Source organism: Scomber scombrus, chromosome 3, assembly GCF_963691925.1.
Source record: "Scomber scombrus chromosome 3, fScoSco1.1, whole genome shotgun sequence".
NCBI lineage: Eukaryota > Metazoa > Chordata > Actinopteri > Scombriformes > Scombridae > Scomber > Scomber scombrus.
The window spans coordinates 25462093-25533121 of NC_084972.1; the positions used below are offsets into that span (position 1 = coordinate 25462093).

Sequence of the window (71029 nt, forward strand, 5' to 3'; positions counted from 1 at the left end):
TCTATCTATCTATCTATCTATCTATCTATCTATCTATCTATCTATCTATCTATCTATCTATCTATCTATCTATCTATCTATCTATCTATCTATTTTAAAAGGTGATACATCTAATGTTCACAGCCTATTTAAAGGAAGGGCTAATTGTTTATGTTCTCAGATAATGTTTAATAACTTGTTTTTTTTAAATCAATTTGCTTCAGGGTATTAGTGAGGGGATGAACAGCACCATACCTGTTGTGCAAGTAAAAAATAATAAAGATTTCAGAATATTAAAATAACATTTAAAGTAGAATCCTCTCCTAATTTTTAAAGCATTTTTAGGCCTCTTGTCAAGTTTTGCATCTGGAACTTCAACATGTTGCATAGTAAACTTTGTCCACAAGATGTCCTCACTCATTAATTTATTATGACATTTATGAGTCTCATATTTACTTGCTATAATAATTTTATATTAGAAACATCTCACCCCCTGCACAATATGTCATTCAGTGTTAAACACTAGCCATGTGCATTATAAATCACCATCTACATTATATTGACTTGCCACTTTGTGAAAACTGCAAAGCATCTGAGGTTGGCTCAGTCTGTTGGTCACGTAGGAGGGGAAGATAATGAAGTGGAATTCAAATGTTGGGGTGGAGTTATGTGCTCATTCCAGCCTAGACTGAAGCCGGGGCACGAGCCAAAGAGTCTTGTGGTGTAACAGTGCTCTTGTCTCTCAAATTGTATCACTCAATGGACCTGCCATCTGGCCAGTCTCAGAGGTGCAGAGAGACAGTGATCCAAAATAGAAGCAGTAATAGAAAAGGTCAGACAGAGTAAAGGCATCTGTAAAATTACCCTCTCTTGGCATTGCACCATAACACAGTGACACATTTAGTACTGATCTTTGATGTCTTTTCTTTACAGAGGAGGAATATGCTTTGGTCATAAATGAGGGTATTCATTTTTATCACCGGCAATAATAATATCATTAATGCCTATATCCTCTCGATAATAACCTGTTCCATGTCCTTCATATGTAAAATAATTGAAGGGAACATTGTGAAATTGCCTCTTAAAAAAGATTTGATTTGGACCAGAGCCAGAGCGGCAAGGCCACAAATAGCAGGAGATAAATCTGCTGATGCATCACAAATCCTGATGATTACCCCCACTCTTCTGTGTTTTGTGTGAATGATTTGCTGGGGCTTGATCAGCGGCTCATTCAAAAATGGATCTATCCTAACCTCTTCCCATGAAGGCATGCTCAGGCTTGAAAACTCTGATCTATGTTACTGCAGCAGGAATTGACCCTCATCGGATAAACCGCTCCAAATTGCCTCTCTGATATATAGCTGGCCCTTGTTACCGCTCTCCCCCATGTCAATTTTCCCCATTCCCCTCAAGGTCAGCTCTCCGTGCTGTTGGACAAAGTAGCAGAACAGCTTTCCTGTTACTGCCTGCCCACCTCAGATCCAGCTCTCCAGCCCTTACGCCTCCACCCCTAAGCCCTTTTTCTCCAATCATATTTAAGATACGTTAATGACTACAACCACCTTCCTGCAGCACCACAGGGGTTAGAGGGGAAAGAACATATTCACAACACAAAACAGCTCCAAATCAAGGAAACACTGGGATTATAAACACTATTAAAGCCCAAAGGCATTCAACTGTCTCAGAATGTTTATACTGCCTTACATTGATTACATTTATAATTATTTACTCCAAAAAAAAAGTCCATCACAGTTTCCCAGAGCCCAAGGTGATGTCTTCAGCTTTCTTATTTGTCCAGACCAACAGTGATTTTAAGTTTGCAATTATATAAAAAGCAACACATCAGTGAATGCCTGACATTTTTACTTGATACATGACTTTTGACAATGAATTGGTCAACAAAATTAAGTTTTAGTTTTTTGTTGATCAACTAATTGATAAAATGATAAATTGCTTTAGGCCCCAATAAGTCCTACAACCTAAATGACACAATAAGTTGTTTGGTACTCCCTTCCAAAAGGACTGATGTGAACATTTTCTGATCAGTGCCACAATCTTTAGGGCGATTTTGTTTATTTGTGTACTCAAAACTCATATCACTGTTACAAAAAAAACTTTTCTGATATTTCAGTCTGTTACATGGGGTTTGATACATTCAGACAGCTACAACTATTTATTTTTTAAGGCCATAGAAACATTATGGTTATGATTTAATAAAAACCAATAGAGATTGCTGTGAACTCCATCCTCACCTCCTCCTTAGAAGGTATTACAGCAACATCCTATAACAACATCAGGCTACTTCTGTCTTTGCCTCTGAAAGACAACAACCATTATTCAGCCACAAGACGTCCTTGTCAGAGAGATTTAAAGACATGCTGCCATTTTTCCAGTGACGACAGTGTCCAAAGTGGCAGTTATTCATAGTTTAAAATAAATGTGTGTATGTGTTATAATGCGTTGTCATTATTGTTTATAGACAAAAGCTAATAATTTAACTGCAATCTAAAAATGAGCAGGAAGCTCAACTCAAAGGGGACTTTGTTGCCCTTTCTCACTTGTTCAGTCTATACATTACTGGCCATCTATTGCAGGGGTCCTCACATTTCCTAAAGCACTTTTTCATCAAACAATGGGGCCCCTGTGGTGACGGAACATGCCCTGCTATAGGTGCTTCATCTGTATACACAGGAATCTGCTGCCGAGTGTTTGATGTGTGACAAATCTATAGGCTGAACTGTACATTCCCCACAGAGGAAGAAAGACCTGTTAAAGCTCCCCTCCAGTCAGAAATGTATCTTGCTTATTGTTGCTTTACTTTGTCTGATGTTCGAGCTTCATTGTGCAGAGTTTGACGGCAGAAGGCTGTTTTCACATTCACCTGCTGATGAATTCAATATTTATTTATGCTCATCTTAAATGTGAGTTTCAGATTTAACATGATCTGTGATACTGGTTGGAAAGCAAATTGTGGTCCAACAGGAAAGTTACACACATCTTAAATGCAGCAGTTAAACTTTTGAAATTAAAAATATTTGCATATTTAGACATGTTTCCTGGTGTAAGAAGTAGATGTCATTTTAAAAAATGTTAACGAAGCAATTTAACGTTTCTTGTGGGAAAATCATATCAGGTCTGGAGGGATCAGAAAAGTTGAACAAAAAAAAGAAGCTGTGTGCTTGCTTTGTGTGCAGCGTGTTTAGATTAGATTAGATTATTTTAGATTATCTGAATCTCTAATCATCCCCATAGAAGAAAAATTGGGTTGTTGGAGCTGCAGGAGACATTTATAGATAAGACTGAGCAGAAACAGAGAATATTGAAGATAATACAACAAAGACCTAAAGCGAAGAACACACTGAGGGTAAAACCCTAATAACTGACACACATGTTCTTTGTTGTGGGATTTTCGGGAAATTTTAGTAAGTAAAAAAATATGTTTGATTAAATTATCTGTAACTGAGCACACTGAAGAATGAATTCATCCATCCCTCTATGTGACTGTGTGTTGTTGATCATGTTGGAATAATAATCTGTCAAGGTAGAAACATTAATATCTCTGGTGTAACATGTTAAAATCACATATTTTAACATGTTACACCAAAATCGGAGATTCTTTCTTATCCTTTTTTTAATCACAAAAGAAAGAAATCCCTGCTGAAAACTGTGCATGATGAATCTTATCCGATGTGTTTATTAAGGAGTTTTGTGAACTTGATAATTGCTGAATCCTTAGAGGCATACGTAGTAGGGAAAACAGGACAACCAGCTAAATTGGAATTAAGAGGAATTTTGTTTTTCAGTTTTCTTAACCTGTGTCCATAAACTGCAAAAAAACACTGTCAGATTATATTTGGTTGGAAGCATCCTCTCTCCTATGGGAGCACAGGAAAACTGAACAAGCATGACAGGTGTACAGAAGTGTAACTGCTGGATACAAACTCGTCCAAAGCAAAAGAAAATCTGTCTTGGGCAGTGCACATTGCCCTCGGTTCAACATAACTTATAGTGGGCCGAGGTTGAAGCCTTTATGGCAGAAAGCATTGTGTAGCCGGATATCTGTCAGCACAAAGGAGTGCTTGAAGTGCTCCAGAAGAGAGAGAGCATACAGCATGTGTTTGTTTGTGTGTGTGTTTGATGGAAGGGGAGGAAGCTTGTAAACAAAACAAAAGATCAAAACAAAGCTTGTGTGACTGAGGTGTTTATCAGAAACCTCTTTAGAGTTGTAGTTTCCGATCCTTTCACTGGCCTCTTTTTGTGGCACCCACTGGTGTGTATCACTGTGTTCCATATGTGTCTCAAAATCAGTGCGATAACATTGAAATCCACCGTGACACATAACAATGCATTCAAATACCCCTCCAAAATGCTTTGTAATTGAATAAAATGCCTTTGGTGCATGATCCGGAGGCCCTGGCACAGGCCTATGTTCTGGTCGTTTTACTCACATTAGGATGCACAGTCACCCTTGTGTTTAGCCAAACAACACAGTGCAAATTAGAAAGATTAAACTGTGTAATGGCATTAATGCACTCAAGTGTATACTAGAAAATAGCTGGCTGTTGTAACTGTTGACACAGTTGTCAGTTATAATACATGATCCTCATCATTTTATAATTGCTGTGGACATCAGATGTTTGACATAAAATTGAGAGTTTGAAGATGAAAATGAATTACTAGGAATCAGGTTCTGTATCAAGCTGGGTTTGAGTTTAATTTTTTTACATCAGTAATACAAAACTTTTCAATACCGATACTAAAATGATACTTACTAAAGTTATGACTTATGACTTTTGACTAGAATTGCACTTTCAAGTATTTCAGCATCATCAGCCTCAAGTCATGGTACTTGACAGTTATTGATACTTTGGGCTTTTTGGTTGGTAATATAAAACAATAACTACTGTCAACACCCATACTTGGTTTTATATATGATTCTAGTTTAAGTGCTACACCTTCAGGATTAAAAAGTGCATTGTATCTCAGTCTGAACAAGTCTCAAGGATCTAATAAGTTAATTATATCCTTTAGTAAGCCATTCAGACTATTGTCTTGTGAACTGCTTTCCTGAGCAAATGATGCATCGCTGTTGAAGCCGGAGCTGGACAGACCTTCAGTCACTTTCAGGCTCAGTGTCTCAGTGACTATGTTCTCTGGCCTCCCTCCACAGTATAAAATGTCTGCCAAAAAAGGCTTTTCTGTCCTGAGAGGAACAGAGAAAAACTTTATGTGTATGTGTGCTTGACGCAGGGGTGCATTAAGGCCTTTTTTTAGGTGAAGGCTCTCCTGTCAGTACAGCCACTAAATGGAATAGATGTTTCCCTACTTGTATGTGTGAGTTAATTAGCTTTTACAACATTCTGCCCTCGCCCTGACCCATATGTAGACCCTGCTCTCTCTCGGTCCAGCAAGCCTGGATTTACTCCACTTTCATCCGTACCACCTTGCCTGGGCAAAAGGTAATTGCCACTGACTTTTGACCTGTGAGTGTCAATTCTGTAGGCCATGGTGCAATTACAGTGTAGTTGAAGCTGGAGGTGGTGCAATGTTTATTTGGTTCCTGGTCACACTGCTGGTGTTGTTTTTCTCAAATAACCTTATGTTAGACCTCATGCTCTTATTATATGGCAGACCACATTTCTTTTGTTGTATCTGAGTTTTAAAAAAAGTACATGCTGTAAACTCACTGAGGTGAGAAATAGCGTACAGCAATGCATTGTGTTTGAAAACAAGGCAGCTCCTTGGAAATCAGTCACAGTAATGAACAAAGAACACTGGTGGTGAATGTTGACTAAGAATGGCCTATTTTGACTGAGAATGTAGGCTAAAGCACTGTAGCACTGCAGCTTATTATACTGTATAGGAGCTGTGTTTCTCATAGCTGAACTAATCAGTTTTAATCCCTCTGAAAATGCTATAAGGTCTTTTACGGCAGTGTTTCCCAACCACTGAGCCACGGAGCAAACCAGATCTCAGAGCAGTTGCTACCACACAGATAGGAAATATTATGATTTGACCAAAAACAACTAAATGATCATTTGATTTATATGCCTCTGTCTTTCCTCATCACTCCCTGCCATACCCGTAAGATACTAATTGCTCTGATTGATACTACACAAATGTACATCACTACATGAACTCGTCAGTCTTTCATCACCCACTTCGGTGCTCGATCTGTACGTGATGTATTTCTACTGTTGCAACTAGGTGGCTAGCAGTAGTAAACAAGACTTAAAAGTGTACAGCCATGCTATGAGGCTATTCTTTATTTTAGCATGTTAGCATGTTAACAACTAATTAGCAGCAACCACAAAGTACGGCTGAGGCTGATGGGATGTCATTATTTGGACATAACCCAGAGTAATGGACAAATACAATTTTTGATGCTATATGAAATATTAAGATGTCACCAAAGTTATAACAATATGTCATTACAATAACAAATGTTAACTTCATGGTGGAGCTAGAGGAAAAGTCAGGCATAGTCAGTAGTTTACGTTTTATGGGAACCGTGAGTTTCATAAGTGAAAAATGTTGTAGGTGGTAGTGCCATGAAAAATCACTAGATCACTAAATTCATTAGTATTCATCCGCAGGGCACCAGTCATGGAATATCATGGCAATCCATCCAATAATTGTTAAGATATGTCATCAAGGTGGCAGTAGGAGGAAAGTCATCACCATTATCAGTACAGGCTTCAACCTCGGGGACTGTCATGGCAGTCCATCCAATCACCCGATTTGACTGTTACCAGCCCACTGAATAGGTGTTATAATCACATATCTATCTCTAATATATGGGCAAGAAGGGGTATAATAACCTACCAGTAGGTTCAGGATGCTGTTATCACCCATGTATTTCAGTGAGCCACTTTTGATGGCGTCCAGTAGGTGCAGAGGGTTTGTTATCATGTGCTGTCTTGTGACTGTCAAGTTCCTATCTGCATAAACAAAAGACAAAACAAAAAAAAGAGAAAAAAACAAAATAAAAAAGCACTGCCATTTATTTAATTCTCAGTGGAAAATGATATTAGTAGTATTATAATAATATATAATAATATATTCAGCATTAAAATGTGTTTCAATAACATTTCTAGGCAAGAATGTGCATTTAATTTTCATAATCTTCATTCATCTTCAGTGTATGTACATGATGTTTAATTTGTATCTGATATTATGGAGATTCATTAAGGGCTTTCTGTTGTTACTATGGTGATTGCTGTGGACGCTCATAGCAGTTCATGAAACAGTCATAAAGTGTAATCTATAGATTCACGTACTTGGACACGCATTTTCTTTTCTTTTTTTCCTGTGACACTCAGCAAGACTTTCAAACCAATGTATTTCAATTGCCTACACATGACAAAACAAACAAAAACACTGTCCATATAAAAAACAAAACAACAGTTGAGCTGAATAAAGTGGAAAGTTGAAAACTAAAGTACATACAGAATTAAATATTTGACTTAATTTATTTAATTACAGAATCAACGTTTGTGGCCAAGTATGTCAACACGAGTAATTTTACTCCAGTGTAGGAAGATACAAATATACATTTAGCGACACAAAGACAACAACAAACAACAAAAAAGACAAACAAGCATAAACATATAAATATAATTGAGATGAATAGGCATGTATATTAAATATAAAACAGCAGCTGAACAGGTAAGGTTGTTACTGTCCAATGAAGAGGCACTACTCTCTACTCTACTGTTACAGCGTATGGACAAAAACATGCATACAGCATTTCCCACACATTAACTGTTGCATAGGAATGTTCCTATTTTGTGCATTTTGTTCTTACCAACCTGCCTATGTCAGTGAATCAGAATCATTCTAAATTGACAGGTGTGTGATCGCTAACAGTAATCAGCATATTATCACACCCCCATTTCTCTATTTAAGGAAAGATCTGATGGATGGGGCAGCAGTGAGTGGTGAACTGTCACTGTCGCAAAGAAGTTGCAATCAAAAAATGCAGAAAACTTTTACTGCTAGTGAAATGCAAACAATAGTCTCAGAAATAGAAGCCAGAAAAGGCAGATTTGGCTGATAAACATGTGATTGGCACAACAATTTGGGGCCCGATTGTGAATCATACAGCCTGCATACCTGTTGCACCAGTACCACACACCAGTACCAGTCTGTCTGTAACAAAAAAAACAACCAAAAAAACAGCACATATGAACATCTAAGAACTGATCTAAATCTACGATGCCAGGTAAGCACAGTTTTTGTGTCTGTCCATAACAGGCCATGATGTACTGAAAGTAGTGCACCCCTCCCAGTGTCACTACTGACCTGTCATGCTGTGAGGAACACTGAAGAAGGCTGCTTGTCGACCAGCTGCATTCTGTAACCTCTGATGAGGGAGATTAATCGCTGTCACATTCCAATTATGAAATTCTGATATATGAGCTATTGTCATCTAAAAATGGGAACAAGACAATTTTAATATATTAATAATTCCATTACATTTATGACACATTATACATTGTGTATTATTAGCAATGTCATACTTTTACCTGTTGTATATTTAGGCCCAATGATTTTTACATAATTGTGGTACTAATGTAGCCTACTGGTCACAATGAATAAACACCATATCATTTTTATAAAGACTGTGGGACACTTATGATTTGTGCATGTGAATGGTCTTAGGCAGAGTAAGAACACATTCACATAGGACCATATTGATGAATCCTGGATTTGTGCTTAAAACGTTCATACAAGGTTTAAGCACAGATTTGTGTGTATGCATTGTTTGTGAATGAGGCCTAATGTGTGGTGAGAATGTGTGCACCTCACATATTCTTCAGCAGTTGTACACATGTTTTTCTACAGCGATCTGAGGGTGATGTAATGATGTGGAGATTAAATAAAGTGAGAGGCAGAATCTTTTAGTAAAACAGTAAAATGCTGATCACAGGTACATTCATAAATGAATCACTGGTTAATTACTGTGTGATTAATTTTATCATAGTTTTGATTTACATAGGAGTCAACATTTTATTTTGCTCTTAAAATTTTCATTTATTTTATCTTTAATTCTGTCACACCTTGTACAGTTGGTTTAGATAAGAGAGCTAATTTCTGCGATAAGGGTTTACCGGTGGAAGTCGAAATGACGCTTGTGCGCGTGCACCCAGTTCCTCAATGACTGAAATTTAAAAAACAGAACCATGCATACGCCCAGTTTTATAAATATCACTAAAAGAATGCGTATGCATATTGCTGGCCTTGTGCGTACACACAGTTGTAATCATAGATCTACACAGGGTTTAATGCATCTGGCCCCTGACCAAGCAGTCCCCCTGGTAAGAAACTTCTCTGGTTCCTGACTGCTCATACAATAGGATTAGAACAATTAACTCCCAGGAGAACGACAGGTCTGACACGTAGGCCACAGACACCCAGACATTCTGGGATGGGAGAGAGGATGATGTCATTGACCCTCCCTAAGTCTTTCAGCTGAGATTTGGCTCGCTGAAAGGGAATACGCTGATAAGGCGAGCATGTTCTGTACCTCCACTGATCAGCTGTATGTCAGAAAATGTTATTATTTCCTCAGAGGGATTGCAGGGGGAGACACAGATAGAGACAGAATAGCTCAGATCGTACAGACCTTCACAGTTCACACAAAAGATACAATCAGAGAAACAAGAGAGAGGCATGCTGTGGTGATATGGTTTAATCTGACAGAAGCAGAGGAGTCCTTTTCAGATTGAAAGCAGAAATGGCAGCTAACAGTGACTGTGCATACAGAGAAAAATGAGTAAGAGCTACAATAAAAACTACCTGTGTTTACGATGTTTAAGCATGTAGGCAAAGTTCGTGGGAAATTGTAGATATTATGCATACTGCACATGCTTAGGTGTATGTGTATGTGGGTGTGGGTGCATGCGTGTTAGGGGAGTGTGTGCATATAGGAATGCCTTTGTGTCGAATCCATTCCCATTCTTTGAACTGTGTACTTGTGAATAAATTTAAACACAGGAGAAAACTTTTAATTGTAGGCGGTGCTCTATTGTATCCTCTGTTTGAAAAGCAAGAAAAGTTCTTATTGAAGTGAAAAAAATGAAGGGAAAACCATAAAACAAAATAACCAAGAGACCATTTCAGGGGTGTCAAGAGTTGAGGGTACTTTGCAAGCACATGCTGTTTGAATAACCTGTAGCCTGCTCTCGCCTTTTCCTTTCCCAAGCCCTGATAAAGACCGATGAATTGCTCCACAGGGAAATAAGGAGAAAGGCTCAACCTGCTGTGACCTCTCAAGTGTTAAAAAATGATTATTTCAGGTGGTTGAGGTGAACAATGTCTGTTGTTTAAGTAAACCGGATTTCCTATGATCACAAATTCCAATATCCAGTTGAATAGCACTGATAAATCAGCTAATACAGGAAATCAGCGTCTCAGAAAGCATCTTATCTCTTAGCGTGCAGACATTATTTGATATCCTTTTGGGTCACACGTAGTATAGGGCCAGGCAGTGAATTACTCTAACCTCGTGTGTGAGTGTAGCACATGACAGAGGGGTGGAGAAAGCATTGTAGGGGCACGGCACTAAACCTCCCACAGCCAATAAGAACTTGACTGACCTCCCCATTTAGCACCATAGTATCCAGATCTTCCAGCTGTTTGATCTGGGCACTGAATGAACTCAACTTTTCAACTTCGCTTTCAGTCACTGGAAACAGATCAAGTTTGAGGCTGAGGTGCCACTGGCAAGTTTTGGACTGTCACACTGGATATAGACCCACAGATCAGTTCTGGTGAAAGATATGCAGTGATTTTTTTTATTTCATACATTCAAAGACTCTAAGTCCTATTCAATGATGTGTGCACTGTGCTAACGTGCCTCCAAGACTTCTGTTTATCTGCAGAGCTCATCTGGCCCTGTTGGAGAGCTCCTGCCAAGGTAAGATGCTGTGAACATTTAACATTTGCCACACATCACTTTGAAGATAATTACTTGCATTAGTAGTCTATTTTCAACTGGATTTTCATGAAAGATGTATTGCTTTGTCAGTGTTACAACTATACCTATTATGTGCAATTTCCTTCAGCAAATATTTAATATGTGATTGTCATCTATATTTAATAAGACAAAAGCACCAGATCTAATAATTGGTATTAGAAACCTGGGGTCTTAAGAGGCCCAAAGCGTGGCTGCAGGGAGAATGAACGAATACTCTATTGCTAGGAGCACATGAATTTAGTTAAAGATGAACCTCATGTTCATTCCAAATTATTACAGCTACTTTAGTTGCAATCTGAATTGAATGAACTAATGAGAAAGAATATTGGCCTTAGAGAGCGTATGTAGAAATGGAGCCCTGAATGCAGCACATGGATGATATTTCTAGTCTATAAGGATGGGTGCTTTGCCTCATTGCCATCCTGCTAGGTCTGGTCCAGTCCAACAACAGGGTGTCATTACTTCACATATCAAACCTGAGTCCTCACAGTGCTTTGACTAACTCATTCATGTTATGCAAATTAATTCCAAAGAAGATTCAGCCCTGTATTCTTCCCACAGTGATACCAAATCCTGTTGTGTCTCTCCTAATGCCCTCTGCAGAGCCCACCCTGCTTTCTGCTGGTATGTGTGTGTTGTCAAGTGGCACTTTCAGGCCGCCCACTTTGACTGCTTTATTTAGACCTTTACAATACGAGGGGGTTAGCGTTGATGCCTCTGATCATTTGTCTACTTATTTTATTTTCTTACCTGGCTTAAGTGAATCAACTCTGCAGTTTTCACTGAATTTTTTGATACTTTTCTCTCCATTTTACAGCCAAGCGATCAATCCTTGGTATGAAATTATCAGTATTTCTGCGGTTTTCGCCATTTTTACTGGAGCCCTGTCTATCTTTACCCGTTCCTCCATTCATCATCTAATGTCAACCACTGATTTTTTTCATTATTTAGAAATACAACACTGTCTCTTCTTCCAGCCCAACACCAGCACACATTTCCCAAGCATACAGTCGTATTTGAAAGGCCGTCTGGTGGATGTGTGGTGACTATTTTTAGACAGTGAATATCTTTCAAGCAACCTTTCTTGTGATTGTGTATACCTTAAGTTTTCAAAGAGGAAAAGGTGTCAAGTGTAAAAGTAAAAGGAAACCCAGAACAGTCAGCTTTACTACTTATGAAATGTGACTATAATTACATAACTGTGACAAAAATCACATTTATTCTTTATCCAGTGCACCCTCATGGTGGTGTCAAGCCATCAGTGGTCCGCTCAAACCTTGCTGCATACCTGCTACCACACTGCTCACATGGATGCTTGCTGCTATGGTGGTGGTGGTGGTGGTGGTGCTGCTGCTGCTGTTCATATAGCATTTCAAAAGCCCTACCTCCACCCCAGCATCCACCTGTAGGCTCCAAGCACTGACTGTATATAAATATGGACGGCTCGTCTCCACTTCCTACCACCATGCAAAAATGGAGCCAAAATATCTCCTGTCCGGGTTGGGCGATGGGATCACAGCCTGTGGGACACACCATCTCGCCATCAGACATAGGTTTGAGAGCGGCTGTCACAGATGCAAATCATGTCCTCACAGTTAGAAACCATTTTTGGATTATTTGACATGTACTTGTTTTTTGTTTGGCTCATGTCCCATCCACTAACATGGAGGAAGCAGGAGTTATGACCTATAATCTAGCTAGCCAGCAGGAGATGTTCAAGATATTTTGGCTTCATTTTTGGGGAGCTGTCATGACATCCATTTTTATTTACATTCCCCCAGGAGGGAAGTCAAGTAACAAATAAAAACAGAGATCATTTATGATATCTTTTTTTTTCATTTTTTTTTTCAATTATTGGGATTATTTCAGCATATTAAGAAATATGCTCAGTTGTTTTCTTTCCAAGAGTGAGGTGAGAAGATTGCACCTCTTGTTTCTGGACTTCAGACAAAGCTAAAGCAGATAAAGCTGTTTACTTCTGCCTTCAGTCTTTATGCTAAGCTACGCAAACCACACCTGTTCCATATTTGATGCAAAGGTTGATATTGATCTTCTCTTCTCACTATCAGAAAGAAAGCAGGTAAGCACGTCTTCCAAACTATTTCCTTGATGTAGTCTTTCTTTTAGTAGATATAAACCTTTCCCGAACATTGGTCTGAAAACCTCTCAAGTACAAGTTAAGTGTTCATATGTGTTGGTCCATCTTTCAAATCATAAATGTGTAGGCCTGTAACACTGTTAAATTACTTAACAAAGAGCAAGTACACCTGTGAACATCACTGCTTCCTCCTGATGATGCTGTTCAAGTTGAAATTAATGCTTGACACAGAAAACATGCATCTGTCACTGTCTGGAGTTCATGTAATCTCAGCATGACATGTTACAACATGTTATCTATATGCAAATTTAATTTGTTACACCCATTTGTTCACTGTTTATTTATTCCAAGTGACCCCCAAGTTTCTATGAACATATAAGAGACATCACGTCTTATTTCTCTTCCATTACCTTTTGCATTAGTATAATAAGGCATGAGGCACATTTACAGCTGCATAGCAGCAGCTAAAATCCCAGCTCAATAACAAAAGTTCTTCAACACATTAAATATTCACTACCCGCTGCACACAACTGGCTTATCCAATAAGTTTTCAGAGCACTAAACCAATTCATCAACCAAATCAAGTCCTCCTTGGCTGAAAAACACTATATCATCACCCACACTTGAGCATAGCTCGGAGCTATTGAGCAGTGTGAATTCAATGTGTTTGTGGTCTGATCGATGTTCTCTCTGAATAGTCTCCCCTGTGTAAACAATACAGTAAGTTGTTTGACTCTGCAGATGGACTCTTATTCATCACTTGTAAAGTGAGACTGTGGGAGACCAGCAGGTGGGAGCTCAGTGAAGACATGCAGAGTGCAATTCAAAGCAAAGAAACTCCAGAAATAGCTTCCTTAATCTTAAACTCTGTTATCCAGTTTGGGAAATATTTTTGACAAATCTTTCCAAATACACCTGACATATTATCAAACCAGAGGTACTCAGAGGCAGTTATTCACTTCAGAAAATGTACTGTATGTTGCACATACTGATGGTGAATTTGTAATTAAAAAAACAAGAGGCCTGGCCAACTGATAGTGTGAAGGCCAGCTAGGTCATTTAGATCTGAAGATGAGACTCATGAGAGAAAAACAGTGGTCAGAAGGCATAAGACAGATGGAAAAAGATGAAGATCAATCCTGTCAGTTACCAATTAACATGGATATCTTCTTCATAGGGGCAAAATAATAATACAAAAAGTTCAAAAGATGTTACAAGTACTTACTGGAATTTAGAAAGATAAAGGCATGGTTTCAGCAGCTCTCTGAACAGCTTTGTATCAAACTTGTACATGAAAAACCTTCCTAACCTCTCCCACATTAATGGTCATTGTCAATGATCATTATGAAACTCGCCATATATTCTGGTATATTCCTGTACTTGGAGGACCCAGTGAGTTGTAAACCAATTAATTAAGATTGAAAAAGTAACTGGTTAAAATGAAATAATACCTAAATGAATAGAGGAATCAGATTAGTTGATTAATGTGACAATGGACATGGATGTTTGAAAAAGGCGAAAATGAATCACAACTAAAGAACAGATCACAACCATGATTAATTTCTACCATCATGGAAGGTTCAAGGGTGAGCATGTCAGCATGCAGGTGATAGCTAATCAGAGCTCCTGTTACATTCCCCAGTATATTGTAGCAACAATAAGCAAACAGTTTTTCACAGAAAAGCCTCAGGTTTTTTAACCAACCAATGAAATACACACTTTTATTTTCATTTTGTCATTTTGTAATCACTCATTTTAGTTGTTGATGAAATCCTTTACTGTATAACAGTTTGCAAGGTTACTTACAAGGCTGCATGTGGGAAGATATAGTCAATATATAGTTAAAGTGTTGCTTATGTATTGAGTTGATATCAGACTGTTCAGTATTGTTGACAAATGTTTCAAAGCTGAGAACGAAAAAAGTTCAAGTGAAAACCGCTATTAAATGAACCAAATATTGCAGTTAGTTTTTTGACAACCCCACTATTTTATGACTAATCAATACGTTTTGTAAACCAAAACATGTTGAACCATGTTGCCTTGGCACAAAGTTGAAAAAGATCGTATAAGAAATGTGAACAAATAATGAAATATGCTGTATGCTGTTGTGTTCTCTCCTGCACAGGTCCTTATATTTGTATAACGTGTTTAAATAGAAGAGACGTTTTTTGAAGGAATATGGCGCCTGCTGTCGGTGGTCCTCAAGGCTACACTCCACCTGAGGGTGGCTGGGGCTGGATGGTGGTAGTTGGGGCCTTCATCTCCATTGGCTTTTCCTATGCATTCCCCAAGTCCATCACTGTCTTCTTCAAAGAGATTGAGGTGATCTTCGACGTGACCAGCAGCCAGGTGTCTTGGATCTCTTCCATCATGTTAGCATGCATGTACGGCGGAGGTGAGCTACGACTCAAAATACAACCAAGCGTGGGTTTGTTAACACTTAACATTGAACACATCAAGGAGATTTATAGATAGAATCAATTTCTGGCTCTCAGCACAAATGTAAAAGATTTATCCCCACAGAGTCCAGTTAAAAGCCAATCCATTGCTTTTTGCTCAAATGCAGACTTACAATGTCGCTCTGCAATCTCGACTTGTCCACAAAGAGGCCACCAATTCTCAATTATAGTGTACCTTCAATCAATCATTTCATCCTGGGATAAAACTGTTCTGTTACTCCTCTACTGAAGTGTTGTTTATAAAAGTGCAACATTATCTGTCTCTGGAGCACCTGAATGGGCTTTAGACTTGTATACCCGCTGATTGTTTTCCCTTGTGCTTTGAGAGTGGAAGACCACCAGAGGTTTGCTTGTATTCCTGCACTGGTGAGATGAATGAGACGCTGGGTGATGTCACAGAGGTCTGGCCAGGCAGGTGATGATAAGGTTCTGTTCATGTGCGTGATATTCAACACGGGGAGAACAGAGTTCAAAGGAGCTCTACTTGTCCCTCAAGACTGTCTTCTCTGAAATCAGAACACTGCAGTTCTTTTACTCTAATGTGGTTTAAACTAGTAAAATGATGACCAAGGCATTTTTTTGTAATATCAGGGAAGTTTGTGGAGAGTATCGCTTTAGTGTACCAAACTCATGTGGAGTGGAAAATATTACACCATATAAAACTGCTTTATATAAAATGTTCTATTCTGACCTGAAATTTATTTGCAAGATCTGCAAGCAGTGAACTAAAGGTAGACATGGAATGTATGTATTTATTTTTTGCCAGGTTAGGATTGCATACACTGTATCTAAACTTTATGTTTATTATATTATTGCTACAAACATTCTGTAGAAAGCAAGTCTGCCATTTACGTCAACATTATTACATTAAAGGCAGGCAAGACGTCACGTCCAAGTTAAGCCCTCATTACTGTACAAGAGAAGTACCGTGTTTCCCATCCAGCAATCAATGCTGCTTATTGTTTAGCAACGCATTCACTTAGCAAGTAGCTTCAAAATGGCATGCAATGTACGCACATCATTTAAGCGCTAGTAGGTTACACTAAGATGATGTTACTTTGACACGTCGGTAGTGGAACAAAATGGATCTACTGTAAGTGCGTGCGGATTTACCTCAGACCATTTTTTCATAACTGTAAAACTGAAATCTAATATGCATGTTCATACATAACGCTGTTAATTAATCCAAATGTTTAGATGTAAATATACACACAGATGAAAGCAGGCTTTGCATGGTAATTGAAAGCAAGTGAGGAAATGTTTGTCAGTGCTGTGACAGCGTTCATTACCATCTGTATGTTAAACATTCTGTGCACATCAGCAGGAGAAGTTTATTAACAACCCACTGTTGCGTACCTCTGTACTACTTCAATTTTTGATTCATTACATTCATAATATTCTACATTGGTTTGTCTCCAACCTTTTTATCCTAAGCAACTCTCCCTGCAATGCGGAAGGAAATAACTCATTGTTAGTGTGGATACTGCCTGCATTACAATTTTAAAACCCTTTGTCTTGCACCGTGCTGGCAAATGAGTCTGGACAACCTCTAAACAAAAACTGTCAGTTTCTATTTAGGTTCATTGGGTAGTGCACGGAATTGGCAGGAAGGCAGAAGTGTCTTCCGTGTGGATCCTCATTCTCATTTAAGCCAGTTGTTATAAGCTGTAGATGGAGATAGAGTTTTGCGACCTGAGCCCTCTTTTCATTTTAGTCATTTGTTTACATGTCAGTGATTTCCTTGAACTGATGTTGAATCCAAGATACATGCATATTAATGAGATGATTTACTGTTCTCATTTACTGACTCACTCATTCCTTTATTGGATCCTGCGCACCAGGTGCCAAAATTGGGGGAGAAAAGATACAAGTTGGTATTGTGACCCCATACAAACACCAGTGCCTACAACCCCCCAAAACACACACACCAATACACCCACCCACTTGTCTGAACTGAGTACTTCCAATAATCTTTCAAATGCATTTAGAGTCCATTTAAGGAGAATCCACAAACAAATTATTCCTCTATCAATTTTTATGAATCTCTGAACCAAATAAATGATTATTTCATTACAGCTTTCATGGTTCTTCTGACAGATCGCATTATTAATGGCATGAGAACACATCTACTGCAGTGCAGCACTGACAAAAATGATTGCAGAAGTTGTTTGAATTTGCTGTGCTACAGCTGTGCCACTGGAGACCTCTGGTGGCCAAATGTAGAACTGTGTATTGATGACTGGCTCCAAATCAGTGTCTGTTACCTTGTAATATGCATGTTTCTATCTGTGCATTGTTCTTTGCTCCTCAGGTCCAATCAGCAGTATCCTGGTTAATAAATATGGGAGTCGTCCTGTTATGATGGCGGGAGGATGCCTGTCTGGAATGGGCCTTATTGCTGCCTCTTTCTGCAATACAGTTCAGGCACTGTACTTTTGTATTGGTGTGGTGGGAGGTAACTTTCTATATTTTTAAGTTTGGACATGACTCACCAATTTTTCACTGCATACTGTTGCCATCTAGTGTTCTTAAAAAATAAAAACACCAAAGTCTTATTGTATTCTCCAAACACTGTGTTATGCTCAGATCTTTCTTTTTCAACTTATACATTTCTAGAATCAGATGTACTTACACTATTACTATTTTAATTTATTCTTTTAGGTTTAGGATTGGCCTTCAATCTTAACCCTGCACTCACAATGATTGGAAAGTATTTCTATAACAAGCGGCCTATTGCTAATGGGATTGCCATGGCTGGAAGTCCTGTCTTTCTCTCCACCATGGCTCCTATAAACACCTGGCTCTTCGATAAGTTTGGCTGGAGAGGAAGTTTCTTGATCCTGGGTGGCCTGCTATTCAATTGCTGTGTTGCTGGTTCCCTCATGCGGCCTATAGGACCAAAACCCAAACCTGTAGAGAGGACTACAGAGAGGAGGACTGCATCACAGGTCATTAACAGCTTCATTGACCTCTCTTTGTTCAAGCACCGTGGCTTTTTGCTCTATATTATGGGCAATGTTGTGATGTTTTTCGGACTCTTTGCCCCACTGGTGTTCCTCAGTAATTTTGCAAAGAGTAAAGATATCCCTAAAGAGAAAGCAGCTTTCTTACTGTCTGTTCTAGCTTTTGTTGACATGGTTGCCCGGCCTGCAATGGGCATCGTGGCCAACACCAAGTGGGTACGACCCAGAATACAGTACTTCTTTGCTGCCTCTGTGCTGTATAATGGTGTGTGTCATGTCCTAGCACCAATGTCAGTAGACTACAAAGGTTTCGTGATTTATGCCATTTTCTTTGGCTTTGCTTTTGGCTGGTTGAGCTCAGTACTGTTTGAGACTTTGATGGACCTGGTGGGAGCCCAACGCTTCTCCAGTGCTGTTGGGCTGGTCACCATTGTGGAGTGTGGTCCGGTGCTGTTGGGGCCCCCTTTGCTTGGTAAGTCTCTTACCCATTATATGAATTTCCAAGTTCACTGATACTATTATACGTGTATTTTTGTGTAGCTTACCACAAATTAATGTTAAAAGTAATGGTCCAACTCTTTTTGTCTTCACAGGAAAGTTCAAAGATGTGTACAATGATTATAAGTACACATACCAGGGCTGTGGGATCCTCCTCATTGTCTCCAGTGTCTTCCTGTTTGCTGGAATGGGACTCAACTATCATCTGCTCGCAAAAGAGAAAAAAGAAGAGGAGAGGAAAGCCAGGGTGGGAGGCAGAGACCAAAAGTCGTACAGTGCTGCCAAGGAGGTGGCTGAGGCTAAGAACACAGAAGACACTGTCTAATTTTCTGACCCGTGTGAAATTGCATTTCTATTCAACTTAATGTTTCTTATGAGATGTTTATTCATGAAAAAAATAGATGCTTGATTTAAACAGGGCAGACTCATTTACAACTTCTGTTTCTTAATACAGTGTTTTTAAGAACACAAGAAAATCATGTATAACCTAACATGCACTTCAATGGAAAATATTTATACTCTTATGAACAAGCCACATAAAAATACCTCTAATATTCTTATAGGGACTGGTATATATGTTTGCAATGGCCTTTAATGTCACTTATATTAATAGCATGTTATGGTATTTTTAATCTCAGATGGTATCATTATAACTTCTCTAACTTTCCTGCTGCATATTATAGTTTTTAAACCTTCTACTGTGTACCATCAGATAATTAAAGTTCATACTCAAGAAGGAACATGAGCAGTACAGAGCTTTATATATTTAAAAGAGACTGCAAATGTTCTCAGTGAAAGAGTATAATTACACTATTCACCTCACTTTGTTTGCCACACCACCTCTCAAACACTATAAAGACCTTTTCCTGTTTTCAAGGTCCTGACAGCACTGAGCTATTAATGAGGGTTTGAAAATATCCTTGGTGCCACTATTATTTTTTTTATTCCACAAATAGATTCATATTAATTCTCCTTTTTTCTCTCTTTTAAACATGTTTTGCTGGTCCATTTCCAATGATGGGCCATGACAATCCTGTTGTATTGTTTTGTGTATTCACATGATAGGAACATGTGCCACTGACTGCAAGTTATTTCAGAAAGTCAAATAAACTGTCATTTGAAAAAAAAAACTATGAAAGTATTGTACTCTGTGTTCCTCATAAACCTGAGATCAGGAAAAATGTTAGTTCTTCAGAGATGCACTGACACTATTATTTCTCAGAGACTACACCTAACTATAACCATGTAATTATTTATTAGATCTCATTTGTGACATCTGATGTATCATGTAAGTCATTTGATCAAACTGTGCACTTGTCAATGTAATAACAGTAAAATAAAAATGAATAAATAATAGGCCTCCCCATACAATAATTTCTTTATTGCATAATGGCTAGATAATATTAACCTCTGATACAGATACAGATCAGTGCATTACTGCAATTCTAATTAAGCAGAATGACATTCAGCAAGCAAAGACACCTCTCTTGGTGCTGTAGGCATGTTGATAATTTAGAAAGCGGCTTTTCAACACTAATCAAGAGGAAAGTTTCTTTTGCCACATAAATAAATCAAAGTACAGGAGGATAGTACAAAATCTGTTGGGAGAATCCCTTGCAGTGATAATGACAACAACAAATTTGTAGATGTCTATTGTCTAGATAGATGTTTATCTAGAAAACAAAGGAGGGAAGTAACACTAGATAGTGTTAGATAGCCTGGATCAGTCAGAAATGGTGATTGTTTTTGATACATTCACACTAGCCTTAGTGTTTTTGTGATACTGATGATGCTGTAATGTGAATGGTGATGCACTTAATAAAAATAATGACAAAGTTATTATTAGGGCAAGACTAAAGTTCTTATGGGATGATAAACCTGTAAAAAAAAAAAAAAAAAAAAAAAAAAAAGCTCAACCCCTTCCCCATGCTCTGTATAAAATAGCTGGTTTAGGCTCTTCATGCCTTTTTCATCTGAGAATTTTCAGAAAATTAGATCTGTATGGAATTGCACTGGGGATTGCACGTTTTTATTTCATTGTGGCATGCATAATGCATACCCTGTTCATCTGAACCTAACCAAAAAGGGGGTAGAAGAAGGCTCAGTGTGATTTTAATGAGACCATCTCATGATTCTGGTACTTCTTCGTGTATTTTTATAATTTATTTAAGATTTTATCGATTTTCTTTTCAGCTCCATTGCTTATCTGAGGTTATATGATTCCTCAATGAACCTCCTGTCTGCACAGAATCTGCCGCATATTTTACTTAATTCAATCATGACTTGTTAACACATTTGAAACTGGTGACAAGCACAGGTTTGTCAGCCCTTCGTTCCATTATGGGACAAGGAGATGCTACAGTGTCAGTTTACTTTTGCTATATGACATAGCAATTTGTATAAAAATGATCATCTAATCAATATACTCTAGTAATACTAGTATTATAGAAGTAGCAACAGTTGATGTACCTATTAAACCCACCAAAATTCTAAGTTCAGGTGTTTTTCATGGTTACTGACATGATTTAAGGGAGATCGTTTCTTATAAAGCAAAAGATGTATCTCTCATTTGAAAATGTATTCATTAGTTCATGTAGAATTTGGAAAATAAAATGTATGAAAAAAGTCAAAAGTCTGGCATGTGCTTAATTGGTACTGTGGCACAATTTAAGCCCATGTATGCTCCAAATAACGTCCACATCATTATTTATTTACGAAATATATGTATAAAAAATAGTTTTCAAATAACTAAAAACAGCAATATATGTATTCAGTAATGTTTTTTGTTTTTTTTAAATAATTAAATGAGGAAAAATCCCTCAGCAAAATCTTAAAGTTCTGACTTCAGATGTAACCCCCTTTGTAATCATCAACATTTTCACAAGTAACTGTAATTTGTAACGGATTACAGTTACATTTATTTTGTAATTCAATTAGACCTGCCTAAATTAGCACTACCCACGTATACAGATTAATTTCACAGGTTTTTGCAACGAATTAATGTATTTGTTACATGTCAATTTAACAACAGCAAATATGTGTTCATTTTCCATTGAAAGCAGGGTTACTGTGTGTCCGACGATAGAGGTAAACTGTCAGTTGTCTGATTTTGATAAATCCTGACTTCTCCTGAACGCCTCACCAGTTAAATTTGAAATAAACCGTTAACGTACAGTTAGGAATTCTTGCTCGCGAACGCAAATGACTATTGGATTAAAACCGTTATAACTGTTGGCGCTTTACGTCTTAACCACCGTTAACTGAAGTCTTGGTCATATATCCATGTCATATTTAACATTAAAGGTAGGTAACACGCATTGTTTGCCCAAATAACGGCGTAATAACGGTATGTTTCGCCTGGCGTTTTTTCCTCTCTTAATTTACAACATAATTGTCAACTAGCCAATCAATTAACCTAGCTTTCTTAATCTTAACCAACTAGTGTTAGCCTTACGTCACGTCATGAGGTTAACTAAAATGCTAAATGTAACCCTTAAAATGTCCCGTACTGTTAAACAATGACAGTTTGGTAAACAGCTTTTGACCACAGATGCTGTATATATCATTTCAGGATGGAGAGAGACCGGGGTTTTAGCTTCAAGCTGTTGGTGCCTCCCAGGGTGAATAATGGTCAGGTATCTACTGTTAGGCCTCAGGAAATTGTTGAGAACTGTGGTGAATCCATTAATACATTACAACAAGTAAGTTACTATCAATAAAAAGCCAATACATAACGTTAAAAGTCACTGAGAAAGCCCCTCCAGAAGTAATAATTTTCTAACTTCTGTTTTTTTAACCCTTAGATGCATAAGTGGGTCACAAATGACCCGGTTGTTTTCTTACAATATCTTCGTAATGAAAAGTTGCTATCACTTCATATTCTTGCTATTCCTCACAAAACATGTTATTGACATCATGCCATTTACATTTTTAACTTAACCTTTATACATTTTATGAAACTTTAGTTTTTGTATTACTACCCCAAGCTTCCATAGGTGGGTCAAAAACTGACTGTGACTGTGAAGAATATATTTTGTGGACCACACAGATTATATACACATGTTAAAAAAGTGAAAAATAAAAATATTTCAAACATGAAATCATTCTGGACCAAAATATAATACAAATGATTATTCTTAAGTAAAATGACAAAAGTGGCATAAAAACACATTGATTCTAACACAGGTCATTTTTAACCCACTTATGGAAGAGTGTAGGGTCCAGTCACTCATGAATCTAAGGGTTAAGCAACAATGAAAGCCTTAAAAATGTGTATGTACTCTTGGGGCATTGTTTTTTTAGAGGCAGCTGTGGTCTAAGAGGCATAAGCATTACTACTTGTGTTGACTCAAGCATAACTGCCGTTTATCCCAAGGGTTACAGTACATGTTTTGACAAAGAGCAAAATATGCCTTTCCCCAATACAAGTGTGGTTGTGCCAACTAAACCAACCAGACAAGGTACTTCCTCATACGACACACTGACTACATAATTTCAATACAACAAGTTGGGAAGTGTCATGATAATAAATTAATAATTGTCTCTCCCTCTGAAGATTTTCCCAAGATGAAGGCTGTGCCACCAATGGAAAAAGAGGAGGTAATGTTTTCATTGTATAAGATGAGAGGCATGAATGTAAAGACTTAGCCTTTGCAACATGTTTATTATGAGGTATGTCAGTTTACTTCCCATCATTGTGACTATTCTCCAGAAGAATTGCAATCAAGGACAGCTTTATTCTAAGCTGTTTGATGAAGTTGACAAAATCAAGTGTTGGAAAGTCAAAGCTGACTCTGACATTGTGCAAAGGGAAAGGAAACTCCAAGAAAACAAAAGAACTATTGAAACTCAGCGCAAAGCCATTCAAGAATTGCAGGTGTGTTCCTCAGTGTCATGTTTTCTGTATTTGTCTCTCCCCCTCTTTCTTTACTTACAGTATTTTTATGAAAGTATAACTGATGATAGAGAGTCACAAATAATCTAACATCCCTTGGTATCTACTTTATGGGGCTATATATACCGTATTGTATGTCTATCTACTTCTCAGTTTGGAAATGAAAGTCTCAGCATAAAACTAGAGGAACAGATCAGTGAAAATGAGGATTTGACAAACAGGTATGGGTTTTGTTTTGAGTATCCTCATTAAAACTCAGATAAAGGACACAATAAGATATTTAAATTTAAATATTTTGCTCCAATTTTATATACAGAAACAATGCAACACGGAACTTGTGTAATATACTCAAAGATACCTTTCAGCGGTCGGCAGAGAAAATGCATTTATGTAAGTAAAACGTTTCAGTGTCACAAACAACCTCATTTTTCAGGTGCAGAAAGCAATTAATTGCTGTGTTTTTTACATTTTGCAGTTGAATCTGAAAGAGAGGAAACGCATCACATCCTAATGGACAATAGTGAGAGTATCCAGGTAAAACATTTTTCACATGAACATCATAAAGACGACCATGATAAATAAAACAGAAGGACACAAGTTTTGATGGGTGATTTTCAACCTTTTTTTTCTGTAGAAACTGATTGGAGCATTCGAAAGCCTTCGTATTCAAGCAGAAGCTGATCAACAAGAGCTGCTGAAAGGTTTATTTTCTTTAAATATATAACTGACTATTCACTAATTCTGCGAAAAAATAATCAGAAATCAGTCATAATATGAAGGATAAAATCTTTCCTAAATGACACTGCATGAATTATTTATAGACTGACAATCAGAAAATTTGTTCACAAGGAAGAAAATTAATGGTTGTATTTTCCCCAGTCAAAGAAGACTTGCAGCAATGTGAAGATCTAAAAGATAAGTATCATCAAGAATACAACATAAAAGAGGACGAGGTTAGTAAAAAAAAGCAACTCTTCCAATAAATGTATCTGGGAACTTGATGTGACCTTTTTTTTTTTTAAACAAACAGCTTAATGATTGACATTGCTCCCACAGGTTGTGTTGCTTCAAACAAATCTGAACGATAATGTAAATGAACTACAAAAATCTCTGTGTGACCTCCGTGAGACCCAAGACCAATGCAAACAACTTCAAGAGGCAACAAGTAAGACTGATTAGACTTCATGATAAAGTGCCAACATGTGTTATATTGTCAAAAAAACATAGATGTTTTGTTAAACAATGTTCAGTGTTTGATAAACATTCCCTTTAAAAGAGGGAGAGACCAGCTATTGTAACAAAAATAATGCAAATGGTCAATGACCAGCCATGTTTACCAAGTAACAATGATTACCAAACACCTACCTGGTAATCAGCTCAGCTTGATTCAGTTAAGTCAGCATTGTAAGCTTCAGGCTTGCCTTTATCTGATGTTTACAATAACCTTGACAAACAATGAAATACCTCAATACAGAATTAAAAATCCAAACTATCCATGTTATAACATTTCTTATTTCTTATGTTCTTACAATTCCTAAGGATTCTGGGATAACTGCTTATGAAGATGACATAAATAAACCTTACTATAAAATTTAATTGTAACTTATCATTTTTTCTCTAATATATATAAGTTCAGTGATGAGTGTTAATTTGGAGGATACCAAAGATTGTATCAAATATTTACTTTTCCAGATCAACAACAAGAACTTCTCAAAAGCTCAAAAGCTGAACAGGAATCCCTTCTCCAAAAACTGCACACTGCAGAGCAGCGCTGTGCAGAAACTGAGGTGACTGTTGAGATTCTTGTTATTTTCAATTGAACAAGACTTTGTTGAGCAATGCCTGATTTGACTGAAATGTTATCCTTCTCTCAAAGACGAGTCAAGAAGCCCTGGCTGCAATGCTGAAACAAAGTAAAGAAGAATATGCACAGATCATTCAAAGCAAAGACTTAAGCTTGAAGGAACTCAGCACAGTTAAAAATCAACAAGCAAAAAAGCTGGAGGAGATTCAGACAACCATTCAGGAGCTACAGGAGTCACTGGCAACAGAAATACAGAGGTACTCCTCACATTTCCATCCATTTTCCAGACCAAATACAATATTATTCCTCAATTCATTATGTTCCTCTTACGACTTATTTTCAAGGGTTAAGGAATGTGAGGATAAACTTGTGGCAAACAACGAGGAACTTGAAAGGACAAACATACTTTTAGGTAAGCCTCACTGGGTAAAATAGTTTTTTAGATGTTGAATCTGATGCTCGTGTAAGTTAAAGAAAATGTTTACTCAACAGGAGAGGCCATAGAGCAAAGTGGAAAAAAGAGTGGGCAGATCAAAATCTTTGAAGATGAACTGGTGAAGTGTATTTTAATTATTTATTGTAATCATACACTACAGAAGATGACTTGAAAAGACTCATGATGTTGTTTTTAGGACAAGGCTTCAAAATCCACGGAGGCCATGAAGGGTAAGATTGACATCCTTGAGCTCAGAGTGGAGGAACTCAAAGCTGAGCTTTCAAGAAAAACCCAAGAAGCGCAGCTAATTACGGTGATACTTATAGATAATCTCATACAGTGAAGGAATGTATTTAATAGTCTAACACTAATACATGAACAGTATATGTCCCAGACAACTTTTTTTTAAAATTGATACAGAGTGAAGCAGAGATTGCCTTTGCTGGAAATGATCTACTTAAGAAAGGTCGTGAAACTGCTGAAAAGGCACATGAGGATTTAAAGGAGAAGTTCGACACAACTGAGGTTTATACATGATTTTCATTTTCCTGCCACACTCATCATGTTTTAATAAATCTGGAAATTGGTCCTAAGAAATTATTTATACTAGAAGTAATTTGTGATACTGAGGTTTATATACACTACTAAGCTTCACTGTATTATGTGTTTTTTATACCCTCAGATTAAAGTGCAGAAGCTGGAGGGACAATTATCCAATGAAATTAAGAAAAATGAAGAATACACTTTTCAGATGGAGCAACTGAAGAAAGACCTCTCACAGCATAAGTGAGTTCCTAAATGGCCAGCTTTTCCTTAATAGTAGCATATAGATTATTATATTAAACTTTTGTATGCTGAATGTTAAAAGTTTAATGTGTTGTTTTTAAGAGTAAAGTACGAGGAGCTATTATCCAACTTTAATGAGCTGCAGTCTGAGAAGAAAGCCATTGAACAGCAGTTTGAGAGTGGATCATCTAATATGAAAGATATTGAGGCAAACATGAAGGTCTGAGCTATCCAATCCAATGTGATAGACTGTTTTGATTTATACAGTATGTTTTCATTTATTTGTCGGTTTGTTATGTTGTTTCTTTTACTTCCTGTATGATTGATGAGCTCTGAAAACTCTTGTGACTGATTAGGTGAGTGAGGAGAAGGCAGCGAAGCTCACAAGAGAAATTCAAAGACTGGAAAAGGAAAACAAATGTTTAGGGTCAGTTTGCATTTTAGAGACCTAAACGTTTTTAACATTGTGTAGTTTTTTTTAGATTATTAATTTATATATTTTGTCAAATAGAAAGGAACTAAAGTCAATTAAAACCAAGATCCAGGGGAGATATCAAGAGACTGAGACTCTGCAGAAGACAATTGATGAAAATGTAAGAATGGCAGCTAAACTTCAGTTGCAATGAGAAACACAAAGAGTCCATACATGTATACTGTTCTGTTAAATGTTAAATGATGATTTCTTTGTGTTTTATGCTTAGTGTGAGCATTTCCAGGAAGAAATAACTAAAAATGAAAAACAGATTAAAGCTGTGGAGGCAAAGGTGATTGAAAAAATAAATAAATCAAGTGCTATTATTAGTTTTTATTGTTTTCTGGAACTAACCACAAATTGTGTGTTATTTTAGCTGTGCAATCTCAGGAGAAAATTTGAAACTAAACTTAGAGCCCAGGAGGAATACCAGAAAGAGGTTTGTGATGACTGAAATTATAGATATATACGACACATGGAGTCACATTGTTATTTATTCAACACAGTTCAACAGTTCACTTGTATTTTTTCAGAATAAAATGCTCAAGAAACAATTAGCAAAAGAGACAGTGAAATCCAGTCAACTTGAAAATGAGGTACAGAGACTAACATTCTCTTAATGACTAAACATTGAAACTATTAAGTATAATCCTATGTAATGCACACACTTGTTTTTGTCTTTAGATCAGCAGCCTTCACGAGGAGTCACAGAATCTTAAAAGACTGAATGAGGAAGAACATCAAAAATTGCTTAAGGATCTTGAGTCCAAATCAACCTTTGCAGTAGAGCTTGAGAATGAGGTTACTGATTTAATGTGATGTTATTTGCTTAATTTTTAGCTCCGCAGAGTAAAGAACTAATGAACACACCTTGTCTTAAAGGTACAAAAGCTCAGACTGACAGGAGCAGAGGCCATGAAGAACAAGGAAGACGCAGAACTCAAGTGTCAACACAAGATAGCAGATATGGTCACACTGATGGAAAAACACAAGGTAAGGTCAAGTATATGTTAAGCTGTTCAGAGCTCGCCCTATGCACAGTGAATCCAAACACATGCTTTATTAAACTTGACATTTTTGTTACCAGAGCCAATATGACCGTATGGTTGAAGAAAAGGATGCAGAGCTTGATGAGAACAAGAAGAAAGAAATGAAGGCGGTTGCTCATAACAAATCACTGGTATGATGTTAGAAATTTGTGAGCTAACATTCATTACCTTTTTCAACAATTACAATGAATCAATTCTATTCTAACATTAAAAACACTAAATTCTTTGAATCAGGAGTTGGATATGTTGAAGCATAAGACAGAAAATCGTCAGCTGAAGAAACAGCTGATGACAGAAAAGACAGAGAAGGTATGTTGAAATCAATTATAGTTTATTTTTGGCTATTTGCTGAACCAGGTCGTACTTTACATTTTAATAGGCGGCTCAGTCTTTGTAAAGCACTTTTCTTTGCTGTAAGGAAAAGCTACAGAACAAGCTAAGTGATCTTAAGAAAGAAGTTTCCTCAATGAAAATCAATCAGCTGTCGGAAGCAAGTATCAAGCAGGTAGAAATATTTTACATCAGCAAATAGAGGACATTTGATGAAATTGTTAATTTTGAGATAAACTTGTACTTAATCAAGAATTATTCTTACAATTCTAGTCACCTACCTTCAGCCGTAAACAAGAACGATGTTCACAGAATCCAAAAGAAAGCTCTTCAAAGCTTGAGTTTGACTTCTGTAAGACCAGGAAAACTCCTTCCTACTGCAAAGATGCTGGCAGTACTGCAGTTATGAAGAAGGCTGTAAGTTTGCTCTACCAAAGAGCTAATAAAATAAAGTGTACTTAACATTAAGTGTACCATTTCAGACACTTTCTTAATTTCTGAAGTGAGTAAACTTAGTAAACTAAAAATAGTGTGCTATATATTATTATGCAATATCACTGGGATTTAATTGCCATGTTTATGTTCAGGAGGAGATTAAGTAAAAAAAAAAATGCTGTTGCCATTAAATATTCACTCACCTTTTTAGATCACTATTCCACCAGGGAATCAATTAATAACCTTTTAATAATCTGTAACTGTTTTATTTAAACATACTGTCCATCTTTCATCTAAACATTATGTTAAGGTGAAAGATATTAGTCATGAAGTGTGACTTTTCACATCTAACTTGATGTCAAAGCTGAAGACCCACATTGAGAGGACTCAGTGTCAGATGTTAAAAACCCCTGCTACAGTATAAGTAGTTTAACTGTTTCATAACATTTTATGTCTCCTGTGGTTTAGGAATCTGACACTGAATCAATCAGAACATCATGTGGAACAACACCAAAGACCAAGGTAGACAACAGGTTCATCTGGTTGTAAACTAAATTGTGACTGTCCATCATAATAGATGCCACTATCACAAAGAGTTAAGTCTATGTGAGTCTGTCCAACATTGTAGAATTCATTACTCTGACTAACATTAACTTTTCTTCATAGGAAATTCTCAATGAAGACCTGAAAACCCCGAGAAGCATTACAAACAGGGTTGGCGGAACATCAAAGATCAAAGTAATGTACAGTATCATTCAGACATTTCCAAAGTGAATGAAATTATTAATGACTCTATCTGAAATGTACTCTTTGAATTATCTTACAGTCCTACAGAATAAGGACTCCTCCTTTTGATGAAAAGGCCACATGCTGGGGGAAGAGCGCTTTTCAGCTCGACCCGAAGTCTGACAGCTCTGACCAAAATGATCTTTTGGTGAGTTATATTTTTATTAGTTGATCATTTTATTGTGCAAGATTTCCAGAATAATAGATATGGCCATTTGTTTCTCTATTTGACAGACCTTTACAGACACACCTGCATCCAGTTTTTCTGCTCATTCCAAACGCAGCAGGTTCAGAAAGGTAACATCAGCATAGTGGTGTAATGTTAAATTTAAAATAATGAAATGGATGAATTTTATTAAGGAACAAAAGACAATGCTTGTGAAGTTTTTGTTGATTTTCACTTTAATTAAAAAACATATTTTCATATCCAGAGCCCTGTCACTCATAAGTCACCGGGGAATTCCCTGAAGCTAGCTGCAATTAAAAGAATGAGAGATGCTGGTTGGACTGCAGTTACTGGCTGTGACAAAAAAAAGAAGACGACTAATGAGAAGATCTTTGCATAAATAGCACTGTTTCAGGTCAGCTAAGCAGTGATTATAACACTATTAGACAGCTTTAAATGTCCATCTTCCATCTTAAACATGCATATATATATAGCCCTGTCCATCCAAGTTAGACTGATGGCATGATGTTTTGTTAAAATGCATAGAAAGTATTGTTATAGATCAGATCAACAGTATTATTAAGAACAAGTAAATTTAGGTTTTCTGATTTAGCTTGTTTGTTTGGGTTGTTAAGGAATTTTTTAAGTGACTGTTGAGTCACATTCAATGCTTTAAGTACTTTTAAAATGATTCTGTTATTTGTTGTAGTGTTATATAGAATAATTTATGTTAAAGGGAGTTCACATGAAATCTCGTTCATTCTGCACATGTTTATATTGTAAATGTAATATGTATTATTATTTATTCATATTTATTATTCATTGTATGAGAAAAGGTGTAGTTATGTGTTGCTATCTACTTCTAAGAGTAAAAGTGTTCACATTTCTCAGCATTGTCCCTTGTTTGAATGTTCTGCCGGTCATCATTTTCATTTCCAATTTGCTGTTTGCTTCTCATTTAAGGGTGAAAGGGTGAAATTTCGGTCCTGAAAATGTAGTATTACTCTATCAGGGAAAATTGGTTTCATCCATGCACATCCAGCATCAAAGGTGATCCCTCAAACTGCAGGAACTCTCTTTACTTAATGAAGGAACTCAAGGCGGAATTGAGATTGGTCTGCGGGGACTGGCGGTATGTTGTCGTAGATTGGATGGCCATCATAAAGTCCTCCAGAAATTACAAGTGTGTCGTTGTCTGCTACGAATGCATCTGTTGAAAATCAAAAAGGTATTTTTAATTACAAATAATCCATAAAATAGTTTGTATTGTGTGATTAATGGGGAACTCCTTACCTGTGTCATTGGTGTTGTTTAGAGGTTGATGCAAGTACTGGGTTTTATGTTTGCATCTGTGAAACATAAACAGGACCAAAGCAAAGGCAAACACTCCAAGTACAACACTGAAGAGAATAGTCATACTCTTTTCTGAAACGTCTAGTCCCAAAACCAGTGGCACTGCAAAAAAACAGAAAAGAAAAAAGTCAGATAAAATCATAGAACAAACAATCAAATCTGTAATAAAACTGCACTTAAAAACATGGAGCCTTCTGTTTACCTTGTGATGTTTTATATGTTGAATCTGAGGTTGTATTGACAGTGGAGGATGAATCCGTATTTGTAGTTAATGAAGTATCAGATGTTTCAGATTTATCAGATGTACTTATGTGACCTGCTGTAGTCTTGGTTGCCGGCGTTGTCTGCACAGTAAATGTTGACATTTGAGTGCCATTAGTGGTTATCAGTGAGGTACTGTTTATTACAGGAGTCATGACGGTTGTCGACTGAGAAGTCTCGCGGTGTTTTGTACTCTCAGGTGGCGCGCTCGTGGTGAATGTGTCATTGTCCGAGGATATGCTGGTAAAGGCTGTGTCATCATCAGTCAAGTTACCAGTAACAGTTGTAAGCACAGTGGAGTTGGATGTCGTTACTGTTCTAGTGGTGTACGTCAAGTTTAAGCGAGGGGTTGTTATTGTAGGTGTGAGAGCCAAACTTATATTCCCCTTTTCTGTTTGTGCCACAACAAAAGAAGGAACCAGAAGGACACATGCCAGAGTAGCAACGATGGTATCCATGGCCGTTAAGTCCTGTGCTGGCAAAACAAAGCATAGGATGCAAAAAACTGTCGAATATGAGTAAAAAAAACACTAAAACTGTAAATGCTGCACTGGTAAAAACATGTATCTTTCCCTTATTCTTAGTAATGTTCTCTGAAAGTCTGAGTTTGCTCTGTAAGGCCAGGATAGTAGGCAGTGAAAACATGTATGATATGCAACACATTTTCAGGTTACACCAGCATATCTGCAGTAGAAAATAACTTTGTACACACTAAACTGACACATTAATGCCGACCTTCCCTGTGATTTCAATGAAAACGTTTGTAATCTCTTTTTCATATGAAAGTTTATCTATGTCCAAAACATGATTAGTAACTAACTTGATTTTTCAGACTTTATTGCTGTTGATCGTGATAAAAAAAAAATCCTGCTTACCTTGTTTTGTTGATATGAGTGAAAGCAGTTTCAATTCACCTCCCTGGGAGCGAGCATGTCTCCAATTTCACGAGTGCCTATTCACTTCCTATAAACCTGGAGCAGCTAAGGGATTGCCTGGCTGGATAGCAGCAGGTAAAAGTGGGCAGGTCAGTGCTTTGTTAACTTCCTCTATTGTATGTTGCCAAGGAGACAAAGGACATAGTTATTACCTAGACCAAAGCTCAATTTCTCCCTCCCTCTCTCTTTCTTCAAATAAGATTTACAGCCTGGAGTAGAAGAGAAACACCTTTACCAGAGCACTAAATATACAGTATATGTATTTGTTTTGGCCTTACTCTTCTGCATAAATATGGGCTCAGTGAAGGTTTCTCTTTTGAATAGTACATTGTGTTCATGTGTTTTCAGTCGACACAGTGGAACTTTCTACAAAATATTTATTAACATAATTTGTGAATAATTTGTACAGGTCATAAAGGATGCAACATTTCCTACAAAAATAACTACAGAATAAACAAACATTCAAAAAAACATTATACTCATATTGCATATTAACAAACACAATAATCCAATGTGTGCGTCTTTGTCAGCATGAAATGGAGAAGGACAATGTTCAGGTAGGGCTAGCATCCGTTATCAAGGAGAACAATTGAACAAAGGACAATAAATGTAAAACAGTGTTGCAACATCCCCACAAAACAGGAAATTGGAGCAGCTCAATCAGTGTGGAGAAAATGATGTGGTAACCTTGAGCTATTTTAAATGCTTGTTCCCTATAGGCATGACAAAGGCTACAATAGCCAGAACATTTTGTTAATTAAAGGATGCTGAACATTTTCCTTCTTTTTCTATTGTTGTAGTTGGTAGGGTTGAAACATAAACAGTCAAGTCTTATCACTAGTTCTAATCCAAGTAATTGTGTATTTGCATTTTAGCAAACATGTTGAAAACACATCATATTTCATACCGACATAAATAGGCACATCATTGAGTTCCAGTTATGTGTTTTTGTGAATCAGATGCACCACAGGGTTGTAGCAGCAGAGGAATTATGCTTTGTCATTTATGTGTTAATTTATTTATTTTTTTACATTTGCATTAAATATGTTTAAAACACTGACAGAGTATTGATACAGCAGCATTACAGTTTGGTAGCTTTTTCAACATCTTTAGTCATCACTTCGTAGTCTGGTAACGTTGACTTGTCGGCACTCATGTGAATGTCTGATGCAGCCTTTTCTTTATTGTCGGATTCCTGTAACGTGTTGAGGACATTAAGTAAAATATTAATTATAACTCATGCCAAAAATCTAGTGCAGTTCAACAAAAATGTCTTAATTTGTTACCAATTATGTAATAAAATAAGTTGATCTCTACCTCTGATTTACTGCAGTAGCTGAAACAGATCAGATCACGCTTCCTCACAAACAGATTAGAACTCAGCTTCTTTTGTTTGCAACCACCTACAAAGAAACAGATCAATAGCTATAACGTCAATATTGTGTTTCATAGAAATGCTTGCTAGTTAATACAGTTATAACTTCAACTATATTTATATAGCACCTTAAACACAACATGATCGATCCAAAGTGTTTCAAACAGAGGAAGAACACAAAAAATAGAAAACACAATAAAAAGAAATCAGAAATAAAACTACATGGTCATACAATACATAATGACAGGGACAGCTATATGCTAGGGAGTAAAAGTAAGTTCTAAAGTTTTTCTTGAAAATTTCAATGGTGGGAGAGAAATGAATGGGGGGAGGAAGAGAGTTCCACAGTTTGGAGGCAGCAATGGAGAAGGCCCTGCCCCCATAGCACTTAGTCCTGGACCTGCGGACAGACAGAAGTCCCTGGTCAAATGACCTTAGTTCTCTGCCAGTGTGGTATGGGGACAGGAGCTCTGTTTAATACAGGGGAGCGAGTCCATTCAAGGCCTCATAAACAATTGTTAGTCATTTAAATCCATCATCATCCATGTGTCTCTGCAGTGGATTTGGAGGTTAAGAGAAAGACGTCTTACCTGTCATCATGCTCACCAGCATGCCAGACACAATCGTGGTCACTGTGCCCAACAGACAGAAGTAGAGGTAGGACAGGGAGTACCAGGAGTCTGCTAGATCTGGCCTGAACCTGTCATACACAAACAGGGAGTCAAATCAGTATTCACCCACTCCTGGTATCCTACACTTTTAACACCAATGTGAGTATATAAAGTATGTGTTTGGAACTTCTCTTTAGGTTCTTGGATTATCACTCTGTAGCTCTGCATGTCAAAAGTATTTAACAGTTATATACTGTTCATTTTTACATTTTAGAGCTTTTTAGCTGGACTTTTCCTCATGTGACCCACAGTATACAAAAATGGAAATAAAATGTTTTTTTTTAAATTATTTTTGTGCAGCTGAAACACATTTTTATATATGCAAATGATAAGTTTGACCTGTGTTTATTTAAGAAAAGAAAAATCCCAAATCAGCATTCAAACATGTATTCATCATATTCTATAAAATGTTCTCCTGGAGCATAAAGTACTGATTGTGAATGTCTGTTTTTCCATAAGATTAATCAAACAGAAGGATTTACAACATTTATTAATGACTGATGGGGGAATTTATGAATTTGAATTGGTGTAGAGGCTAATTATGAGTCAGAATATGAATAGTATGTAAGGGTTAATAATTAAATGTTAATCTATATCTGACATGGTGTGAAAGCAGAGGGTGCATCAGATTTGTGGCCTGTGACGTGTCATCGTAGCACCTGTTGCCATTAATGCATGCAAATGGTATATTAAAAATGCTAATGAGTTTTCCTATTTACTGTGGCTATATCATGTGCTTGAGTAACCACAGATGGACTTTTAATGTGATATCATATGACTTACTCTTGCTGTGTGGTAAGAGTCACTGGACTGGTCCAGGGAGCTGCAGTCGTGTAGTTCTGGCCTATTGTGTTGTTACAGCCTACAGTGCTGACTGGGAGAGGCATTGTCTTTTCAGATGTTGGTGGGTAAAGCTGGCCTCCGATTCCCACCCACAGAGTCAACATCAGACCAATGATCATTCCCACAAGTCCTCCCTGCAAAGTAAATATCAGTGCAGTCAAAATGCTTCCTGATGTGTCACATGTATTTTTTTAGCATGGTTTCTTTGTGTTTTTAGAGGGGCACAGTGCTGCTAGTGAATGTGCCAGTAACAGGAGATACTCACTATTGAATTTGGTGTGCGAAAGAGCATGCCTAATAGGTAAAGACCGAGAAGGGGCCCGCTGATCATACCAAATATGGACAGAGCTGCCTGGAAAGAGAAAACTATCAGGTGGCATGTAGTTTTAAAACTTCAGCTCATGGTGGTGCTGTAGAGCAATAAATGCTTGCAGGAGAGTTCATGCAAAGTGTTGAAGAGGTTTACCTGCAGGACACTTCCCATTGTTGAGGCAACTCCGGCCATCCCGATACACACAGCACCATAGAAGACACCTTGAAGTTGATTAAAATGATTAATAATCAGATCAAATTCAATGAGTGCAGATGAGCTAGATTTATCAACATGAATTTACAACAAAATCACCTACATATTAGAAGTTTTGTCATTAAAATGCCTTTTTAGTTACTTTTATTAGTGGAATAGTGTCTCTAGGGATCAATTAATTTAAAAACAAAATAACTTTCTCGCTTTCTTGCTGATTTCATCACACAAATGACCGTTCTAATTAACACCTACGGTGTGAGAGCAGAGTGATGAACTGTAACATTGTGACCCTTTGTACAGATAACATGCAGATCCAAAATAGGCTGTTTCTATTTTCACGAGGAAACATGTTAATTGTCTTTCCTACATTGTTTTTCATACTGAATGAGACAGTCGAGCTCCACCCTTGATCTAGCCCTCCTTAAACAAGTTGGTGGAACCTGCATGTTCATGCCTGTCCAGGATTTTCTCAGATCTGATGAAATACTGTAGAAGATTGTAGCATTAACCACTGTGTGGGCAGTAAGTCCTGTTGAGTCTATATATAGAAACATTTTGCTACTAAAGTTTAGCGTAACAATTGTCGACCAGTATTTCTAATTACTGTTATGTTCTAAACAGGGCTGAATGAACACAATTTTCTTTTAATTTACCTAAATTACACCCACCTATTTCTCAAAATTTCCAATTATTATGTAACTCAAACAGTAGATCTAATAACGACTTTTTATCTGCTAAGACAAACAAGATAAAAACAAGATAAGATAATGGTTATTTTTGTGCCTACCGGTATCTTATATCTTTATAGGAGTCTTATATGACGGTTATTGTGCAATCCAAGCTTGACTCACTCTACCTTTTTCTTTTCTAATGCCTGATCATTACTAACCCTGAAAGTAGTTTTTTTTTTTTTTAACAATAACTTACTCAGGCCCATGTTCATCCAGGTCACCTGTTTCGGTGTGAGGGTTTTGCACACAGGCATTATAAAGTCTTCCACAGTGACAGCAACTAGGGCATTGATACTTGAAGACACAGTGCTGAAAAATAGGAACAGGTAAGATTTTAGTCAGAACAAAAAGACTGAAACATTTAAAAGATATTAAATCACAGATAAGATCAGTTTTCAGGTAAAGTGCAGGTGGTAGTGTGATGCATCATTTATTAACAAGGGCAAGAATTGCAAAAGCAATAACAATTTGTGGTTGAGTCAGTGGAAATTTCTCTGTAAGTAACATGATAGCGGTATTGCCAGCTCATTCGTTTCCCATCATAGCTTATCTTCTGTTACACTTGAATACGTCCTTTTCATCACAGCATTCCTTACTTTAAAAAACAATACATTTTTCCTTGTTTGCTGGTTTCAGGCCTCACCTCAGGGTCCCACTGTATGCAGCAGCCACAAACAAGCCAGGGATTCCTGGGTACGCTGCCAGAATATCCATCACAAGATAAGGAAGCATCTGGTTTACAAATTTGAAAGAAAAATGTTTTACCATTAAACTTAATATTTCGTACATAATAAATAGTGTGACTATTACGATATATGTGATGATGAGTTAAAAGACAATCGCAGGTGCAGTTACCTGATCAAGAGTAGTTATATCACCATTTTCAAGTGGGTCACAACTCTTGTAAATGGAGTACATGGTGAGGCCAGAAAACACAGCCAGACTCACAGTAACCCACAAGCCAACCATGTTTACATACAAAGACCTGAGTGATGAGAGAAGACGTGTCAGTGCATGAACCCTCAGGCTCAGCCAGTGCTAGTTTGCTTTCCATGCAGGTACACTCACATTTTGGCGTGACCCAAGGTTTTACAGGAGATGTAGCGTTGCACTTGGGACTGGTTGATTGAATAGATAGACACCCACATCACGCTGCCACCAATCAGAATGGTCCAGAAAGTATGTCGCTTCAGAGGATCTGGGTCAAAACTGTGATAAAAGAGAGAAAATAACTGAGGGCAGTGTATGGAGACATATCAGTATAAATATCTGATAATGTAGTGATAAGAAATCTTTCCAGTATTGACACTCAGTTTCCTTCCTTGGATACGTAAGCAATCAAGAGTTAGAGGAAACAAGTTGATCTAATTTTTCTTCCTCTGTTTGCAAAAGACACTAATTGAATTGTTCTGATTCAGGAAGCCCCAACCACCTGGGAACATAATCAGTTTAAAACTAACAAAAAGTACTGTCTGTTTGTGTGCTTACTCAAAAGCGTCAAGTCTGCCTCCTTCGCGGGAGTCTTCCCAAATCCTCGTCAGGCCTCCCTGCAGTACAGCTCCTCTAGCTATGACAGCCACAAAACCTGCCAGCATGATCACCATCTGCAGCACATCTGTCCAGATTACTGCTTTTAGGCCGCCCTGAAACAAAATACCTGTCAGCATAGCAATGCAAATACTTTACTAACTACTTCCACTTTAGTCCTAGTTGCAGTAATGTTAAGATGTGTAAAATGATACATCATCGTGAAAAGAGTAACTTGCACACACACAAGAGGTGTGACTCCATGTTTAAATACACTAGACACATCTTCTATACGTTTTTTTTTGGAACAAAGAAAATCATTAATTCAAGAAATACACAGTACTAACCAAAGTGCAGTAGACGATGCATACTGCTCCTGTAGCCACCAGCACCCCCCATAGATCAAGTCCAGTGACTGAATAATAAGAAAAAATAATAATAATTGTAATTTGTATATCAAAATTATCCATCTTTTGTGACAGTTTTGTGACACTACAGTCATGTTGTTATTTAACTTAAAACAAGGAAACATTTGTTCATCTCTCTTTTTTTTATATGAGGTTTGTGTTTAAGATTAACCACAGCTAAAGGAAAACAGCTCCTTTAACAACTCTGTGGATAGTATATAAACTCTGTTATCAATTATAACTGTGTTAAAAAGATAATTGTGAGGATGTGACACACTATCACCAGATTGTAGTTACAGTTCACTTACATTCAGTAAGGATTCAAACTGAAAAAAAACTAAAAACAACTTTTCTATTCTTTTTTTTTTCTGTTTTGACTTACTTTGATTTAGTGCGAGAGCTGGAGCGTAGATGACCAAACCTGTGTACAGAGCCTGATAAAGATGCCACCATTAGTTGATTGGATGGAAACACAACAAGCATGCAATTAATATGAATGTTTTATTTTACATAAAGTCAACGAGGAAAAGAGACAGGTGCTCTTTACTATGTTACATTTACAATGTTAATATGGGCGTTTGTTCCATTCTTCATGGTTTCGTCATCTAAATGCAAAATCTTGTAATAGAATCATGTTTTAGTTTCCTACCGTCTGCACAATGTACATTGACGTCCCAATCAACCGAATGGGCCGGCTGAAGCGCATCTCCAGGTACTGCAATTGAAAAGGAATCCTTCACAATCATACAACATTATCTGAATATTTTGTTAACATACTGCAGCTCAGTTTACATTCACATTTACAAAATAATACAGGTATTTTATTCTTTATTTTCAGTTCTTGGATACTAGTTTAGCTGGGTACTGTAGTGCTGTCTGACAGCCATGACCCCCAGATCATTTTAAACCAGCACTGTTGCTGACTAATGGATAAATCATTGGTCACAATTTTTAAAGTAAAAAAAAGTAAATAAAAGTGAAGTATTTCTGTAGCCTACCAATAAAGCATGTTGTCTTTACTTACATGTTACATACGTTACATTTTAAGTTTATTTCCTGCAACACCTGTTTGCCAGACTTTGTACCATTATAATAATTTACAGTATGACACATCTGCATACCTCGTAGGCGCTGGTGATTCCCAGTCGGTAGAAAAGAGGGACGAAGATCTCTGCAGTGACGACAGACATGATGGCATAGGAGAAGCCAAAGAGCCAGAAAGCAGTTCCATAACGGTAGGCCTCAGCAGGTGTGCCAATTACTGTGATGCCAGACATGAAGCTGGCAGTGAGTGACATGGCAACTGGCACAGCTGTCATTTGCCGTCCACCCAACAAGAACTCATCGCTGCTGGTCTCCTTACGGCCCCGGATAGCCTGGAAAAGGCCAACGCCAGCAGCCGCCAAAATTGTTCCAGCAAACACCACATAGTCCCACACAGAGAATGTGGCTACTTGACCACCTGTACCAGTCATGTTTAGTTCAGCAGAAGAAGTTTCCTTGTACTAACACTGCTCCTTGAGCTGGAGTGACGATTGCTTATGTTTAGCTGGATTTCTGTATTATGCAATCTTGGTAATGTTTAATGTTAAATTGTCTTAAAATTGTCCTCAAGTCCAGTTGTACATTTGCTAACGCCAAGAGCAAAAATACTCACTAAAGACTACAAGAAAAATGTATATTAGTAATGTAAGTTTCCCTTCAAACCTTAAACAAAGAATAGAAAAATCCAGAAGTTTCAGGTCTACAATCCTCTGTTGTCTCTACTAACAGTAAAGTTGCTCCTACTGATCGACAGTGAGATGAACTTCTGAACTTCTTCTCCTGCAGTTGGCAGGAGTCTGGTCCACATTGTTTTTTTTCAACAGACTATAAAGATTAGTTCACTTGAGTTAATAATCCATCAAGGACACTATACTGAAGTCAGCCATAATTTCAGTGACTATAAAAGACATGATTCTGAGGTGTGTCTGAGGTGAACTGGTTGTCTTTTTAAACCTTCAGGTTACTCAGTAGTTATTGGTAATGTCAGGAATTTCAGGAGGCGGGGGAGGTAAAATCTTTATCTAAATGTACACTTTAATGTATGGTCACTACTCCTACTGTCACATCATTTTTATGCGTCACACAGCACTCCCATATCTTGGATTAGTGATGCATAGAGAAGCCTATCATTTCAAATTAAGAAAAACAGAGGAGTCAGTGAAAAAACAACAACAAAAAAACTGTCAGCAAAGCTATTGTCAGGGACAGTTAAGTAAGTACAACGGATATTAAGTGTGATTACTTGTAATGTTAGTTATCTAATGAAAAGAGATTTCATGGTTGATTTAATTTCAGTCACTTTTGGTGAGAAAATCACATGCAGTACATTCTTCGAAAGTTAATGTAAAATGGCAGATACTGTTAATGTTTGTAAAGATGAGCAAGAGCTGTTAAAAAGAGAAGGAGTGGGCAGTTAAAACGTGCATTGATTGAACTGACACAATGTTTTTCGCTGTATTGTAATATTCTTCATGAAAATGAATCCTACGTACTGATAGAAAATCATAACGCACAGTATATTAACTACTTAGCCATGTGGACAAATTGTGATGGCCAAGAACAGTTATGTTCTGTCCACTGTGTCTCATAAGATAAGGTAAGCCTATTCAAGCTACAGCACCAGAATAAAACAATAAACTTTCAAAAGAGATGATATCAAAACCCCATTGAGGAACAATCACGTGCTTCGCAATCATGACTTAATGTTTCATGGAGACTATCCTAAACAATCATTAAACAAAAGTAGATAAGGAAATCCCTGCAATGTGGACGCGCTGAGTGGAAGATTTTGGTAGTGTTTTTCCTCTATATGATACAAAATACTGACTTTGACGTTGACGATTAGTTTTTAGTCAGTTTCTGGAGACTTGGTGTGGAGATGAATGTCTACTGCAGCAGTTTTAGTTGCCTTACTGTGAATGCAGATTAGATAAACTTGCTCTGAATGTTTTCGACTCATGTTCTGCACAATGTGGGCTGTGACAGTTTGATCTTTGACTTTTGCACAGTGCTGACTATTCTTTGGTGTAGACTTTTTTTTAAACCCACAATTAACAAAGCATCATTTGTGCATGCACATTCAGAAAGTGCACTGAAATAGTTTGCATTACAGACAAGCATTCAGTGACAGTTTAGGGTTTGTTTTGGTAGAGGTAGTAAAACTCTTAAAATTGTCTCTTAATGAAATCTGCAGTCTTTCAAACACAAAACATGCTTTTGAGCATGTGAGACATCTAGTGGTCAATGTTTTAGAATAATTGCACAGAGGTTTCAGCTGGTACAGAGTCCATTGCGTCAATTTCCTTGGTTATTGCATGGACTTTGTTCATGAAGGAAATCATTAATTCATGCCATCAACATAATGGACTAAAAGCTGAGTGCTTCTTTCATCACAGATCGAAGATAACAGCTTGGTGGATTATAAAATATTCACATAAATAGTGTTCAACAGGGATGCTCAGACTCACAGCATCATCAGGCCTGCAGGTGCCCACATCTCTCAAGCAGGTGACACACACAGTGTGAAATATTTAAGATACTATACCAAATGTCTGACCCTCTCTTGTCTGTCAATGTGTCTCTTTACCTTTGTTCTTTGTGCAGGTCTTACATTGGTTTGAAAGAAATAACATTGCTTAACATGACTGCGGTGTTCAGCTGCTGGCTCTTTTTTCTGCTGTTCAGCCCAGCTGTTCCCATGTGTTTACCCACTGACTTCACCCTGTATGCGGAGAAGCCAGAGTGTGACTTCTGTGTGGCGATCAACACCACTATTTGCATGGGATTTTGCTACTCCAGGGTATGTATGTCATTTGTGGTAAAACAATAGAGAGTCATACAGAAAAGACAGAAAGAGATGTAACAGTCAATTTCCAGTTTGGTGTAAATTGAGGGAAAAGTCAAATCATATGAAATTTTTAAAAAAGAAACTAGGATAATAAAGAAGGAAAAAACGGTAAAACTAGAACACAATGATAGAACAAAGTTAGATTATGTATGAAAATATTTTGTGCATTTTTTGGTTTTATTAATTGTTATCAGAGTTTATCAGAAGCATAGCAGAGGCATAACATGACACAACGACAACATTTATTTCAAGGGTTTTCAATCCAAATATAATCTTTTACAGAAAGTTTAAAATTGTGACTGTAATGTTGAAAATGACGACTGAAATCTGACCAGAATTTTGAAGTAAGGTTAATCTCACTCATCAAAGATATGAGTGTGATTCATTTATTTATTTATTTTTAGAAGTACCGCAAATCTTAGCCCCTGTCATCCATTCCAAACACAGAAATTCAAAGTGCCTGGGTGTTGTCCCTTACATGAGCTCAACATAAGCACATTTATCAGTTATGTTTGACATTAGGTAAGTCACAAAAATCAGACTATTATGTCACATTTTCATCTGAAAACATGCACCCTAAATAACTTATGTGCTTAAGGGACTGAAATGTGAATGAGATCATTAATGTTTCCTTACCCCTGTGCTTGTTTGGTAACTAGGATAGTAACATGAGGGACATACTGGGCCCGCGCTTCCTCATCCAGAGAGGTTGTACCTATGACAAGGTGGAGTACCGCACAGCCATACTGCCCGGCTGTCCTGTCAACGCCAACCCCGTCTTCACCTACCCCGTGGCTCTCAGCTGCCACTGTGGTGCCTGCAGGACTGACAGTGATGAGTGCGCCCACAGAGCCAGTATGGACGGAGCTAAATGTACCAAACCAGTTAGACGTATCTACCCCTACCCCGGCCAGAGCAACTATGTCATCCCTTTCTGATTCTTTTGCTTTTCTCATCTCTTTTTTGTTCAAAATGAAACAAAGTAATCCATGAATGTTTTGAGGAAAGTCAAGTTATATCATTTAGCTTTTAATGGAGACAGTAATGTCTGTGCTGCCAGTCCTATTACCTATTGTACCAGCCGGTTTTATTGTGCCTTTGTTGCCCACCGTGTGTGTGTGTGTGCTGCAGCTCTGCTTCTCAGTTTACAATGGGGTTGATCCTGATATGTATTTTTGTCGGCGTCATTATTTATCCTCCTGTACACTCGTGTGTGTGACTCTCAGACTTATTTACTTTGAAAGCAACTCAATTAAAGCCAAATCCTCTAAATAGCTCCCTGACTAAGCTGTGCTTGACTTAATCACATCTTGTCCCGTAGCTTTCTGTTTACCGCATAACAAACACAACTCCATGACGCTCCACAATGTCACCTCGAGATACTATATTTGCCTCAACACACTTTCTGGAAGTCACGAGATCGCTGATTCACCTCGTCTTGTGAAATGGATGATCTGTGATGAAACACACTCTTGGGATGTCTTCAAATGAACACAAACTGTGTCAAATTTTAACACATAAATAGGTTTGGGGACGACGTTTGTGTTCATTTTGTTGGTGTGACGCTGCAAACTCCATTTAAAAAAGAGTGTAAATGTAGATGTGTAATATGAACACGTGCTGACTTTTTCTACACACTAAAAACAACCTGAAAACCAACACTATTATGTGTATATTGCATATGTGTGTATGTCTGTATTTCTTTCTCTTTTTCTTTTGGCCTTTTAGTGATGGTAAAGAGATATTTCCAGTATTAATATAGTTTTTTTCTTACTCACAACCTGGCACCACAGATAGGGAGTTTTTAAGTCATGTAACTGACCTTAGACAACTCTTGAAATGACTCTTGGGGGGGGGCAATAGACAGAAAAGCTGACACACAGATATAACACATCTTATGTTGAGTGGAATTAAAGAACTATTTTTGTATTAAATATACAGATAACTATGTAAAACTGCTTAATTTATCCAACATAACTTTAAAATGCACACAACATATGTAAAATAAAGTAGTACACAGTAAATGTGCAGATTTTCAATACATGCCTTCTAAGAGTGTACACATATTAATACTAGTCACGGTTCACAAAGAAGAGTTAACAAACTTACAATTTGAGTTTCTGTAACTGTTAAGTAATCCTAGCTTGAGTTATGTGTGTAGTTTGTCATTCACAAAGGGAATTTTGGAAGACAGCTGGAGCTTATTAATAGAGCAGCAGTTCAGAGTGGGAGAATGTATGATAAGCCCATCATGTGGACCCCTGTGACATTGCTCTTTCTTCACCTTAATATGATATTCTGTCACTGCTTTATTTTACAGCACTCTTTGTTAGTGTGTGCCAAGGTGTCTTCATCTCAATAAAATAAAATTGTCAGGTAAAATAAGCTCAGGTTCAGTTTTTGTTTTGTTGGTTCTGCCGCTCTTTACAGCTTCTCACACAGCTTCTCACATTTTTTATTAAAATAATGTGAAAAAGAAAGCTGTTATTGACTTAAAGGACATGAAATAATCAGATTTAAAAGGATACAGCAGAACTCATCACCATCTGCCATTACCCTACATATCAACTCACACATTTGAGCCGCTGATGCCTAACACAATCGATAAAATGACCAGGTGATGTGTGTTTTTGGGGGGGCAGAAGTGGAATGACTTCCAGTTAACTGTATGTGGGAAATATCAGTGGAAAACCAGCTAATAATGTGCTGACAGACAGACTTAAGTTCTTGAGCCACTTTAGCTTCAGGAAGATTGTACAACTTCTGACAACCTGACACTCTGTTTAACCTTGCCAACAGTCACTGACAAGATGGTGACCATTCTCCAAGGAGGGTTGGATCAAGGAGTACTGGACTTGGCTTTAGATACTTGTAGGTGTATTTCCTCTCATCCAAGGGGCTTTTTTCCCTTCTGACTAGTGGGGAGTCCCGGGTATTTAAGCTCTGTGGGGGTCATTATCAAGGTCATTGATACACTTGGTTCATTTAGCACTCCTGGCTGATGTAATGACAGTCATTGGAGTCATCTGTGGCAGAGTGTAAACAGCAGTCTTTGGAGTTTAAACAACAGTCTTTGGAGTTGCCTCATGAGGTCAAATGTGAATGGTGGGGGTGGGGGTAACTGGTGTCGCAGAACTCCTCCTATGTTTAGGGATGTTTTTTCTTCTTTGACATAAATAACCACCTTTGCTCCTCTTTCAAACTCCTCTTTCATCTGTCCGCCCCGATCCAAAATATCTATGTTGATGTTCTCAAAAGAGTGTCCCTTAACCTTTAGGTGAACTACAGAGTGCAATAATAATGTTTTTTTCATGCTATATATGTTTAAAAACATGATATGGTCCAGTTTAGCTTCACCGCAACTGTAATTACACATAACGTTGGGTAAATTATGTTCCATACTTTATACTGACAGCTGACCTGATTTGACTCATCAAATCATCGGACTGATATTGCACAATGGTTTGAATTGCCCGGCCTAAATTCCCTGCGTGGTGGTGTTTTGAAAACCCTAATACTATAATGGATAAAGCAGTGGATGAAATGGAATTTGCCTCCATCAGCACTCCGAGAGGGGCAGCTATGTGGCGCACATACCGATCACTCTTTCATTCAAACAATCCATACAGTTTTGTTTGTGTTGTGTTTATTCAACTAGAAAAAATGTGAGATTTTTTTTTTCTCTTTTTTTTTCCTATGGCGGCACCACAACCAACTGCACGCTGCTGCTTGTGTAACGAATTTGCATTGTTAAAGATTATAACTGCTTTTTGTTTTATCTTTGTGTTTATTTAAGTTCACTGTAACTGCTGGACTGTGCTTGTAAAAGAAGAAAAAGGAGAATAGAGAAACATAAAAATAGTACAAATATTTGAAAATCATCTTTAACACTGAATTCGTTTATATAAAAGATAATCTAAGATCATTTTGGTGTTAACAAATCACTATTGAAACATGTTCTACACATGTTTGATTGGGTCACTTTTAACATTTGCTATGATTTGCTGGTTTGGTAACCTCAGTGTATAAAACAAAAAACACGCTGTCCTAAATTGTGAATGTTGGCTGTAAAGTCACTGATGTTCATTTTAATGATCTTTGCCACTTGTATCATGTCAGAGCCACACAGAAAGCCCAGGTAATCTTATTGCAGCCTGAGCACCCTTTACACAGTGAGTTTAATCTGCTTCCCTTAGGCTGGAGGTTTTACCTCCATGGAGACAAAACAAACAGATGTATGAGGCTTTTTTATTCCATCAGTGATTGGCTTCTTTGGTATGTATTGTACTGTACAATATGTATGTATGTAGGTAAGGTTTTTAATTCTGTGTTTTGTATATCTGCCACTGACTGCTGGCAGCCAAATTGCCACTCGGGAACATTTAAGGATGGCTTCACAATTTTTAAAGTCTTTCTTAAAACAACAGTGAGGTGCCTGAAATAACAATGAAACAGGCTTTTTGTGCTATAATCACTCCTCTTGTTCATACTGGCTATTAGAAAATCCCTTCATAATGAACTTACAATGTAAGTTGTAGAGGGCAGAATCCACAAGCCTCCTTCTGTGTAAAAATGTATTTAAAGGTTTATATGAAGCAAATATGAAGCTTTAGCTGTCCAAATGTGTCAAATCAAGTAGATATCTTTCAACGTAACAGTCTTTTTAGTACCAAAGTTTTTTTTTTGTTACTATACTTCCACCTTAGCTCAACAGGGAAACACATAGAGGGAATTTGATGCTAAAAAGACTGTGAATATGGCTAATTGAGACTACTGACGCCTCATTTAAATAGATAAACATTTAAATGAATTTTGAACAAAATAACTGTGGACACACTGTAGATTTTGGCTTCCATCATTTACACTGAAAGCACATTTGAGGATGATGTTTTAATTGCCAGTATGAACAGGAGGAATGGTTACAGAGAGGAAAAACCTGTTCCGGTATTCATATGTACACCTGACTGAAAATGTAAACCTATCCTTTAAAGCTTTACTTTGCTCTACATAATTATAAAGTGCATACCAGTCTACAAAACATATGCAGGCTGTTATGCAACCTCTAATGTGTGTAACATCTGGTTTCAAAGATAGAAATATTCTATTGACTTAAAAATGTAAATGTAAGACACCCATACCATACATGTTCTTCATTATCAACGTTTTAGTTTTTTTCTTATCAACAGATAACATCGTAATATGACGCAGCTTACAGTATAATACATTACATTTGAACAATTGTCCAAAACTATTTGCAAAATAGACCATCTGTTCAAGTGCTTGAGAATCCATCTGAATGATTGCTCCTTGTTTGGCCTCAATAAGGTTCACAATGAATAGTGACATGATCACTGATTATCTGAGCCCTGGCTCTGCTTCACTTACTCTCAGAAAACTGGATGACTAGACGTTTGACAATCTGACCTTAATCACTTAAATACTTTTCAGAATAATGTGAACAGAAAAGAATAGAATAGTTATGTAAGTGTGAGATCCTGCATACCCAAATGTATATGCACTACTAAGTGTTAGCCTACTTTTCAGCTTCAGTGATATACAGGTTTGTAATGGCTTGGCCTGTCCTAACGTGTCAGATAAACCAGTTCCTACTAAAAAGGGCACCTGTGATTGCAACACATTCATTCGACTTCACTAAAACCAGAAACCCTTTGTGAAATTCAATAGGCCAACTATTGTTCCTGGTTTAACCGAGATAAGAGAAGGACAATGTTTGTCTCCCCACTTCAATACATGTTTTTTACATTTTATTTAGCCAAGGTGAGTTGATTCACTGAGAATGAAGGCTCAATTTCACCGTAAGTTGTGCTTCATGTAGACGCTGTTGCACACAATCACATCTGTGAGTACTTGCCCTGCACAATTACAGCTGCGGCCAATAAGTTCAGAGCAAGGGCAACTCAACTGTGGGCATCTCAACAATGGGTCATGAGAGAAGGGTGAAACCTCCCCACCCACATTTATTGTTATAAGGAATGAAGAAACCAGTACCAACAAGTGTTCAAATACTTCAATTCAGTAAAAGTATCAATTGCGCAATTCAGAAATTGTCTGTAATTCATCTTACTTTTTGAAAAAGTATGAAAGTATCAGTATAAAAAGTGAAAGTTTTCATATTGCAGAAAGAAATGCCTCTACCAGAATTACTGCAGCATCTTATTGTTAACTGGGAACTAATTTTAACAATCTTGCAAACTATTGGGTCACATTTTATAAAGTGAAAACATTTTCTGTGTGTAAAATATTAATCTGCAAAGCACCTATTCTCTCTGCAATGTAGTGGAGATTAAGATGAACTAATCCAAGACATAGTTCACACATGGCGTACATATTTCATAAAATGCATAGAACTAACTCACAGCACCAACCAATGTGCACCAGAATAGAGTAGAGAGAGTTAAGTGGAGAATGATGTCATTTTACTAGTCGGGCCTGAGTGATCTAATGCCATTATCATCTTAACCCAGAGATTTACAATGAGACTAAGATCATCTTAAACCTAAGATCCTGTCAGGAAATGAGCCCTGACCACATCACCGACCTTAGGTTAACATCTCATAGTAAAAACCCTAACCCTAATTTAGCTCTATCTAATAATACGCATTTGTGTATTCGTGTTTTACATTTAACTTTTAAGTCAAAGGGGATGTTTCTGTAATTCTACACCCTTAACATCTGTGTAGCTGACTGATTTGTGGAATAGTTTGATTGATGGGTCTGTTGTCCAATGAAAAAAAGGGGGCGGTAAATTATATCCAATGAGCTTCTCGTCTGTGAATTCCGCCAGTGGTGATTGGTTGAACAGTCCAACCGCAGCATAGACTGGGGGTGAGTTCGCCAGTTAAAGCTGAATGGAAATTTCCAGTCTGTCTTACTCGTAGATATAATAACGGACACAACCGGCGAGACAGACGCTACGAAACACAACTTAAACGGCACCAAATACACCAAAAGAGCAACTACAAGTGCAATTTTGAGGTGAGTAAAAGCTTTTCTAATTATATAAAATGGATTTTAATGTCACACAGTGGTCGTTTATTGCCATTTTGTTGGTTTTCATGCACGGTATTGTTCTTGAATTAATAGCTTAGCTCACGATGCTAGCCATTCGTTATGTATGGAAGTGAAACGACGCTTTTATGTTCCTTATTTCTATCCTAAAATGATTAATAAAACCCCAAAAAGTTCCTGTGATGGAAGATGTTTGGAAGATAATGCTGTGTACTTCTTCTTCTTCTTCTTTTCAAACATGATAAAAAAAAAGGAGGGGAAGAAAGAAAAGCGTCTTCCTCATTGATTTGCGTTGACATTTTAATTATCTCCTTTTAAACACTCTCAGGGACTTTGGTTAAGAGCTTAGTTTGGGGTACCAACATGCATGCATGTTACTTGGAAATTTGAGTATTTTATCTACCATTATCTTGAATAGATGAGAGGCCGTCATGCCCATTTATGGAGTTCCGGTATGTGAGCTAGGACACACCCACAGCTTGTACTACTCAGATTGCAAAGTCTCAGTCAGCCTGCTGCCTCATGGTCCCGTGACTCTGAGACTCAGAGATAAACCACTGTGGGCGGGATAAGCTCCTAGATACAACAACCCAGTCTGTTAAATACTCAGGAACCCGCCTTCATGTATATGCACACAGTCTAAGTCTAACTCTTACTTTCATCTGTGTTTAGGAACCTATTCATTGGATTTGACTGAAGAAGACTTGGTCCTACACTTCATTTCTACTACTTCTACTACTAGTTCTTAGCACATTTCCTGTCTTTTGAATTCAAAGTCATCATGTCTCAGCAGCAGATCAGGTGAGTTTCATTCATTTATTATATTACTTAATATAGTATAAGTAGACAGGTGTAGACATTTGTTTCATTTGTGGCACAAGATTAGAAATAATTAGTCAATTATTATATATAACTACTCTGTTTCAGCTTATCTATTGAGATCATTGGCTCCTTTTTTCTGTTTTTTGAGTTTTATTTAGAGCTAGAGTCAACTATTTGATCTTTTTTGTATTATTTTTTTGGTGAGGAAAATTTCAACTGAACATTTTTCACCATTTTCTTACATTTTATGGACCAAACAACTATAATTCTTACTTACAGCCCTAATGAACCGGATATCTTTTGGTTTGGGACTAAACAAGACATTTAAAGAGGTTATCTTAACTTTTTAAGAAATGGTGATTGACATTTTTCAGTTTCCTTCACAGCTTGCTTATTTTCACCATCAAATAATCTGCTATAATGATCTATAAAACATCAAACAAATGGAGAAAATGTCCATCACATTTCATTCTCAAACTGCTTGTTTAGGCCGACCAACAATCCCAACTCTTACTCAATTTACAACAGAGAAAAGCAACAAATCCTCAAAGTTCAGAAGCTGGAATTGGAGAACATTTGGCAAAGTTAATTGCTAGAAGTCTTCAACAATTGGATCAATAATCAAAATTGGTGGCAATTAACTTCCTGTTCAATTTATATTCCTTCCTTCATTTTCTTTCTACCCATTTGTTTTTCACAATGTTTATAGTTGAGGGTTGATTTTCATAACTGAGTGTGTTGTTTCCTTTTTTGTCGGCTCCTTTCAGTCTACCAGCCAAACTCATTAATGGAGGCATCGCTGGCATCGTTGGGGTCACTTGTGTGTTCCCCATCGACTTGGCAAAGACCAGGTTGCAGAATCAGAGACGAGGTCAGCAAGTCTACAAGAGCATGTGAGTATTTTTAGTTACGCTTGTCTTACATGACACACTCATTCTCTCGTCACTACACCTACTACATCCCTTGTTTAATCCAGGTCTGTGCTTGCAAATCTCACAAACACACGCACACACACACACACACACATGCAAATGAACGTGTTGAGTGAAGAGTGACATTCCTGACTTCATGGGGCCATGACGGCTAGTGTTGGTCTTTCTCATTCCTGTGAGTTGGACCAACCCCTTAAAAAACCTTTACAGAGTGGAAATTTCCACTTATCTATTGACGCCCATGTTTTTACAGAGCAGCCTCTATTCCCTACTCGTCCACACATTCCTGTTTAGCACTAACTGAGTTTAAATAATTAAGTAAAATATTTGTTTCTTTGCTCCCTTTTAAAAACAATAAAATTAGTCTCACTAATGTTTTTCTTTGCTCTGTTTTCTGTAGGATTGACTGCCTGGTCAAAACAGTTCGATCAGAGGGCTTCTTTGGCATGTACAGAGGTAAGAATTAAACACATTTGAATATAAGAACCAGCAGGCTAGAACATATAGAAGTGTTTACAAGAGGTTTAAATATAGGAGGGGGTGAGATTTTTCTCTGGTGAAGTAGAACAGTGACATGATTACTAACTGGGTATACTTGGTCTTTACTGAGATACATTGTATTGTCAGCGTTTGATTTACTTAGTAATATGGTGATTAGTTTTCAAAATAAAAAAAGAGAATTTTCCAAAGCTGTTCTCACGTTTAACCCTTATATACTGTTCATATTCTACACCCTTGCAGTATATTCTGGATACATTTAGACTCTTCCGTAAAAAGTGTCTATACCAAATTGTAAACCACAGATCTATTTATAAACGCATCAATAGTCGATCTGACTGATCAGTTAATGGATCATTAAACCTTAATTAATGTTTCAGAGAGCAGAGAGAGTTTATTTTTTAAAGTTTTCCTCCACTCATTTTTGGATTTTTTCATGTCCTATTTTACATAAGAAATGAAAATTTAACATAGCAATAATTATTTAAATGTATTTGTTTAACTGAAAATTACAAGAAGGTTATGGAATCTGGATCATAAAAATAAATCCTCATAACTACTATTAACTAGTAATTTAATAGAAAGCCATGTCAATAGATATGGGTCAAAAATTTGACCCAGAACAGCCTCAATGGACACACATTTGTAGCACCTATACAAAAGCATAACCATTTAAAATATTTTCATTGTTGTGCATTTTGAGCCTCTTTAGGAATTTCAGAGTGGAAGGACGACATTTTGGTTTTGTTTTTTTGTTTAGCTTTTACAGCTGTCATATTTGACCCAAACAGTATGTAAGGGTTAAGTGGGGTTTTTCAACTTTTACCTTTTCTATGTATGTAAACTGTTTTAGTAACATACATGACATGTAGTGAAATAGAAAACAAATGTACTGTTTCATTATCAGTTCATTTATGTCAATGTAAAAAAATAAGTAGTAGTCTTTTAATGTGAGGAAAATTGAGGCCTTTTAGTGTGGGTCTCTACCTGTGTGAGGAATGCTCTTTGTTTGCATCTGTGTTTTTCATATTACAGACTTGGGTCCCCCTGGGATATTGAAGGCTAGCCGATAAGGCGCAGCCACGCTGGAGGCAAATCATTAAATGGTTCTTACAATATTGCTCTACTTAAAACTATAGGCACACTGTTTTTGTTTTGCCATCTATGTGTTCTGTATTCTGACTCCTCGTCAATAACTACTTGGCTGTCTCTTTTACTGTCCTGTCGATTTTCGTCGTGGTTTCTCCCGTTTCCAGACTATGGATTGTGCACTTACCGGCTTTGGTTGATCTTGTAAATGAATCTATGGGGAATTTACAATAAGATGTTTATTTGAAACATCAACTGACTCACAGATTGATTTTCAAAGTTGACCTGAAGTCAGTGAACACAGTACATAATCAATGATTCAGTCTGTCCTGTCACTTACATCTATTCATGTGTTGTCTCTGTTTTATTGTCATTAACCTACATATTGACTGGTAGCCTTTCTCTAGATACACACATTTCCTTTCTTTTTACGTTGTCCCCACACAAACTCGACCCCTTTTTTGATCATAAAGCGTCTCACTTCATAGACTTGATGTTTGCATTTCCTTCTCAACATTTCATTAACCTCCTAATTTTTTTTTTTTTTCTTGTCATGTGTTTTGTGCTCGTTTCTCATTTTCTTTCTGAAGCTCATACTTTAATGTAACTTTTCTTGACGTAATTCTCCTTCATCATTATGACTGAAGTTTTTATTTTACGTTAGCTGTACAATGGACTAATGATAGTGGCGGAGAATGTTTTTATACATGTGCTAAAATGAAAACTCGATTGTGGCTTCAGTGGTAACTCTGTGGGTTTTTTTCCTCAGGTGCCGCTGTAAATTTGACCCTCGTTACCCCTGAGAAGGCAATCAAGCTGGCCGCTAATGACCTTTTCCGCCATCATCTTTCCAAAGATGGGTAAGCAACAATCCTCCTTACTGAGTAATCTCACAAAATCAATATCATCTATGGCTCATTTCATAATATTTCTCTTATCTGTTATCAGAAAGGGACTGACGGTGTTCAAAGAGATGCTGGCTGGGTGTGGTGCTGGTATGTGCCAAGTCGTTATCACCACCCCGATGGAAATGCTGAAGATACAGCTGCAGGACGCCGGCAGACTTGGTAAGAAGAGTCCACCTTTTATATTGTAATTTAACCTCTTTTATGTATAATAATGTTAATGCTTTAACATGTTGAGAAGCATATAAAAAAAGTGGTGTATTGAATCATCTGTGTAGGTCTTTACTATATAATATATATTTGTTGTTTTTTGTCCAAAGCGGCTCAGCAGCAAAAGCCAGTCATGATGTCTCCCACAAAGCTGGTGGCCACCAACACCATGCTCAGCCGCTCCTACAACTCCGGCACCGTGGTCACACCACCTCGAGCTGTGTCAGCCACACAGATAGCAAAGGAGCTTCTCCATACCCAGGGCATCCAGGGGCTCTACAAGGGTCTCGGGGCAACAATACTTAGGTACAGTTTCATTCTCTGCTCAAGAGGAAGCAGATGTGAACTTGTTAGACAGGTTATTTTCTATCAGGTTTCAAATCTGAAACATTTTCTGTTTGAATTCTTTCAGGGATGTTCCCTTTTCTATGGTCTACTTCCCGCTGTTTGCCAACCTGAACCGCCTTGGCAAACCCAGCCCAGAGGAGTCGTCACCCTTCTACTGGGCTTTCCTCTCAGGCTGTGCGGCTGGATCTACAGCTGCAGTGGCTGTGAACCCCTGTGATGGTGAGTTTTGAGAACCACAATGTGTTCATTGTATGAGTAGCATCACTGTAAAGGATCTGGAGTGTTTGTCTAACTTTTGTTTCCCTCTCTCCAGTGGTGAAGACAAGACTGCAATCACTGAACAAAGGGTCTGCTGAAGAGACATACAGTGGAGTAGTGGATTGTGTAAGGTAAGACAGCTGAGTCATCCTCTGCATCACATAACACCTAATATATGTCGCATAACATTTTTTTCTCATGTCTTTGTGTGCATGTTTATAAATAAACCCATCCCATCTGTGTCCCCACAGTAAAATAATGCAGAAGGAGGGACCGTCTGCCTTCCTGAAAGGCGCCGGCTGTCGAGCTCTGGTCATCGCTCCTCTATTCGGCATTGCTCAAGTTATGTACTTTGTTGGTGTTGGAGAGTATATCATGGACAACTCGCCTCTGAGCCTCCTGTCAGCATGAGACTGTACCAGCGTGCTGGCCGGATATGCATAGGACATTTTGAGCGTAGATGGATGGAACAAGTGGCAGCTACACACCATCGATTTACAGTAAAAAAAGAAAAGATAAAGAAATGAGACCGTCGGGTCTGATTAGTCAGAAAGGTTTCCGGGTTTGAAGACTATCACCTACCATCTTCTGTATGGTCTAAAAGTTGTGTTGCACTTAAACACTTTTGTGGCTTATTCAGTAGGCTATTGCCAACGTTTGTAGTTGAAGCTATTAGCCTTACTGAGTTGTGGGACTCAGAGTTGCAGTGTTATTCTTTCTTTGTCCCCAAAGAGTCCTGTTCTGTTTCCCTCTGTGAGGGAAGGGGGCTATGAATCACTCCACCAAAGAGACAGACCTGGTTTTTGTTTTCTCTTCCATGCTATCCCTTTTTCAAATGATTTTGTATGTGTATGCTACAGTTTCATTTTGACTTGATGAATGCAGTAGTTTGCAGTAGTTCTTTGTATGTGTTTCTTTCTTATCTGATCTGTCTCATGTTACAAAACCCTCAAATTGGAGCTGAATGCTTCAATTAAGGGTTTACATTTGGGCCCAATTTACATCATTTATTGCAAAGGGATCTTTAAAAAAAAAAAAAAGTTTTACATACATTTTCAGGAATAACTGAGTGTACCTGTTTAATTTAACTGATCATGAACCTTCCTACTGACAGGGACCATACGGTTTACCAAACCATAAACAGTGTTCTGATATATACTTGATATTAACCCTACAGTTGTTTAGCAATCTGTGAACCACAGTCTTTGTATCCTAATATCTGCAGAAACTTGAGATGCATTCATGCACATTATATATGTATGTGTTTGTCCACATAACCTCTGTTTTTTTTAGATATTTATATATGCATACCTTTTCAGATTTCGCTCTTAAATTTCAGCCGTCTTTGGTTTATGCCTTAACGGAGCAGATTGACATTTCTGCCTGATTCCGGGGAAGCAAAGCTCCCCGCTAAAAAAAGGAGTAAAAAGAAGCATTACTGTTACTGTGAGCATGTGAGAAATTCCTGTTACCATACTTTGTTTTTTGTGATGCTTTTTGTACATACATTTTATATATTTATATATATATATATATATATATATATATATATATATATATATATATATATATATATATATATATATATATATATATATATATATATATATATATATATATATATATATATATATATATATATATATATATATATATATATATATTTATTAAAATTTGCAATGCATTCATGTTGCGTGACTGAATTTATTGACTGAATACATGGTAAGTGAGGCTGCAGGAAAGATGATATTAAACTACAAAAAGCAAAGATAAACATCTATACTATGTGGGGCTGTCGCTTTGTCACAGACACTGTCTACACTTGTCTGAAATATTAGACTACGGTAAGATTATGGCACAGTCTTTCAAACAGGGACAACATTTTATAATATGTATTGGAATAGAAGCGTCAACTAACATATAATCAGTTTTCTGATATTTCATATTTTTGGTAAGCTATCGAGGAAAATTGCACTTTGACAATTTTACAAGTCCAGACTACAACTCCTGAATAAGACCCTCCCACAACGTTATATAAGTCTTCCCTGCAGGCCCCTGCCTCCACCCCTTTGTTCTCCTCGAAACCGCTGCATGCAGAACAAAGAAAGAACTGTTGCAGGTTTCAATACGTACTCTTCACCATTATCATATCCTACTGCATATGGCTGATAGAGCATGTATTGTTTGAAAGTTAAAGAGATTATTTTGTATAGCATTAAGCTAGATTCCTGTGTTTAATCCTATGTTAAGGAAGGAGAGGAGACATGTCATGAGTGTGGATTAATGGTGTACATTTAAATGATAACCTACTTTTTATATTTGTAATATTTTCTTCTAATATTTCCTTTGTATAGAAAAAATCATCCAACATTGAAGTGTTCACCCACTAAATGCACTGCTGATTTCAATAATAAACTGTTTAAATCTGCATCTACAGCTGTTTTTGTAACATTTTGAAGTACATCTTGTGGCCGATTAGATGGAGTTACTCATTGTGTCTGTAAGTACATTTTGTATCATAATTTGTGGAAATAATTGAGATGCATTGATGCACATCACATATAGTACTGTGTAAAAGCTTTAGGCACTAAAAGTAAAGTGAAAATGCTTTAAAAAAAACAATGCAATAAATAGTTTTTATTCTTCAGTTAATTTTAAAGTTCAGTAGAGCAAAACAAATAAAAAATAGATTTGCTGTGAGCACACTTTAAAACAGCTCCAGGCCTTTTGGGTATACCTGCACACAGTTTTTCAAGGTACTTGGCAGGTTAGTTGTTTCAAGCATTTGGGAGAAGTTGCCACAGTTTTTTTCAGTGGATCGAGGAATTTCAGCTGCTTCTGTCTCTTCGTGTTATCCCACACTGACTAGATGATGATAAGATCAGGGCTCTGTGGGGACAAACCATCTGTTGCAAGACACCGTGTTCTTATTTTTAGTTAGTTCTTAATGACTCTGGCTGGATGTTTGGAGTTATTGACCTGCTGCAGAATAAATTAGGGACCGATCAGCATTGCGTGATGGATGACAACAAATGACAATAAAGTAAAAGGCAGAATTGCAGTTCTGCATTGATAGCAGACACTAAGTATTAAATAGTTACAGAATGTGCAATATATCATCAAAAACAGTAAAAGTAACATTAGAGAAAAAGAGTAATAAGGTGCACAAGTTAAATGAATAATAAATATACCTAATACAAGTGTGATAAGAAGCGATATTTATAAATTTGGTGCAATGGTGTGTCACACAGAGGTGAGCTGTTGTGCAGTGTTATGGTGAACATTAAGAATGATGATGTGTTGTATCATTTATGACAAATAGCTGAATGAGTCTGTTTGAAAATGAGCTCCTCTGTCTCTGTAGTCATGGAGGAGGGGGGGGGGGTGTTCATGATGGACAGCAGGTTGTTCAGTGACCTACTGTTCCTCACTGACTCAAATGTCTCCAGGCTTCAGCTCACATTTAGGAGCAGATCATTCCTGATGCACCACTCCACAAAGTTATCTACCATAACTATAACCTCATTTTAGACATTTACATGTGCATACAGATGGCACGTGTAGATGACATTGCTCAGTGAGTCTCACTGTGTTGAGTGTCACATGACAAGATTTCCTTTTTTTGCATTTGCAAATAAAGCTTGACTACAGTGTTGCACTGAGCTGCTACTTTGCACGTCTGCCTTTTCATGTCAGTGAGTCTGCACAGAGCTGACGTGTTCAGGAAACTCACCGACCACAACATTTACATTTATGACACTGCTGCTCTGTGACACCTTTACAAGAAACAACCCTGCAATTCACACTCTCAAAATGTGGGAAACAGAAACCAGACAAACATCTCAATAAAAGCACCCAATATTTTTATTAGTGTTAACAGTGTGACATAAACTATATTATTCTATAATTCACATCTTATTGGCACACCAACAAAATTTACATCCACAATAAATCACACAAAATGCAAACTAGCTCAATGTTACAGTTCACACATGCTCCAGAAGAGCTCAGGATGTCATGTTACCCCTGACCTTTCAGATGAATTTAGAGATTTACAGAGTGGCAGTTTATCATCAGACCTTTCCTAACCCTTTGGGTTGATATCATGTCTACACTTCCTCTATTGTGCTTTAAAGTATAAATACTTGAAAGTGGTGGCAATGAACAAGCAAGTAATTATGAACATATTCAAATCACAAGGAATAGATAAGTAGGAGAGTAGCTGAGAGGCTCGACTGTGTGACTAAATAGGCACATAATGGAAATGTATTCTGCAGTCAGGCTAGTCCTCAAAACATTTAAGCACACAAATTATGATTGGCATTAGGCCAATAAATGACATACAAAGGGTGACAGAGGGCACACAATAAATAATGTTAACAGCAGATGCATAAAATAGGTGTCCATATTTACAGAAATACTCCTCAGTCACAACATTCCTGCGTCTAAGAAGGGCTTCATGTACTGTGTTGTAGACTCCATGGAGCGCCAGCAGTGTAACAAAAAGACGTTAAAAAACAGGAATGTCACAGAGTTGTGCCAAAAGCGAAGCATGTGTTATGGATAAGAAGAGAAATGAATCAGTGTTTCAGTGCTGGTGGAGTCGAGAGGAAGGTGTGAGGATGACAATCCAGCGTATCGTGTTGAATTTGGTCCGTGGGATTTATTGTAACTCTCTCTGTCTTTGTACTGTTCAGTGAACCTCCCCACCAGATCAGTCCGGACTATGAGAAATGGCTTTAAAAATGTAACTTTGGTGTTTCCCTTCTTATGCAGACGGATTGATTATGAAGGGTTCAGTGAGCTTGTAGTGGGCTTGCTGGTCAGGGTGGCAGTGTGTGCGTGTGCACGTGTGTGTGTGTGTGTGTGTGTAGGGAGGGTGGGGGTCATCTCATCAACTATATAACCTCCCTGTTGTTCCTGATGGCACAACACAGGACCATACTGAAGATCATTCCTATGATCTGAAAGAGATTTTAAAAACATGTTAAAACATCTGTGTAGACTGACAGAGGAATGACTATGTTGGGTTTACAAGCTGTAGACTAAATATATTTTGTGAATTCTCACCATTACTCCTGCAATACCAATCCCAGTGAATCCAATGATGTGCAGCCTTTCATTGAAGAAGTCTGTTATTGCAGTTAGACAGTCCTAAAACAAATAAAACAATGCTACAACATTCATATTGATAACTACAGTTACACAACCCTGCTGTGAGTTATTTTACATGAAAAAGGATCAGTGACACTTATGTTAATTAATGCTTAATTGCAGCACAATGGTCTTATACTGCCACCATGTGGGTGTAAAGTGTTGCTGCAGGCAGGTTTACCTGAGTGCCCTCTGGAACTTCTGCACACAGAGCAGCAGTAGGGTCTGATGATGTACCTCCACAGCAGTTCAGCTGTAAATGTAAAACATAACGCACAGGTTTAAGGCATTAACTGCAACCACATAAAGAGGGAGACTACACAAAAGCCCAGCTTTACTCACAGATTGGTGGTAAATGAATGCTATTGCGGTTTCGTTTGAATTGGAGACGTCAGAAATGGAGCTGCTATAAAACTTTTGGACTTCCTCAACAATCTGTTATTGATGAAACATAAAACAAAAAAATGGTTACTTAGTGAGTTTTTATTATTATATATATATACATATATATATATAAAAGACAGACTTTTTGATTAAAAAAACAACAACAAAACTGCACCTGTTCCTTGTTTATGAATCCAAACACGCCAGCGGCTATCTCTGCACCAAAGATGATCAGCAAGCAGGCAAAGAACTGCAGAACAGGAAAAAGGCTTATTATTGCATTCAAAAGGAGCCCATCTGTCATAAAGAAAAGATGGGTACACTTTGTCCCTCTATTTGGCACGATTTATACATTTAATAAATAGTTAATAACACATTATAATGAAGTTTTTAACAGTATACATGTTTATTAATGTATATGTCAACTACTGTAACTCCTCCTGTGTACAACCAGAGGTGAATGAATGACAATATAGTAAAACACAATAAAAAATAATACAAAATATGTCTCCATTGAACAAATTATTGACAAACTGTGGACAAATAACTTGAAAACAGCAGTTGACAAAATCATTGTTTTGTCATTGTCATTTTCTGGGAAGTTTCTTAGAAATACATATATTGTATTTGGTACTAATTATAGAAAAAAAAACCCAAATATCCATAATAGGAAAACTTTAAACTTTACTTTAAATTGATTCATTATTCATTTATAATGAGAAGCAGTATTCTCCAATTGTGCTGAGTTGTGTGCTTCTCTGTAAACATATTTCATATTTTTGCATGTTCAGATGACCTACTTTCCACACAGTGAAAAGATTATTGGTTACACTAGCAATTAATTGGAAGTATGAACAGTATTATTCCAATAATAAGCAAAAACATTATATAATTATTTCCACAAAACATCTTGGAAATTATTTTTTTCAGAAATCACAGACCTTTAAGAAAGGGATATCAGTAAGAATTCATATTGGTGCAACATTCATCTTCAAAATGCCAGTAAAGGAACATCAAAACACTGCAGTGCACAAATGATGCCCGGAGAGGAGACACAGCACCTTTGAACACTTTAACTCACCGATGCAAGAAGACACTGAGACTCACGTACAGCCCCGAAACAACCAAAGAACCCAACGATCATCATTAACCCTCCTGCACCAAGAAGGATGTACACAGCTATGGAGAGAAAATAAGATAGAGAAACAAAAACAGATAGATTAGAGTGAAGAAATGCTGTTTAATGGGGAAAGTCTCAAATCTAATCATATTGTCTCTCTCGCAGTTCAACGCTTCAACTGAGGATGGCAGCATGGTCCAAGTGCTTTCAGCTCTTTGTTGAAGCAGAATTTAATGAAAGGACTGTTGTTGTGCTTCACTACCAGCAGAAACGTGTAGGTTGAAACTCCTTTAGTAGCCTAAAACCTTTGAACTGCTTCCCACCATTCAGTCTGATTATCAGCGTGCTGCTTTAGTGCAGCCACATGTGAATTTGAAGCTTTGTGTGTGAAGATGAAAGACTGAAATGTCTGAAATTCACTAAATCCCTGACATAACTTGATACTACTACAGGCGCTTTGTGTTTGTTTGGCTTTCTTTTTCTCTGATCACATTGCATATTATTATAGTATAACATTATGAGTATAATATTAATTATGTCAACTTACAATTGGTGTGTGAGTTGCATCTAGGGAGTAGTGGCCATTGTGTCTGAGTTACGCAAGTTAGAAATAACACACAGACACATAAATGCCTTGAAAAGTATTGATTTTGAGGTCGCTCAGGGATTGTAGAGACAGTGTAATATGTGAAACTACTGACAATAAATACCTGCAGTAGGCCTCCCTGTCAGAGTGCTATATAAAACACTGCACAGCTGCAAATAGCTGGGAATCTTCCCCCATCTAAACCATGAGAAACAGGGTTTACTTTTTTTTGATATGCTGGTATATTCAGGCTTTGTGCATTTACAGTCCTGCAGGGTAAAGCAGTAGAACAGATGCTACTTTACTGGTAAAAAGCCAAATCAAATTTTCGGGGCTCTGATTCCTAAAGAATTAGACTACAACCCTCAACCGCCTGGCTCCCAACAAGCCGGGATGTCGTCACCTCCTCTGCTCCCAGCCCTCGCTACCGAGCCCTCTACACTGTAACTGTACACCAGCCCCCATCCCCGAGGTCCATGCTAAGGGCCTAATCAGTGACATAGACAGCAACCACTGCAGCAATTTAATTAATCCACATGGGAGGGGATGCAAGCTGTTGTTTTCCTGCTGTTGAACAAAAGGGGAGGTAAAGACAAGGCCATCCACGGTGAATAGACCGCAGTGCTGAAGGGAACTGGAAATGAGGGATGCACTTCTTCAAACAGTGTCTGTGTTAGCAATGGAAAATATAATGAGCCTAGACAGCTTCTATTGTATATACAAAATGTCTAAACTGAACTGATCGTGGGTTGTGATGTTTTCACTGAAGCACTTCCTCTGAGTGAAACCACTGATCTGTAGCAGACAGTGGGAGGAGTAAACTTCCTTCTGATTAAAACTGGTAGCAGTTATCAGTTAGAAATACAAATTAGAGAGTGCATTTGTATGTTTCTTTCTGTCTGTAACTTTTGCACATGCGCACATTACGGCTGTTTACCGGCTGGTGCACGGGGCAACAAAGGTGACAGAATGGAAAATGAATCATCCACAGGGAATGCCGCCACTTTGCCTTGTTATGGTATAACTCTGTTTAGTCTCATTGCTCAGGGTGCACGTAGGCAGCCACCGCTCTGCTCCGGCAGCTCGCCACGATATTTACTTTGTTGCTATGGTTCCGCCGCGATCGATCTTCATGAAGTATCTTACAGATACGTAGATAAATTGACAACTTTGCATTCAGTAATGTGCAGCAGACTGTTGCTACTAAACAACAAAGTCTGTTCAAGATCACATCAACTGATCAATCAGCAAGAAATATTCAGAATCAGATCCTTTATTTGAGTAAACGGAAAAAAACCTGCATTATACATTTTACTTAAGTGAAAGTACTTAAGATTTACCAGCTAAATGTATTTCCCATTATGCAGCGTGTCCCCTTTTCAGTGTTTTACTACAAATTATTGAACTATTATCACTAATGCATTAATGAGTAAGACGCATTTTAATGTCATAGCTGGAAAGTTTTATGTAATCGTATGAATGATTTGTATTTAAATCTTGGAAGGTATTAATCTGACATTTTTAGATTTCCGCTTTTTTGTTGACGAGCGTCTGTGAGCATATTGCGATCACTTTCATGTCTGCACAGTAAATATGAAGCTACAGCCGGCAGACAGTTAGCTTAGCACAAAGACTGGAAAGAGGAGGAAACAGCTAGCCTCGCTCTGTCCACAAGCACCTCTAACAATCAGTTAAGATAACTTTGTCCATGACAGCAGCAGCCACTTCCTCAAGTCTAGTTATTGCTGTTGTGAGGTTGCCAGGCAACCAGCTAAGTCTCTGGGAAGTGATGGAAATAGTCCCATAAATATAGTGGAGTGAAAGGTGCAATATTTGCTTCCGAATGTAGTAGATGTAAAAAGTGATAAGGTACAATAAGGTCCATTAATTTATTTTACTTTATAAGACTTCCACAGCAGGTCGTCTACTAATAGGAAAAACAGCGATTCGATCCCTGTCTCTTCCAGTCTGCATGCTGTGGTGTCCTTGGGGAAGATACTGAACCCCAAATTGCTTGCAAAACATCAGAGTGTGACTGTGTGTGTGAATGAGTATTAGATTAGATCTTCCAGCCTCTGCCATCAGTCTATGAATATATGTGTGAACGGGTGAATTTTGACACGCAGTGCAAAGCGCTATGAGAGGTCAGGAGACTAGAAAGGCTCTATATATGTAAATGCAATCCACTTATCCATTTACTTGAGTAAATGTACAAGTTAAAAAAGTTGTGTGATTAAGTTTGACGTAAACGGAGGAGCTGAACAATATTTGCATGTCAAATTAAACCCTACTGAACAAAAATTATCACACCTGTGGTAGTTTGCATGAACAGACAGATTGTGAGAATATACATATATTTTAGCTGCATAATACTTCTCTTCTACTGTGTATGATGACATTAATGTACTGTGTATGTTCTGTTTTATATTTACTGTAACATTTATGTTGCCTTCCTACTTGAAAAAACAACATTTTATTTTTAATCAGATCTTTATCTCATTCTAAAGGCTATATATTATATATACACACACACACACACACACACACACACACACACACATATATGTATATATATATATATATATATATATATATATATATATATATAATATAAAAATAACTCTGAGACTTCTGCTATGATCTCTCTGTGCCTTTTCCTCACATTTCTCTCTTGTTTTTTGTCAGCGTCTTCAGGATAAACTCCTGTCACCTGCCCCACCCAGCCTGCTCCTTTATCCTGAGGGAGGCAGCCAGTTCCATGAAAGCACAGCAGAGAGCTGATGAAGTGAAGTCACCATTTTAGGTCATGGTCTAAACGGGGGTAACAAGAATAGGCTTCATTCTAATCATCAGCGCCCACAGCGAGAGAGCGAGGGAGCGAGACAGGGCCTATTGTAGGGAGTACTGCAACACCACTGAACACTGAAGGGTGTTTGTCTTATCTATTGTATCTTTTAATTGTCTTCTGTGTGTTTTATTGGGATCTTAGAAATCAACTCTTTCAAGATTGATCAAAAGATACCTTAGCCTGAAGTGCTGAGAACTAATGAGATGTTGTAATTCAGAGACGGAGCTGTTCATTAATCAGATAAAAGCTCTGGAGTCCATTTGTCACCACTTGTGCATGTCCGATTGATTGATTTGTGTTATCCCAGGGAAAAATCAAACTCAAATCAATGTTTTTTAAACACAAGAAATTCTCTCCATAACTCCAACACTAACACTAATTGTGCCTCTCAATAATCATTTGACATGTCGTCTTTCCCCATGTGGCACCCTGCATCACTTGCAGAGCGAAGGCGGGATCTTCACTTTTTAAAACGGAAAACTTTTGCCCCTAAGCAGACCTGATGGTTGAAGATATAAGTGATGATTAAAACATTTCAGAAACTTCAGCTTCATTTCTGCTTTGTGCAAATGCCTGTTAACCATTCATCACCTCTCATTCACACCTGCGGCCCCTGAACAGGTCTACAGTAAGATGGCGGAGGGTGATGATGATTACATCATAAAAGCTAAAGTCAGTGGGCATGAAGTCTGACCCTGGCCTGTGTACACTGAAAAGGAGACTGATTAAAGGACATACTGAAAGTTTGTTTTACACTCAATTTAGTTTTCTTTTACCCCTGGAAGCAATATATTATTTCTTTGAGCCTGCTTCATCATTGTCATCAGTTTCACACGCTATACTTGTTATAACAAGCAGCTCAGTCCTCCTTTTTAGCATTTGTAAGCAGCAGACGTTTAATAAGTGGTTTATAAGACGCTATAATGTAGTATGTATAATGTAGTTATAGGCACAGGAAAATAAATTTTGAAGTGTTTCTTAATGTACAATATTTGTCAGCATTTACAACAGTATTTTACTACATTGCCATTCATCATCTGTTTATACACCAGCCTCTTATAGATGCCAAAAGGAGGAGTTATAATTACTGATAAATCCATTAGTAAGCACTTATATTTATCTATTTGTGCTGATTGCATTATAGTGTGTAGTATTAAATGATTGTGTATGTAAAGTAAAGTTCTACCAGATGTTGAACTGTGGTTTAAAGCTGTAAAGAATAATAGATTGACAGAAAATTAGTCTGCAACCATTTTGATGCTTGATTAATTGTGTCAAGTCATTTTTTAAGAAAGATTTTCAGCTTCCAGCTTCTTAAATATGAATATTTTCTGATTTCTTTAATCCTCTATGATGGTATACTGAATATCTTTGGGTTGTGGATTTTTGGTCCGAACAAAACAAGACATTTTAGGGAACTTTTCCACCTTTTACCTTTTTTAAACCCAATGATTAAACCAAGAAAATAATGGACAGATTTATTGGTAAAGAAAATAACATGTGACTTGCTCCCTCCTCGTATCATTAACATAATCGCAAGAAATAAGGTTCATCACTATGCTCGACTCAGTTATCTTGAGTCGTATTTCATGTTCTGTAGATGTGAACTGAGGTGTTGCAGAAACGGTCACGTACCTATGAAGAAGGTGTCAGGGGCTTTATCACCTGTCAAGAGCTCCACTGTCTGTGGGTCAAACCTGAGCCAAAGTCCCACAGCCAGCACCAACAAGCCTGACAGCTGAGGAATAATGGAAATAAGATCATATCACAATTAGCAACATCATCTACGGGATAATAATAATAATTTTGGAACAACAATACACTTATTATTTGACATGTGTTCCCTGTTTTTAGGCTTAAGATTAAGATTCTGCAAGTGGCGCTCTTCTCTTCTCTTTGTCTCATCAGTAAAGTGGCTATTGATGCTCATTGCCTGCTTTTCTTCTGTTCGTTCTAAACAAACTGCTGCCAGAAATGTTAATGCATCACCTCTTGAATGACTAAAGGTTTTTCAAAGAATCAAACAGCGTGAGATTTTTCAGACTACACTGTGCGAATGTGTGGCCAAATAAATGTGTTTCGATTAAATTAAGTCAGCTACAGCATCTTCTCTGTATAAGACAAGGATCCAAGTCATTTTTAGTGGAAATACTGTATGTTGAGGTAACACCTAAATTAAAACAGGATGTCAAGTGTGACGTTCTTGATGAGTTCAGTCACTATGTGTCACCATAAGAAAGTTAATCCTCCTAGCCTTCAAGACACCTAAAGAACATTTTTTGGTTTAAACCACCAGTGTTATATATGTATGTACAGGTGTATCAGTGTAGATGTTCAGTTTTTTAACATAAAACACATCTCAAAGTGAAAAAACAATATACAGGTTAGATAACAATAAACCACATCTATCATTTATATCTTATAGTGCCAGAGCTGTGAGCAAAAGTAAAGTAAAGCAGAGTAAAAATCACTTTAATCTTTAAACCTCTAACTGTGAACAATCCTGATATTCTTTGAACATATAACCAAACCTCTGTCTGTTTAGTCTATGATTCTTTATTAAGCCTCTTCTTTCTATTCATCAGGCCCCAAGAAGGGAAGCATCTGCTGGCAGTAAGAGTTAAAATGATGATGGAATAGGCAGCTCCTGTTTCCATATGGGCCTTCAAAGTATCATATCTGAACGCCAGCATCACCATCAGCATCAGTGGTCTATCTCCCATGGTGCATTTCAGCCACAGGCTGTGCCAGCCTCACAGTGCCTGGGTGATGTAACTCACGCTGGCATTGGCGGCTTGTTGGCTCTGCACCCCAAAATGACAGCGTACTGTACGCCCCTTTTGGCTCGGACCACAACAGCTCTGTTTTCAGTCCCCAAACTCCTGAACAAAGAGGATGCTGTCTGTTTGGGTGACACTACTTTGGACACAAGTGATCGTCTTACAGAGCGCGGATGAGCCAACGCCGCCGCCTAAACCCATATATACTGTATCATCTAGCAGCAGAACATGAGCACCCATTGGATACAGTTACATGAGTCTATAACAGCATCTACAGCTGGAACAATTAGCCAGTTAATCAATGAGTCAATTAATAGAAAATAAATCAACTACTTTGATTATTGATAAAATAATAAAAGTAATTTTGCAATGAAATATGCCAAACACCACCCAGTTCCAGCACTGTTGTAGTGCTTTTCTTTGTCTTATGTGATAGTTTAATGTTTATAGCTTTTGACTTTGGGCTGTTAGTCACAATAAATAAGCTATTTAAAGATGTCTGCTTAGACTTTTCACTATTTTCTGACATGTTAATGAAAATAATCCCCTCCTTTTTATAGCCCAAAAAGCAACTTTCATTTGACTGGTTAAATTCATAACACTGTGTGATGCAATGGCAGATCCTACAACCTTAGGTGAGAGAATGAACAAACTAAATTGGCATTTGCACATTTCAACCAGATGTGCACGCCCTCATATAGACATATATTAACAAGACCAGACATAACATCCATAACGTCAGATGAGAAGTCTCAGCACAGCAAAACGGAAGTGATTCCACTAGTGACCTTATCTGAGTAAACCTGATGTAGCATAACAGACAACAACAAAAACCTCCATGATGTGCCTAAAACAGATTAACACAGTCTGCAGAAAGAAAGAAAACAACACCTCCAGACCTGTCACAGTAAAGTCACAACACAATGCCAAATCATGAGAGGATCTGAAGAGTGGGTGTGTTGGAAAAGTTGCAACACAGTGCAGCTCTTATGTATGTGCTGCAGTGTGACTACTGTACACTAAATACTACATTAGTCATAGGAATATTAAAAGGTTTAGTGTTTTTGGAAGGTCTTTTGTGATCTATTATAATACTATTAATGATTAAAAAACATTTCAGAGATAGAAGATGGTTTCAGCACTTTATAAATTGCTTAACTGACTTGAATGAAAAGAAGAAGAGTGGTAATATAATTCAGGATTTGTTTGAGAATTTGGGGAAACAGTGAAGAGTCAGAGTTGTGTGCACACAGCAGGTAGATAAAGGCAGTCTGCACGATTACACTATCACTCCCAACTCCAGTTAATATTGAAACCAGGCTGATTAAAAACCTTGTCAAACAAAGCCATGAGACAGCCTGTGCCTTATGTGTGTTTAACATGTAAACATTGCAATAAACTGAGACTGCTCAGTATATGTGGGTAAAATGAATGCATGTACATTTGCAACCCATTTGTGAAACGGACTTACCCAAAAGATGAAGTTGAAGACGAAAAGCAGATATTTCACGCATTTCATCCCTCCTTGCACTTTGCTCATGATGACACCTGATTTGTCGATATCTCCGATCTGAAGCGCGATGCCCTCTGGACACGAATATTCTTCAAATCCTCGCTTCTTCTTCTTCCAGCTGGACATCAAGCATGCAATGATGATGATAAGAGCTGCACCGCTTCACCACCAACATCCATCCACACATGTACACATGCGCACAAGCTGACTGCACGCTGTCTTGCACCGCCCATCGTCGTGTGTATGTGTGTGTGTGTGTGTGTGTGTGGGTACGATTTAAGCCACTTTCGGGGACACTAACCAGACATTACACCAGTTTATTTGGGGTACTTTGTGCAACTGGGGGCAAAAGTAATGTCCCTAATTGGTTAAAATGCAGATTTTGGGGTCAGTGTTAGGTTTAGGCAAGTAGTGGTTATGGTTAGAGTTAAAGTTAAGTTAAAGTCTCCAGCAAATTAATGTAAGTCTATGTAAATACCCCAAAAGTGACTGACTGTTTAACGTTCATTTACTGGGCAGTTGAACTGGGGAGCCAAAGGTGACACACGTAATCTGCAGCTCTCCATTCCCATAATGCCCACTAAATTGTTTTTGTGTCTTATTGTATAGTCTGCCAATTCCAGGATTTTAAGCATCTGACTTCAAATTTGTCCTTCATGGAGGTTAAGGTCAGGATTAAAGTTAGGATCAGGGTTCTAGTCCCCAACAGGGGTTAAGATCAGGATTAGGCAAGGTGACACAAACCAGATTTAACAGGAGCCTGATTTGTGGGTGAATGTGATGAATGTTATTATAAAGATTAGATCAGGGTTGGAGTTTGGTTTAGGCAAGTATGGGTTAGGGTAAGTCTCCAGGAGATTACTGTAAGTACCCCAAAAGTGACTTAAGTAAACCTGTATGTGTGTGTGAGGGAGGGTTAGGCCAGGCAGATGCACCCCAAGGTGGGGTTCAGGGACGATCTGGGACCCCTGAGGAAGCTTTAAGGAAGTCCCCTGAGAAACAGGTTGATTTCAGGGTGTGTACAGTGAGAATAAGGAAATGATTTGGAAAATGATCCCTGTCAAAAAAATGTTTAAATGCAAATCTGGAGACTGTTTGATCACATTTTGCTCAATAAACCTCCCTTGTAAAAAATAAATGTGCTTGCAGATATGACAAAACATCAAATTATGTAACAATCTAAGTGGGTGGAAGATGAAAAACTGGTTTAGAAACCTGCCATCTGTTTGCATCTCCCACCTCTTTGTGCTATGAGTAAATATGATAAAGTTAATACCGCCTCTTCCAGATCTTTGGGACTCACCTTGTGTACAGTCGCACCTGAAGACACAGTGACCTGAGATTATTATAAATCACTGACCGTTAAACATTTAAAGGAAGTTGCATCAGAGCTATAGCCAGAATTTCTTCCTGCACACCTGCAGAAGAGTTTTGACCAGACACAAAAAATAAAGTCTGTGATGTGTTTTAACTATTTTATATTTCTTTTACTGAATGTAGAATGTAGTCTGTCTCTTGATTTATATATTTAAATATGTATTTTCTTCTTCTGTTCAAAGCATCTTTGAGTTACTTGAAAGGCACTTTTATAAATAAAACATATTATTAATATTTAGTTAAATGTTACATATTATCTGTAGAATATACTGTATATCACATCATGAAGATTTAAAGTTTCTAGTTTAAGTCTTCAAAACTTTTACTGAATACTACGGAGCCCCAAAGTCCTGAATGATGATATCTTTACATACTAGCAGTGTTTCATTTTATGTTTATATATTGGATGCATTACAATGACATTTTACACAGACTTTCATGATGTCCAGAGGACGAACCCTGACTTTGATGATCACCTGCCTTTTTTTTTTTTTTTTTAAATTGCACCACCACAAGGTT

At 37.5% G+C, this 71029-nt stretch overlaps 6 protein-coding genes across 8 annotated transcripts; 4 read left to right on the plus strand and 2 right to left on the minus strand.

Moving 5' to 3' along the window:
- Positions 1 to 10608: 10608 nt before the first annotated feature.
- Positions 10609 to 20292, plus strand: slc16a1a (solute carrier family 16 member 1a). Of its 3 annotated transcripts, none has more exons than XM_062415905.1 (5): positions 10609 to 10900; positions 15184 to 15453; positions 17829 to 17972; positions 18179 to 18952; positions 19074 to 20292. In XM_062415905.1, the coding sequence occupies exons 2-5, from the start codon at positions 15237 to 15239 to the stop codon at positions 19301 to 19303; spliced, it is 1365 nt and encodes a 454-aa protein (XP_062271889.1). In that variant the 5' UTR covers positions 10609 to 10900; positions 15184 to 15236; the 3' UTR covers positions 19304 to 20292. The 3 variants fall into 3 exon arrangements, with proteins under 3 accessions (XP_062271889.1, XP_062271888.1, XP_062271890.1); XM_062415904.1 differs by lacking the exon at positions 10609 to 10900 and adding an exon at positions 11548 to 11584; XM_062415906.1 differs by lacking the exon at positions 10609 to 10900 and having other exon boundaries at positions 15412 to 15442.
- A 2258-nt stretch (positions 20293 to 22550) lies between these two features.
- sycp1 (synaptonemal complex protein 1) lies at positions 22551 to 30857 on the plus strand. Its single transcript, XM_062445452.1, is given in 34 exon segments — positions 22551 to 22640; positions 23354 to 23438; positions 23534 to 23577; positions 23690 to 23854; positions 24026 to 24093; positions 24189 to 24262; positions 24348 to 24406; positions 24507 to 24573; positions 24752 to 24825; positions 24929 to 25037; positions 25565 to 25659; positions 25749 to 25933; positions 26021 to 26088; positions 26169 to 26230; positions 26309 to 26419; positions 26512 to 26637; positions 26795 to 26898; positions 27001 to 27118; positions 27255 to 27329; positions 27414 to 27491; positions 27600 to 27662; positions 27747 to 27809; positions 27904 to 27966; positions 28055 to 28171; positions 28253 to 28363; positions 28458 to 28550; positions 28654 to 28728; positions 28838 to 28924; positions 29023 to 29166; positions 29653 to 29706; positions 29851 to 29922; positions 30011 to 30118; positions 30205 to 30229; positions 30355 to 30857. Coding segments are annotated over 34 exon segments (3114 nt in total). The 3' UTR covers positions 30537 to 30857.
- A 2909-nt stretch (positions 30858 to 33766) lies between these two features.
- On the minus strand, positions 33767 to 40240 carry slc5a8l (solute carrier family 5 member 8, like). The gene is made up of 15 exons (XM_062415903.1): positions 39887 to 40240; positions 39415 to 39480; positions 39148 to 39199; positions 38706 to 38773; positions 38320 to 38474; positions 37900 to 38040; positions 37687 to 37816; positions 37475 to 37563; positions 37028 to 37140; positions 36041 to 36108; positions 35840 to 35926; positions 35515 to 35708; positions 34651 to 34760; positions 34003 to 34088; positions 33767 to 33880 (listed from the first exon to the last, which is right to left on the minus strand). Exons 1-15 carry the CDS (start codon positions 40238 to 40240, stop codon positions 33767 to 33769), a joined length of 1827 nt encoding a protein of 608 aa, XP_062271887.1.
- Positions 40241 to 42441: 2201 nt separating this feature from the next.
- On the plus strand, positions 42442 to 43595 carry tshba (thyroid stimulating hormone subunit beta a). The gene is made up of 2 exons (XM_062415943.1): positions 42442 to 42609; positions 43317 to 43595. The coding sequence occupies exons 1-2, from the start codon at positions 42451 to 42453 to the stop codon at positions 43593 to 43595; spliced, it is 438 nt and encodes a 145-aa protein (XP_062271927.1). The 5' UTR covers positions 42442 to 42450.
- Positions 43596 to 49545: 5950 nt separating this feature from the next.
- On the plus strand, positions 49546 to 56248 carry slc25a55a (solute carrier family 25 member 55a). Its single transcript, XM_062416238.1, has 10 exons — positions 49546 to 49653; positions 50359 to 50487; positions 51276 to 51401; positions 51841 to 51896; positions 53797 to 53887; positions 53976 to 54094; positions 54253 to 54448; positions 54555 to 54709; positions 54804 to 54879; positions 55000 to 56248. The coding sequence occupies exons 2-10, from the start codon at positions 50468 to 50470 to the stop codon at positions 55157 to 55159; spliced, it is 999 nt and encodes a 332-aa protein (XP_062272222.1). The 5' UTR covers positions 49546 to 49653; positions 50359 to 50467; the 3' UTR covers positions 55160 to 56248.
- Positions 56249 to 59646: 3398 nt separating this feature from the next.
- On the minus strand, positions 59647 to 69223 carry tspan2a (tetraspanin 2a). Its single transcript, XM_062416234.1, has 8 exons — positions 69092 to 69223; positions 66476 to 66578; positions 61368 to 61465; positions 60462 to 60536; positions 60245 to 60337; positions 60084 to 60155; positions 59819 to 59902; positions 59647 to 59712 (listed from the first exon to the last, which is right to left on the minus strand). The coding sequence occupies exons 1-8, from the start codon at positions 69158 to 69160 to the stop codon at positions 59647 to 59649; spliced, it is 660 nt and encodes a 219-aa protein (XP_062272218.1). The 5' UTR covers positions 69161 to 69223.
- Between the last annotated feature and the right edge of the window lie 1806 nt (positions 69224 to 71029).

What these genes read in the sequence shown, in the direction of transcription:
- slc16a1a (XM_062415905.1), top strand. Translation starts at nt 15,237, where the DNA reads ATGGCGCCTGCTGTCGGTGGTCCTCAAGGCTACACTCCACCTGAGGGT. An exon ending in AGCATGCATGTACGGCGGAG is followed by an intron (nt 15,454 to 17,828) that starts GTGAGCTACGAC and finishes TTTGCTCCTCAG; the next exon opens with GTCCAATCAGCAGTATCCTG. An exon ending in GTTGGGGCCCCCTTTGCTTG is followed by an intron (nt 18,953 to 19,073) that starts GTAAGTCTCTTA and finishes TTGTCTTCACAG; the next exon opens with GAAAGTTCAAAGATGTGTAC.
- slc5a8l (XM_062415903.1), bottom strand. Translation starts at nt 40,240, where the DNA reads ATGACTGGTACAGGTGGTCAAGTAGCCACATTCTCTGTGTGGGACTAT. An exon ending in CAATGGGAAGTGTCCTGCAG is followed by an intron (nt 35,927 to 36,040) that starts GTAAACCTCTTC and finishes TTCTCTTTCCAG; the next exon opens with GCAGCTCTGTCCATATTTGG. An exon ending in GCTGGTGAGCATGATGACAG is followed by an intron (nt 34,089 to 34,650) that starts GTAAGACGTCTT and finishes GTTTCTTTGTAG; the next exon opens with GTGGTTGCAAACAAAAGAAG.
- tshba (XM_062415943.1), top strand. Translation starts at nt 42,451, where the DNA reads ATGACTGCGGTGTTCAGCTGCTGGCTCTTTTTTCTGCTGTTCAGCCCA. An exon ending in TGGGATTTTGCTACTCCAGG is followed by an intron (nt 42,610 to 43,316) that starts GTATGTATGTCA and finishes TTTGGTAACTAG; the next exon opens with GATAGTAACATGAGGGACAT.
- slc25a55a (XM_062416238.1), top strand. Translation starts at nt 50,468, where the DNA reads ATGTCTCAGCAGCAGATCAG. An exon ending in CAGCAAGTCTACAAGAGCAT is followed by an intron (nt 51,402 to 51,840) that starts GTGAGTATTTTT and finishes TGTTTTCTGTAG; the next exon opens with GATTGACTGCCTGGTCAAAA. An exon ending in CATCATCTTTCCAAAGATGG is followed by an intron (nt 53,888 to 53,975) that starts GTAAGCAACAAT and finishes ATCTGTTATCAG; the next exon opens with AAAGGGACTGACGGTGTTCA.
- tspan2a (XM_062416234.1), bottom strand. Translation starts at nt 69,160, where the DNA reads ATGAGCAAAGTGCAAGGAGGGATGAAATGCGTGAAATATCTGCTTTTC. An exon ending in CCCTGACACCTTCTTCATAG is followed by an intron (nt 61,466 to 66,475) that starts GTACGTGACCGT and finishes TTCTCTCCATAG; the next exon opens with CTGTGTACATCCTTCTTGGT. An exon ending in GATTCATAAACAAGGAACAG is followed by an intron (nt 60,338 to 60,461) that starts GTGCAGTTTTGT and finishes CATCAATAACAG; the next exon opens with ATTGTTGAGGAAGTCCAAAA.